This window comes from Polypterus senegalus, chromosome 5, assembly GCF_016835505.1.
Source record: "Polypterus senegalus isolate Bchr_013 chromosome 5, ASM1683550v1, whole genome shotgun sequence".
NCBI lineage: Eukaryota > Metazoa > Chordata > Cladistia > Polypteriformes > Polypteridae > Polypterus > Polypterus senegalus.
This window is the reverse complement of record NC_053158.1, coordinates 194,873,828-194,944,937: the sequence shown is the minus strand read 5'-3', so window position 1 is coordinate 194,944,937 and position 71,110 is coordinate 194,873,828. Positions and strand designations below refer to the sequence as shown.

General features: G+C 39.5%; 1 protein-coding gene across 1 annotated transcript; it reads left to right on the top strand.

Annotated features, from left to right (window-relative positions):
* Window positions 1–35,192: 35,192 nt before the first annotated feature.
* On the top strand, window positions 35,193–70,174 carry LOC120529766 (patched domain-containing protein 3-like). The gene is made up of 4 exons (XM_039753893.1): window positions 35,193–36,180; window positions 42,829–42,950; window positions 61,130–61,275; window positions 68,028–70,174. Exons 1-4 carry the CDS (start codon window positions 35,449–35,451, stop codon window positions 69,713–69,715), a joined length of 2,688 nt encoding a protein of 895 aa, XP_039609827.1. The 5' UTR covers window positions 35,193–35,448; the 3' UTR covers window positions 69,716–70,174.
* The last annotated feature ends 936 nt before the right edge of the window (window positions 70,175–71,110 follow it).

Sequence of the window (71,110 nt, the reverse complement as noted above, 5' to 3'; positions counted from 1 at the left end):
TTCCAAACTTTTGATCTCAAACAAAGAAATTACTTTATGAGGAGTCGAGTTTATTCAGAGCTAGATTAACCATTAAGCAAAATAAATACGTGCTTAGGGCATTAAGGGAAGCGAGGGGGTCACCAAAGAAATTTTCCATTGCCGGATTTACCATGGAGCATATGGTGAAACTGAACCAGGTTCCACAAAAAATTAATAAATTATATACTGTACATGTAAACTCACTGGCCACATTATTAGGTACACCTGTTCAACTGCTTGTTAACCAATTATCTAACCAGCCAATCACATGGCAGCAACTCAATGCATTTAGACCAACAGACACTGTCAAGATGACCTGCTGAAGTTCATACCGAGCATCAGAATGGGGAAGAAAGGTGATAGAAGTGACTTTGAATGTGGCATGGTTGTTGGTGCCAGACGGGCTGGCCTGAGTATTTCAGAAACTGCTGATCTACTAGGATTTTCAAGTACAACCATCACTAAGGTTTACAGAGAATGGTGTGAAAAAGGGAAAATACCCAGTAAGCAGCAGTTCACTAGGCAAAAATGCCTTGTTGATGCCAGAGGTCAGAGGAAAATGGCCAGACTGGTTTGAGATGATAGAAAGGCAGCAGTAACTCAAATGAGCACTCGCTACAACTGAGGTATGCAGAAGAGCATCTCTGAACACACAACTCGTCAAACCTTGAAGCAAATAGGGGGCTACACCAACAGGAGACCATATCGGGTGACACTACTGTCAGCTAAGAACAGGCAACTGAGGCTACAATTCACACGGGCTCATCAAAATTGGATAATAGAAGACTGAAAAACGTTGCCTGCTCTGATGAGTCCTGATTTCTGCTGCCATATTCAGATGGTTGTGTTGGAATTGGCATCAGCAACATTAAAGCATGGATGCATCCTGCCTTATATCAACGGTTCAGGCTGGTGGTGGTGGTATAATGGTGGGGGTATTTTCGTGGTATGCTTTGGGTCCCTTAGTACCAAATGAGCATCTTTTAAATGCCACAGGCTACCTGAGTATTGTTGCTAGCCATGTCCATCTCTTTATGACTGCATTGTCTCCATCTTATTACAGCTACTCCCAGCAAGATGATGCGCCATGTCACAAAGCTCAGAAAATCCTTTTGTTACCTGTCCTATTACACTTTCTGAACAAACAGAACCTAGCCTAATGTGTACTTCTTTTGTAAGCCACTTTGGATAAAAGTGTCTGCTAAGCAAATAAATGTAACTGTAACCATCTCAAACTGGTTTCTTGAACATGATATTGAGCTCAGTGTACTCAAATGGCTTCAACAGTCACAAGATCTCAATTCAGTAGAGCATCTTTGGGATGTGGTGGAACTGGAGATTCACACATCATGGATATGCAGCCGACAAATCTGCAGCAACTGCGTGATACTATCATATCTGTATGAACCAAAATGCCTGAGGAATGTTTCCAGCACCTTGCTGAATCTATGCCACGAAGAATTACGTCAGTTCTGAAGGTAAAAGTTGGTCCAACCCAGTTCTAGCACAGTGTACCTAATGAACTGGCCGACGAGTGTATATATTCTTCTTCTTCTTTCGGCGGCTCCCATTAGGGGTTGCTAAAGTGGATCATCTTTTTCCATATCTTCCTGTCCTCTGAAACTTGCTCTGTTACTGCATCTGTATGTCTTCCAAATAATAATCAAACAGTAATAATATAGGTTAATGATATACAGTATATATATATATATATATATATATATATATATATACATATATATATATATATATATATATATATATATATACTAGCAAAATACCCAGCTTGGAGAAGTAGTGTGTTAAAGAAGTAATGAAAAAGAAAACATTTTGAAAATAACGTAACATGATTGTCAATGTTATTGTTTTGTCACTGTTGTTATTGTTTTGTCACTGTTGTGAGTGATGAGTGTTGCTGTCATATATATATATATATATAGATATATATATATATACGAGGTGTGGCAGAAAAGTAATGAGAATGGCAACACTGCAAGTGATCTATAAGCTGCGCTGTTATCCTTGATAGAGCACGTGTATCAGTACCCTCCCATAGCTCAGTGCGAGTTTCAACTCCTTCCGTTAACTACGTGATTTTGTGACTGCTATTAGCGAAGTTGTGTTTTTGGTTGTGCGTCACACAAAATGGAACAGCGGAATTTGGAGCAACGTTGTGCCATGAAATTTTGTTTTAAGCTTGGAGAATCGGCAAGTTTGACGTTTGAAAGTTAAAACAGGCCTATGGGGAACATTCTTTATCCCGAGCTCAAGTTTTTCAGGGAGGCCTTCAACTTCGAAAACCAATGAAAACATCAAACGTGTGAACACTCTTGTGAGATCAGACCGTCATTTAACATTAAGAATGTTGAGTGAACAATTAAAATTGAACAGATTTACCGTTCATCAAATTTTGACTGAACATTTGCACATGTGAAAGGTCTGTGCCAAAATGGTGCCGAAAAACCTCACAATTGAGCAGAAGGACAATCGAAAAAACGCATTCCTGTGGTTCCCCAGTCCCCTTATTCACCTGACCTCAGTCCGTGTGACTTTTTCCTTTTTCCTAAACTGAAAAACGTCCTCAAAGGACGTCATTTTGGGACTTTAGAAAACATCCAAAAGAGTGTAACGGACATGCTGAAGACCATACTGGTTGAAGACTTCCAGCGCTGCTACCAACAGTGGGAACAACGTCTCCATCGGTGTGTAGCTGCCCAAGGAACTACTTTGAAGGGGATAACATTGATGTTTGAAAAAATAAAAACTTTGGTAAATAAAAAATCAGTCTCATTACTTTTCTGCCACACCTCGTATACACACACACACACATATAAACATATATATACATATCCATACATAAATACATATACACATATACACATATATATATACACACACACATATATATATATATATATATATACACACACATATATATATATTTATATACACACACACGCACACATATAAACATATATATACATATCCATACATAAATACATATACACATATACACACATACATATATATACACACATACATACACTCTTAGGGTGCGAGCAACTGTTGCTGGGGGTGCCAGAATCCATCAAGGAAGAAAAATGAAAAACATTATTTGTACAAAATCTTTATTTATTTATCCATTCCTAAATAATTAAATGGGCAGGCTATTTCGTATCAGTGCAATACGCTGTTTGTTAAAACGGATGACTCACGCTCTTACGTGCAAGTCTGCGTGGATATTATGAACTATCATATCTGTTCAAGTTCTATTTAAATTTTAAATAGAAGGAATTTTTATTTAGTCAACAGAAATATCTTTGGTAGGAATGTAAGTTAAATGTAGGCATCATTGCATACATTTTTCTTCACCATACAAATGTAAAGAGTAAATTAAGCCTTACATTCCAACCAAAGATATTTGTGTCGACTAAATCAGGGTGTCAAACTCAATTGCACAGGGGCCAAAATCCAAAACACACTTTAGGTCATGGGCAAACAGGATAAACATTTATTGAACACACTAAAACTAAACTTTTAAAACTTTAAAACTTAACTTTTTGAACATAAATATGAATAAAACAGACAGGAATATTATTCCGGAATAAATCAACTCAAACCTTAAATAACTTATAATATTTTGCTCTCCATAAAAATATATCCTGTCTAAATTATACAAGTTAGAAATAAAGTAAACGTTAAAAGAACAAACATTCAAATTTCTTTACTCTTATGTAATTTTATATAAAAAATAAACTTAAATTTTAAATATCCCAAAAGATTTTGCTCTCCATAAAAATATATCCTGTCAAAATTATACAAATTCAAATATGAACATGGTGCATAACAAAACCTGGAAATATAAATAAAATGTGTTCTTTTCAGCAATAACAAATCAAATCATTCAGTTGTCTTTGCTCTTATGTCATTTTATCAGAGCTGGACGCCTGGCATCTTTTTTTGGCAACAAGTTTGTTTATGTTTGGTGTGAGGTTCTGTGTTGTGGAGATTCTCAGGATGGACTGCAGGTGCTCATCAGTGAGGCGACTCCTGTGTGCTGTTTTGTTAGTCTTCATGACTGAGAAGAGCTTCTCACACAGATATGTGCTACCAAACATGCACAAGGTTCGAGCCGCATGTAGACGGAGCTGGAGCATTTCTGCGGGAATGGAGTGAATAAACTGTGCGGGCCCTGCAGTATCGTACTTTGCCTTCAGTGTGCCATTACACTGCAGCTCAATCACCTCCATCTGAATCTGCACAGGTGCAGTTTCCACATCGACGGCAAATGGGTTGCGAAACAACTCAAAATTCTTTTTTTGTTCTTCAAAGTCACCAAAGCGCCGTGCGAACTCAGTGCGCAGTGTGCTCAGTTTATCAGCAAAGTGCGTATTTGGGAACACCGTTGTGCCGACTTGGTTCAACATTACTTGGCAACAGGGAAAGTGGGGCAAGTTGCACTGGTGCATTTGTGTCTCCCATAAAAGCAGCTTCACTTGAAATCACTTTGTGATTGCACGGTAAAACGTCTGCTGAAGTGTCAGATTCTTCTTTAACTCTTCTGCTTTCTGTATCTTGTGCATTGCATTCAGGTCTTTCAGGTTATCCTGATGTTTTGTCTCATAGTGCCGTCTTAGATTAAATTCTGTAATTACAGCCACATTAGCTCCACAAATGAGACACACGGGTTTACCGGCAATGTCAGTAAACATATACTCAGCCTCCCATCGGTTTTTAAAGGCTCTATGTTCAGAATCACCTTTTCTCTTCAGCATCGTGTGGGCTAGCTTTGCAATAACTTGCAGCATCATAAGCTAGACTTGATTAACGCGGTAAGTGTTCAGCAAGGCAGCTGAAGCGCTGCATTATGGGATCTGTAGTTTATTGTGTTACCAGCGCTTCATATCCCGGGCCATTAATAACAATAATATATAAAATGATCTGCGGGCGGATATAATTACACGCGGGACGGATGTGGCCCGGGCCTTGAGTTTGACACATATGGACTAAATAGAACTTGAAAAGATATATTTTTCGAATGTGATCGCGCAATGCAGATCGAGTTGGCAAGCACTACAGTACATCGAGCCCGTGCTATTGTGGTTTTGCCTGCGTGCCTCAATAAGTCACCCTCACCTCGCTCTTACTTTTTTACCGTTCATCTAATGAATACACTGAGTATGGCTTTACCAAAACAATCATTGATGGCGAATAAAGTATCCATTATTCATAAAGCTTCAATTGGTGATCTGTCTTTCTGTGTTAACCGCATATTTTTCATACGTTTCAAACCAAGGGGATGCGAGGTCAAAATGAATCAGGAAGCACACGTACATACTCAGTGCACCCCCTCTTGGGAATTGAACTTCGGACGTCGGCGTTAGAGGCAAAGCCTCTACCATTGCACCACGGCATGTGGTTTGTCTATTTGAGCGTATGTAGATCGGGATTATATACATATATATATATACCCGGGCTTTGCAGCAGAGAAGTAGTGTGTTAAAGAAGTTATGAAAAAGAAAAGGGAACATTTTAAAAATAACGTAACATGATTGTCAATATACAGTAATTGTTTTCTGAGTGTTATCAGTGTTGCTGTCATCAAGGATTTGATTATCATTATTTCTTTCAATCAGGTTCGTATTTGTAGGATGTGTTGTGTTCAAGTTACATTCCGTGTTTGTCAATCGTTGTAAAGATAACAGGTTTCACTCATCGATTCGTTTCTTACTGCATCAATAAACAGCTCGTCTTCCTCTTTATCTGAGACGTGACACACTGCATGCACGGGTTTTTTTACACTGTCTTCCTTTAGCGGGACATTGACTTTTTCCACCCCACGGCTGTATTTAATGTTAGATAAGACCCGGCACTTAAAAGTTTCTCTCTCAGTTTCGCTGAGTTTGTGCCAAACACTACCCTGACCATCTCATCTTCCTCTGCATAAGCACAGTCCTTCACCCGTGAATATTTAGCGGCAGTGTTTCTATTGGATTGCTGCTGACGGACAGCCTTATATGGGCAGGCACTAAATTACGTGGGAGGCGTAACTCCACCTCCCACGGGCATCAAGCAGAAGTCTATTATAGTATATAGACGAATAAATAGGTTCCAGTTATGACCATCACGCGTAGAATTTCGATATAAAACCTGCCCAACTTTTGTATGTAACCTGTAAGGAATGAGCCTGTCAAATTTCAGCCTTCTACCTACAGAGGAAGTTGGAGAATTAGTGATGAGTCAGTGAGGTCTTTGCCTTTTATTAGTATAGATACATATACATATATATATACACACATATATATATATATATATATATATATATATATATATATATATATATATATAAAAATCTTGTGAATACAACAAAATCAGAATCTGGTAAATGACACACGGTCCACCGAGGCTCACGTGAAAGTTCTTGTCTTGGTCATGTTGGCTGTCCCGTTCAGTTTTCCACTGAGAGTGAGTGCAGCTCATATATATGGTGGGAAACCAAAATCTTTTAAATAGCTTAGGATCTGTAAAGGTCTTAATCTGGCCCTATGAGAACTAGAGCTCTTTGATAAAAAATGAAGAATATTTGGGGTTTGTTTTGTATAAGCTGTAATGAATGACAAGTGTGGGCGTCTAGGCCAGGAAAAGGCCCAACAAACCTTACCTGGCCAGGAAGGTGCCCAAAGAAATATGTAGAGCAGCCCCTGCTGGCCCACAGCCAGGAGATGGGCAGAAGTGGATAAGCTGGTAGGACTTGATTAAGTGACCAGTATAATGGAGGGACAGGGAAAGGCACCCCGACACACAAGAGGGTAGTGTCCCTGGATTAAGGCAGCCATACAAATACCTACAGGGCCTATTGGGAACTGTAGTACCATGGGGCAGCATTGTTGGGTTCTATGGGTGCCACCAGGGGGTACTGCAGTGATTAATGGTCCACACTTCATGGGATTTCTGCTTAACTCAGAGATGCTTCTGATGGACAATGTCATGTAGTCCTGTGTAAAGGAGACAACTCTGCCTCATCTAGCTGAGTTGGAATTGGGTAGAAGAAGGACAGAGTTCACCTCGGAGGAGTGATGGGAGGAAGGAAGGAAGGAAGGAAGAAAGGAAGGAAGGAGAGAGAAGGGATTACATGTGTTTATACAATCTATGAAAAGACTTTGTAAGGTGAATAAACCTTGTATCTGAACGTGGGACTTGTGTCGCTGTGGTTGTATCTGGGGGTTTGGGGTGCTGTGATGTCCCCTACAGATCACAGAACATATTTAATTTTTTTTTACTTCAAATTTGGTTATACATCTTAGTTTTGTTAACTCTCTGGAATCCAATTTGGGAAATACAAGTAAACCAGTGAGACTTCTCAATGAAGACTTCACAACTAAGTATTTTTGCATAAGAGCGCCACACCTAACCGTCCAATGACATTACTGTGTATCTATATTTATATGCAGCATATCCTATACACTGTTATGAACTAGATAATAACTCAACATAATGACTCAACATGTCCTTTAAAGGGGGACACATATTTAAACACTGGCTAATAATAAAAGAGCATGTAGAATCTTTATAAATGAAAAAAATATTTATTACAAAAAATGCTCTGTAATAATCCAAGCTCCAAAGAGTACAAAAGGCAAAAGGAGTGGCCTGAAGCAATCCTGTAGCAAACAATGTTCTAATACATGATACAAACAGTAGTCAAAAGTACAGAACAAGGGGTAAGAAAATTCAGAAATCCACAAAAGCACAAAGTCAATCAAAAATCCAACAAAACTCACCAATGCAAGTGCATTCAATGAACCGCAAGTGACTGTGGATATTCCTCAGTCTTTATGGGGCTGAAGTCAACCCCTTGATGGTGAAGGACAGGTGGGTGATCACCACAAAACACATGATACATAATGTGACCTGTAAGGGGCGCCACTGAGCCACCAAACCTTCTAACAAACCAGCAGAAGTCCCAGTTCAAATAATAATTTATTTTAACAAATATCTTCACAGGTAATACACAAACACAGCACAGGTATAATTCCTCTTGTTCCTTCTACGGTGGCTGTACCACCTGTTGCAGGATACCTTGGCCCTCTTTTTATGATTTTGACCATGTGTTTTGAGGTCATTGTTCTTCCAATCAATCAGAGATCAATCAGACGCCTCGCTAACGGTACTGACTGATGCATAAAAATCTACCTGTACTTCTCAGGAGTGAGGGAGTCATCAGTATCGATCAAATCACCTTCAGGGAACCTGCACCTTGCTTTATCCTTGCTTGCAGATTTTCATCCATGTACCGCTCTCCAATCCTTAGGTGGACAATCTGCCTTTTGTTACAGTCATAAATATTCAATTTTTGACTCACCAGTCCACAGCACTTGCACTCATTTTTCTACATCCCAGTCCTTGTGTTTTTGTGCATGGATGACTCATTTGGATTTACTTCAACCTTGGATCAATGGCTTTTTGGCCACAACTCTTCCAATATGGTCACTTCTGTTAAGATTTATGTTTTATTTGATATACAGAGTTCAGGGTCAGCAATTATACAGCACTCTTGGAACAATTTTCAGTTCAAGGACCTTGCTCAAAGGCCCAATGGAGTAGCATCCTTTCTGGCCATAACTGGATTTGAACCAGCAACCTTCCAGACACCAGTGCAGATCCTTAGCCTCAGAGCCACCATGTCTCCAGACTGTAAATAGGTCTACCAGGGTCCCAGTGGTTTCTGCCAGTTCTGTGCCTATAGCAGTGCTTTTGATTTCACAGAGAAATAAGCTTTTAATGGATTCTCATTTGCTGCACTCAGTTTTTAGGAATAACCACTGTGTTTCTGGTCCTAACCATGAGCTTGGATGGCACATCTGGAAACACCTGTCTCCTTGGGAGAGACCTTGATGACACAGGAGCTTATCTCCTGTAGCTATGCTCACTTTTGCCATGGTTAAGATTTGTAGGTTAAAGCACCACATTTTGGTCGGTTGTCCATGTCAAGTTTTGTTCCATCTACACCACTGTATCTGTTTCACTAGTTCATCACTTTGGTTCAAGCAGTGGGCTAGAGGCCTACAAAGATCTCACATGTTTTAGCTGGAAAGTGCTTGATCACTATCAGAGTTCTTAACATTCAAATGGCTTATTGTCTTGCTTCGCTTTTGCAAAAGGAATGTTTGAAACTTCAAAATATGCTATTTTCTATTCTATTGACACACTAATCCAGAAGACATAAAACCACAATGTAAGTTGTACAGTTGTGTACCTGTAGAACATTCCTGAATAGTTTAGTGAGGTCTTTGGGTCACTTTTCCCACTTGCCAGATGGCTTGATTTTCAAACTTTACGGAGTCAAAGTTGTAGGACGGTGTTCAGAAGTCAACCTGCATGTAAATCAATTCTCAAACATCAATGCTGCCCCCGGCTCACTCGGTCATTGTGACAAACTGTGGCCTCCATGTTCACATTTTCTCACTCTGTTGTGATTTGACCAGGTTTCTGTTTCACCCACACTAAGGCATTATTTGCTTTTGAGTGTGTCATTAAGTTCATAAGCCATAAATATATTTTTAGTTTGCTACTTTCCCCAGCACGTCTTTCATAAAGATTTTATGAGCTAATTTACAGCATTTGATTATCTTTGTTCATTGTTCACATTTTTCCACTGAACTAACTGCATTATTATTATGGGATCAGTTTACAGTAGATAAAGAAGTGCCTTATGACCGGTGAAAATGTGTGAAAATGGCTTGCTAGATTAAAAAAGACAGCAACTGATCAGAAAATATACAGATAATAATCTTCAACAACATGTCTGAGGGTTTAAAGTTTTAAAGTATAGGGAGCACAGTGTGTCTTGGAATTGTTAAAATAAGACTGGAGTTTATGTGACTTTTTACATTTACTTATTTGGCTGACACCTTTATCCAAGACGGTTTACAACGTTTATGATACAATTGGTTACATTTCTTTTCGTTTTCCATTTGGAGCTCAGGCAGGTCAACTGACTTGCTCAGGGTCACACAGTGTAGGCAGCGGGATTTGAACCCACAACCTCAGGGTTTACAGTCCAGTGCATTAACAACCACACTACACTGCCTTTTAAAGGGACAGCTTTGATTAATGGCAGCTTATTTGAACTGTAGAATCGAAGGCCTCTACTAAAAAGTTTACTTTGTTCAAAACATTCTGAAACTAGATTAAACTAAAATGTAATCAGATATCTCCTTCTTCAATATGCTGTCCAGCTAACTCACCTTATCTTTTTCTTTCTTTCATTTAACCCAATTCACCAGAGTGCATATGCTGTCTTTTTTTTCCTTCTAAAGACTGGAAGCTTAAAGACTTATTGTTAGGTCCACTAGACATACAGTTCAGTTCAATCTCCTGCAGACATCACAAAACTCCACTGGAGGTCCTCAGTGTAGGTGTGTCACAGAGATGATGTGCAGCTTTGTTCATAATGGTGCTCAGTTTTGCTTTGAGTGTCTCCTCCTCTACTACCTCCAGGGGGTCCTGAGTGCATCCTATAAACGAGCCTGCACTTTTAATTAGCTTAGTGATTCGTTAGGCGTCTCCTGAAGTGATGTTACTAGCCCCGCACATCACAGAAAATCGCACTGGCCATCACGGAGTTGTAGAAAACATGAAGGATGTCACTTCCCACATTAAAGGAACACGAAATTCGAAAGTCTCAAAAAACTGATAGTAAAGATCGAATGAGCACAATATAAGGAAAATTATTCCTCGGTTAAATAATGGAACAGCGAAAAGTATGGCAAGCCAAATTAACATTTAGAGATATCTCAAAATGAATTTTGGATATCTTAAAATGTAATTTACTTTTTAAGATATCTGAAACTCGCTTTGAGATATCTTAAAGTAATTTCCTTTACATTTTAAGATACCTGCAATACATTTTGAGATATCTCAAATGCATTTCAAGATATCTCAAAAACAGTTTCAGATATCTCAAAATAATTGTTTCTGCATTTCAAGATATCTCAAAATCATTTCTGTAAAATTGCCTATTATTTCAATGGGACTACTTGTTTATTATAAGATATCTTAAAATGTATTTGAGATATCTTGAAATGAGCAGGAAGTGATGTTGAGATATCTGAAAATGGACAGGAAGCTGATTTTAAGATATCTGGAAATGTATCTGAGATATCTTAAATTGTACTGTAGATATCTGAAAATGCTAATTTAAGATATCTTGAAATAATTGAGATAGTGTCCTTTTAAAGATATCTTAAAATACAAAATGAATTTTAGATATCTTGAAATACAATTTCAGATATCTTGAAATACATTGTTAGATATCATGAAATGGAGCAGAGACCCATTTTAAGATATCATGAAATTAATTTTAGATATCTAAAATGTATTTCAGATATCTGAAAAAATTTATTTCAAGATATCTTAAATGCTTTTAAAGATATCTAAATTTTCGAGATATCTCAAAATAACTTCCTTCTCATTTTCAAGATATCTCAAATACATTTCAAGATATCTTAAAATAACCCATCCATCCATTTCCTAACCCGCTGAATCCGAATATTCAGATAGAGCCAATCCCAGCCAACACAGGGCACGAACCAATCCTGGGCAGGGTGCCAACCCACCACAGGACACACACAAACACACCCACACACCAGGGCCAATTTAGAATCGCCAATCCACCTAACCTGCATGTCTTTGGACTGTGGGAGGAAATCCACACAGACACGGGGAGAACATGCAAACTCCACGCAGGGAGGACCTGGGAAGTGAACCCGGGTCACCTAACTGCGAGGCAGCAGCGCTACCCACTGTGCCACCCATCTTAAAATAACTTCCTTCTCATTTTAAGATATCCCAAATACATTTCAAGATATCTTAAAATAACTTCCTGCACATTTCAAGATATCTCAAATACATTTTCAATAACTTCCTCTTAAGGTTCACTGCCTGTTCTGATTCCCATGGCGCAGGCAGAGAATTCAGAAGTTCTTAGGACTATTAGAACTGTGTTCACTGCAATAGAAAGAAATATTCTGGAAGGGTCTGTGATTGATTCTGATACTAAGAATTTATTGCAAAATGCAAAACACAACTTTGATAGAATTTCATCTGCATTACCAGAAAATACTAGAGTACATTTGAGAGACTGTTTTAAGGATTTGATACCACGAATTGAAAGATACGATACCAGAAACTCTCCACCAGTTATCAACAACTTTCTTGCTACGCACATTAAAGAAGGTAAGCATTGCAAAAGTATGAATGCCATTTTAAATTAATGTTAAATAAGAAAGTAAACTGATCAATAGGGCAAACATGTTTTGTGCAGTTGAATAATATTTATGTTGCTTTATTGGTATAGTTTAGAGAAACTGAACTTTGACATGGAATGTCAAAACGTATTGATGAAATTTTTTAATCATAATTTATTAAAAACAATTCTCGTCTTTGTTTGTGGATAATGCACGCGTAGACTTTCTTTCTGATAAATGCACATATAACTGCATTCAATTGTATTTTCTTTGGAACTGAATCACCTAGTGTTGACTTAAATTTAACTCTGCGTCTTGTGACATTTTTAAAAATGTTATTTTCATATTAATAACATAATGAAGACGATTTAAAATGCAGTATATTACAGTGGCGTTATTCTTCCTCAATTCAGTAGTTTCATTAAACTCCTGTGTTGCAGTATGTTGGCCCAGTTAGTTCCTGATACTTGACTCGTGAGGTAATTGTTTAATCTAAGCTGGAATCTAAAATAAATGTGAGTATGCACTGCATGCCGCACCCCATCCACAGTCGCTTTCTTGTCCGTTACCCATACTGTTTTCGTTATAATAGCAGCCCCATGCTGGAAAAATCATGTTCATAAACTGCATTAATGAGTCGGATGTATTGAAGAAAAATGCAATTAGTTCAACTTTAAGGGGTGTTAAATTTTAATTTTTTTTTATTTCGATACCAACAATAAAAACAACATTTTTACCTGCGCGATTTTGAAAGTGTTGTCACTTTAAATAAATACATTCGCGACACTTTGCTACACTTCTTAAAATATCGTAAAAACAAAAATGCTTAAAAGATGCTCAACAATTTCTGACAGTCTCTGGATGAACAGAGATTTTTCTCCACCACAGCAATGAATTAAACTTAAATAGTATTTTAACGCCTATGGTTAATTGACCGAGATATATGGACTATGATTTCTTAGTTGTTTTCTTATAATAAGTTGCATTAAATACATACGTAAATAAATACATTTAGAGAATATTCTTAGACCAATTTTATAGTTGTGAGAGTTCTAGCCTGTCTCGACAGCACCAGGCGCGAGTGTAGGAGAATTCTGAATGAGGTGATTACAGGATGGAATCACCTACTGTGAACTGCAAAGGCCATATCCATTTTTCTTGCATCAGCATCTCTTGCAAGTGGCAAAATGCAAGAATACCTACAGGAACTCTCATATATCACTGTTTATCTGCAATATTTCAGAGAGCTGCATCTTTTGTGTAACCGTTTTTAATTCATTCTGCAGTTGTAAATTTATTTTTATTACAACACATACTTATTGTAATTAGGCACACTGAATTTCTAGCTATTTAATTATCCACTTTTTCATTGTCCTATCTTTCAATTTTTGTTCAGTAGTACTGGGCACAAAATATGAATGGAACAGCATGCAGTCTTGGTTCTCATTCAAACCCTGCTGTATGACAACTCTACCAGTTAAGACTGACCAGGGGCCTCATGTATAAACGGTGCGTACGCACAGAAATGTTGCGTAAGAACTTTTCCACGTTCAAATCGCGATGTATAAAACCTACACCCACGGTACCTCATGCCTTGTCTTACGCAAGTTCTCCGCTCGGTTTTGCAAACTGGCGGCACCCAGCGTCAAAGCAATGCTACTGTTCCTGTGTGGTTACTCATTATTTTCCTGACGCGGCTTTATAAATACACTGAAACTAACCGTATATTGTTTATTAGTGTAACGCATCTGATTGTAATTAACTTGTAACAATATAATGGTCCAGGGAACAGCCATAGTATTCCAAATACCATAACTGCTTTAGCGTTGTTACTCTCTGCACTTCTCTTCTTCTTCTTCTTCTTCTTCTTCTTCTTCTTTCAGCTCTCAGCTCCGTTAGGAGTTGCCACAGCGGATCATCTTTTTCCATATTACTCTCACTGCACCACTCGGAGTATTTATATCACTGTATCTGAGTGTGAATCACAGCAGCAGCTGATCGGAAGAATTATCGGTATACAGTTTTAACACGCTGTCTCAGCCACTGCAAAACGTTTTAAAGCCTTTCCTGTACGGACCTCGCGGTTCAGAAACAGTTTCATCCCAAGAACTTTAAATGCACTCAATCATTACTCCTTGTAGAACGGTTTGTACTTATAAGTACAATCACCTCACTGTAAACTTGCACTACAGTTATAATATCGCACAACCTGAGCCACTTTATAAAGCGTATTTACATATGATGACGATATCATTTTTAAGGTGAAATGCAGCAAAATATGTTTATTAAATTATACAGATAAAACTTTAACTTCATTTAAATAATCTATATTCTTCACTGGGAGTGTCGTTAAGGATAGAATAATTAAACATGTACTACGAAGATATTTCAATGTTCTTTAAACGTTTTGAAGAATCTGCGCTAAGCTTACAGATGACTTAACGTCTATTACAGAGCTGATTGTGTGGCGATCGGTTACTTGGGGAAAGAAAAGCAAGGACTGCAGTGGCGGCTACGCCAATATATCTATACTAATAAAAGGCAAAGCCCTCACTCACTCACTGACTCACTCACTCACTGACTCATCACTAATTCTCCAACTTCCCGTGTGGGTGGAAGGCTGAAATTTGGCAGGTTCATTCCTTACAAGTTCCTTACAAAAGTTGGGCAGGTTTTATATCGAAATTCTACGCGTAATGGTCATAACTGGAAGCAGTTTTTCTCCATTTACTGTAATGGAGATGAGCTTCAACGCGTTGGGGGCGGAGTTTCGTGTGACATCATCACGCCTCCCACGTAATCACGCAGTACATAGAAAACCAGGAAGACCTCAAAAAAGCGCTCAAGAAAACATGCATTATATAATTGAGAAGGCAGCGAAACAATAAGAAGCGAGCGAGTGACATATACAACCATATTCATGAGTTCTGCTACTTCGGAAACAAAGCACGATGTAAACCTACACTTTAAATTAAGTTCATAGACAGGCTGCGCTGGCATTTGTAATTTAGTGCCTGCCCATATAAGGCCGTCCGTCAGCGGCAATCAATAGCAAACTGCCACGGGTAAATATTCACGGGTGAAGGACTGTGCTTATGGAGAGGAAGATGAGATGGTCAGGGTGGTGTTTGACACAAACTCAGCGAAACTGCGAGAGAAAGTTTTAAGTGCCAGGACTAAGGTAACATTAAATACAGCCATGGACATAGCACGAGATGGCACCAGCAAAGCTGGGAACCTTCGATGCATGTACACCGAGCGGCTCCGTGAACTGGCGCGGTGCACAGATAAAAGCAACAGTTCCAAAGAGCTGAACAAAACCGAATTACACAATTGAAAAGGCAGCAAAAAATATGAAGCGTCTGATAAGCATATTCATAAATGCAGCTACTGTGGAAACAAAGCACACGGTGGAAAAAGTCAATGTCCCGCTAAAGGAAGACAGTGTAAAAAACCTGTGCATGCAGTGTGTCAGGTCTCAGATAAAGAAGAAGACGAGCTGTTTATTGATGCAGTAAGAAACGAATCGATGAATGAAACCTGTCATCTTTACAGCGATTGACAAACACGGAATGTAACTTGAACACAACACATCCTACAAATACGAACCTGATTGAAAGAAATAATGATAATCAAATCCTTGATGACAGCAACACTCAGTAACACTCACAAAACAAATACTGTATATTGACAGTCATGTTACGTTATTTTTAAAATGTTCCCTTTTCTTTTCTACCTTTTTTAACACACTACTTCTCCGCTGCGATACGCGGGTATATATATATGTATATATATATATCCCGCTCTACATACTCGAATAATGGATACTTTATTCGCCATCAATGATTGTTTTGGTAAAGCCATACTCAGTGTATTCATTAGATGAACGGTAAAAAAGTAAGAGCGAGGGAGGATGACTTATTGAGGCATGCAGGCTGTAGAGCGCGTAAACTCTATCTGAATTACGCGATCACATTTGAAAAAATATATCTTTTCAAGTTCTATTTAGTCCATATGTGTCAAACTCAAGGGCGCGGGCCACATCCGCCCGGCGTGTAATTATATCCGCCCGAGATCATTTTATATACTGTATTATTGTTATTAAAGCCGGGTATATGAAGCGCTGGTAACACAATAAACTACAGATCCCATAATGCAGCGCTTCAGCTGCCTTGCAACACTTACCGCTTACTAGAGTTATTAGCATTGAGTTTGCACGGCGCTTTGGTGACTTTGAAGAACAAAAAAAGTCCGTCTACATGCGGCTCGAACCTTGTGCATGTTTGGTAGCACATATCTGTGTGAGAAGCTCTTCTCAGTGATAAAGACTAACAAAACAGCACACAGGAGTCGCCTCACTGATGAGCACCTGCAATCCATCCTGAGAATCTCCACAACACAGAACCTCACACCAAACAGAAACGAACCTGTTGCCAAAAAAAGATGCCAGGCGTCCAGCTCTAAAATGACATATGAGCAAAGACAACTGAATGATTTGATTTGTTATTGCACGTAAGAGGCGAGTCAACCGTTTTAACAAACAGCGTATTGCACTGATCTGAAATAGCTGTGTGTGTATATATGTAGATATGTATGTATATGTATATATATGTTTATATATGTGTGTATGTATGTATGTATATATATATATATATGTATTTGTGTGTATATATGTGTGTGTATGTATGTATATGTGTGTATATATGTGTGTGTATATATGTAGATATATATGTATGTATATATGTGACAACAACACTCATCACTCACAACAGTGACAAAACAATTACATTGACAATCAGGTTACGTTATTTTCAAAATGTTTCCTTTTCTTTTCATTGCTTCTTTAACACACTACTTCTCGCTGCTATTGAATATAACACAGAAAGAGAAAATAACAACACAGCTAAAAACACAGCGACAAATTTGGCAAAAGTGAAATGCTTGTGTCATGAGCACGAGGGCTATGCAGTGTCTGCAACGGACGTGGCCATCCACCGTGCATAAGCTACCTTACTGACATTGGCCGACAAAGGAGCCACCGATTCTTCCTCTGCCCAGTGCCACCACAAGCCTAGAGCGCCCTGAGTACTGCTGCAATAAATTATTTCATCGAAGTGAAACACATGTTTAATAACGTACTTTAACTCCTATCATCATGAAAATGATATCACGTATACATCTCAGTATTTTAGTTATTCAGAGAGCTGTAATATCATGAATGTCATGGATTCTGTGTCCAGTTGGAGGAAGAGAGCCGGTTTAAGAAGCAAGTAGTGATTCACACACATAGGCACATATAGATCAAATACAAAACAAAGCATTTAACGTGCTACTTTAATTACGATGTGATTTGAGAAACTGGTTAATTAAACGATTTTAAGATGAAGTTTATGATCTACTTTAATGACAAAATAAACTACATGATTAAAGTGGAAATGTCGAGATTGAAGTTGACATTTCGTGCTTTTTCCCTACCGTGTGCCTTTTTTCTCTGTTCCCTAATAAGCTTTCATATGACACTCAGACAGTGGCCTACAACTCGGCTTTTCACGGCGACTTTGATATATGACTTCTTTTTTATTTCCGGCACTGTGCGATTTTGTGAATGTGAGCTTTCAAGTTTCTCCAACACGCTATGTCACTCGATCAACTTCCTTTTGTTGATTATACCACGGTTTATTTGAACAAATAGTATGTTTTTCCTTTGCCTCCACTTGGTATTCGCTGAAATTCTCATATTTTCCCCCGTGCTTTTCCCATTGTCTTTTCACAGAAGGCTGAGCTTAATGCGATTTATATTCATTTGCATATTCAAAGAGGCGTAATTCTGGGAGGAGTTGAGGCGTTACATAATCGCCTGCAGGAGCGTTAGTTTTCACGCTGATCGGGATTTATGTAGCGGAAGAATGTGGAAGTTGGAGTACGCACAGATTCCTGCATCTGGATTTTTCTGTGCGTAAGCACATTTCGGCTTTTGTGCTTACGCCATGTTATAGTGCGAGTTCTACGCACGGTGTTATACATGAGGCCCCAGGTGACTTAATAACATGTTCATGACATTGAAAGGAACCACAGTTATAGGGAAAAAAAAGAAATGTGGGGACAACATGCTACTCCACTGTAAAAGCACCTCAACTTGTTATCATCCTTAAGCCCAAGTCCAACGGGCTTGTTCAACAACACTATGTCATCAGTTTAAATTAATCTTAATTTCATACATTTATTTTCAATGGATACAGTATTTCAAAGTGCTTCACTTATGCAGAATATTACGATATTGGAGGACAGTGTGGTGACAGGAGAGAATAGAAGTTTGTGCATCTGCCTAATAGATCTAGCATCCAGAATTCCAATCATACTCCTGGACGGTGTCCATGTTTTCATGTTGCCCATTCTCTTCAGTTCCACTCCCAGAAATCCAAAAGCATGCACTTAGCTAGACTGGCTGTCCCAAATTCTCCTTCTGTTAGAGTCAGTGTGTGTGTGTCCATGCATGCAGCAGTTTCTTGTGCCCAACTCTTCTGGAATCAGTCCCAGCCTCACCTAACCTGAATTTCATTAAGCAGTCTTCACAATGGTATGTTGTACTGCAGTGCTGACTTGAACAGGAAGATACAGTGAGAAGTTTGGAATTTAAACCTGTGAGGATTTGTTATTAGATTTACACCAAACATTTCCTTATAATTTTTTATATTCATTTTTTCTTTTTGCAGTTTTCTTTTATCCAGTAATTTAATGTATATGTCAAGCTTTCTTGTTTAGACCATCTTAAGTCATTCGTCCACAATCCATCAGTAAACACTAAAAAATGTTTATTTTTGCTGAAGTTAACACATCATGACAAAAATGACTAATAAACACAAACACAGCAGCAGAAAAGTATTTTCCACCTGGTTTTATACATAATGAAAATTACCTTTTTCCTTGGTATTGTCACAGACGGCTGGAGTTCTTACCCGGCCGGGACGCCTAGAAAGACCAGAAGCTGGCATTAAAAGCTTCCGGGTCAGGAGGACACAACCGCCCTGGAGCAGGAGAGGACCACGGGAAAGGAGGAGAGACTTTCCTACTCGTTGGGACCCGTGGCCACCGCCAGGGGACGCTTTAAGTCTCCTGGGACCCAGGAGAACATTACTTCCGCCACACTTGGCAAGATGGCGGAGGAACCTGCCAGGGACGCCCGGAGTGCTTCCAGGGCAAAGGGCAGCACTTCCGCCACACCAGGAAGTGCTGCCAGAAGTTCGTTCCCAGCCACCTGGAATGCATCCGGGCGGGAATAAAGGGCCCGCCTCCTAACAGTCAGGGAGCTAGAGTCGGAGAGGGAGCAGGACGAAGCTCCCAGGAGGAGATGGCGGCCAAGGACTGAGAGAAAGAAAGATTATTGGGTGATTATTGCTTTATGCATTGTGTGGTGTTTTGGGACTGTGTTTATTTAATGAATAATAAACGTGTGACTTTTATAAAGATGTGGTCTCCGACTGGTGGTGTCCGGGCAAGTCTCACAGTATATAAATTATTAGTAAATGCTGGTATTGCTGCATAAACATTTAACATTTTCAAAATGAATTCTTATTCTTTGAAATTAGACTGTTTTAGTAAATTGTTCATAAATAATGTTAGTACACATTTATTGTTAATTGACATAAAGTAGGATGTTTTATTATTATTCTTTTAAATTGTTTCATAATAGGTCAGTTTGGTTTGCCAAAAGTTGAAATCTCAAAAGAACAACTGAAGCTATTCATTTCACAAGGATACACTGGGAAAAGAATTGCAGAACACATAGGATGTTCTGAATCTTATATTTATAAACGCCTGAAAACTGAGGGTCTGTCACCAAGACAGAAATTCAGCATTATAACAGATAATGAACTGGATGGAGAATGCAAAAGACTACAAGCAAGTTGTCCAAATGCCGGCTCTGAGGTATACTTATTTGTTTTGTATTTTATGCACCCCATGGTTACACTCTGATGTGAAACAAAAATATATTATTAAATTGGAACACAAAATATTAAAATATCTGTTGGTAAATATTTCTGCAAGATGCTTCAGTACAGCATATAAAACATACAATTTTTAAAGTCAGTTCTCCCACATGCAGTTTGCATGTTCTCCCCGTGTCTGCATGGATTTCATCTAGTTGTGGCTCCAGTTCTCTCTCCCACTGCCCAAAGACATGCAGGTTTGGTGAACTGGCAACACTAAATTAGCCCTGATGTGTGTTTATGGGTCGCCCTGAGATGGACTGGCACCCAGTCCAGGGTTTGTTCCTGCCTTGTGCCAATTGGTTGCCCCCCCCTGCGACCCAGGTCTGGATTGAGCAGGTTAGAAAATGACACTATGTAAAGTGGAAGAAAAGGAACTTGAAATGCAGAATTGATATCCACACAAAACTTCTATAACAATTTAACATAATGATAATATACAGTATGAATAGAACAGTAAAAGAAAATGTGTACTTTTGATCTTTTCAAAATCAATGCAATAAACTCTGCATATAGATAGAACATATATATCTGCTATGAGTGGATTTACACAGGAAAGCAAAGGGCACACACATTTTTTAAAACAAAAATAACTTTCAATTAAAATGTATTATGATCAATCCATCGTTCATTCACTTTTTTGCCCATTCATTCACTTTCAGACCTTCTTACTCCAATTTAGAATAATCTAGGACCAAAGGATTCCCTTGTAGCATTGTCAGCAAGGCAGGAACCTCCACCCCATTCTGGAGGACATGTTAATCACAAATTCTGCTTGTGTTCACACTCATCAATTCAGAGTGTATTTTTATCCTAACCTGTATATCTACTTGGATATGGAAGAAAACCTCTATAGACAGAGATGGAATTTGCAAAATCCACAGACAGTGAGCAAGTTCACAAAACATAAGTAATTGTTAAGATGTGAAACAACACTATTATTTATTTCTACACTACCCAGTAGAAATGAAAAAAAAAAAACACATACAAATCTAATATGTTAAAGCAGTTAAAAAACTAGGGGACATACTTTTATTTAAGATATGTACACAACAGTTTAGAGAAAGTTTAATAGAAACTTTACAAAGAATAGGCACATCATTTTCAGATGATGCATATATGGAGCCTCAGGAGACATTCAACCCACTTGAAATGTCTGTCCAGAATCTACAGATACTACAAGATGCTATTCAGCTTGAAACAAATTTAAAAAGATAAATATCAATCAATCAATCAATCAACATTTATTTATATAGCACATATTCATACAAAAAAATGTAGCTCAAAGTGCTTTACAAAATGAAGAGAAAAATAGAAGACACAATAAAAAATAAACCTAAGTCAACATTAATTAACATAGAATAAGAGTAAGGTCTGATGGCCAGGGTGGACAGAAAAAACAAAAAAAACTCCAAGAGCTGGAGAAAAAAAATAAAATCTGTAGGGGTTCCAGACCAAGAGACCGCCCAGTCCCCTCTGGGCAGTCTACCTAACATAAGTCAAACAGTCCTCTTTGTATTTAGGGTTTTCATGGAAGGACCTGATGATGATGGTCACGTAGACTTCCGGCTTTCAGTCCATCAATGTTGGTGCATCATGATGCTTTGAGTAGGTGGTGGTGGCGCAGGCTGTATTCAAAAGGCCAATGAGTTATTAACAGATACCCAAACATAACGTCCACTCCATTTTGCATGTACTGTAGTATTAAAAAATTGTTCATGAGTACATTGGCAAGGTCCAGCATCAACAGCAATGCATAGCACATGCTTGCCATAACCAACCTAAATTCATTTTTACTTTTTTGTAAAATGGTCTTACAGTTATTTATGGTAATGATTGTTGTGTACAGAACTGAATTCTGTAAACTTTGACAATAAAAAAAGACATGATTAAGCATTAAGTTGTACATTTTACAGTGTTATTCATTTAACAAATGCCAAACATTTTTGTTTTAATAATTTTTTAAAAAGAAAAATAAACTCTCTCTCTTTACTGTTTCCTTCACGATTAAACCAAATTACTGAGTATTACATGCCTTGACATGTGACACATAATCCGCCAACTCAAAACATATGAAGAAAATTATTTTTTTTAATGAAGTTGATTAAACACAGATGTACAATTTGTTTGTAAATAAACTACACCACATTTGAATTAATTTAACAACTTATTTTAAATCAACAACTTGTACTGAAAACAATATACATTCACATATTATCATTAACAGCAAATATTTTAAATTACAATATCAGAAACATTTAAATGGTGAAAGTAAACCGGTTTCCAAATATAAACTGAGAAAACATTTATGTGCCACCTTTTGGATGCTATCAAAAAGTACGTTTTTAGCATAATACTGTTGTAGTTGGTGCTATTATTTGTTCTGTTTTAATTTTGAAGCATTTGTTTAAATGCAGATTATAATGTTACACCTGTAAGTATCTGTAAACAAATATACAAGCTTTGGATAAACCTTAATGGAAAATTAAACTTCTGAAAAAAGTATGTACTGAATATATGAAATTTGCATGAAAATATCAGCTATACCCAAATGAATTAGCTCTCACTCCAAAAGACATATTATCTACTGTGTCAACCTGAGGTTCAGTTACTCAGTAAAAAAGACATCTAAAGTTTCATTCAAAGACATTTCAAGTGTTATTTTTGTTTTGCAATTTCATAATATGGTCATTCCAAATGCATACTCAGAATTAAGTATAATTTTAAATTCTCTTTTAAATTCTTGAACTGATGTATAGCCAACTGGAATTTCCAAAGTGTTACTGCAAGTATGTGCAATGGGTCGTCGCAAGCTACTGCATAACCGATTGAATGTAATATTGATTTCAGCAGGCTGTAAAGGTGAACCTGTGACAAAATGCAAAAAGTTGGACAGTTCCTCAGGATCTATTGACTTAATGAAATCACACAAATAATAATATTGTAACGACCCGGCAGCAAGCGCTGGCGGAGTGACGCCTCATGGGTAATTTATGTAAATTGTTTGTGGGGAATTTATGGGTAATTTATGTAAAAGCTTATTGTTGTGTCAAAATTAACTAAGTACGTAACTGTCTTTCCTGTTGTAAGTGTTGTATGTGTTTGTGCTCAATCAATGGGGTGGGTTGGGTTATCGCAGTCTGGGGTTGTGTAAATGTAAATAGTCACCATCCATGAGAAAGATGGCTCTGTAAATGACCTTGACCATGGCTATACGATGAGTTTTAAATTTTGTTTTACTGGCTATCTGTTAATAAAAAGATACAACAGGACAGAACTGTGTCATTGTTAAGATTATATCTAAGCAATTATTGCCGAGACACTCGGAGTCGTGCGGTGTATGGGACACGAGTGCTAGTTATCTAAAGAGCTGCGTGCATAACGCTGTCAATCCGCTACCCGACAGCTTGGGAGAGGTGAACGGCAGAGTTCGGTTCTAAAATCTTTAAAGACTCCACCACGGGTCGCTACAAAATGCGACTTCCTCCTCTGGCCTGAGATCTGTTTCTGTTTTAAAGCATGTCAAAACGCGTTCTGTAGTTGGCACTTCTTGCCAGTATAGGTAGGAAATTTAGTCAATATCTAACTGTGACCAAAAAACTGTGAAATGGAAATCTGGAATTGACTCTCTTATAAAATTATTGAGGAACCCTGGTTTAATTATTAGTTCGTTCTGTGCAATAAGAATGATCTGATCCTTAAGATTTATACAGTAGGTGTTGGGATACTATGCATGCCATTTACAGATTAAAATGTTAAGCGCTCTTGTTTTTCAAAGTCTCTTAATGTTTCAAAGACGTTAATTGCTTTTTTTAGGATTCTTTCTGAAGCAGTTACATGAAGCAGAAAGTCATCTATAAGAAAGAATGGTGGAGGAATTAAATACAATAGAAAGCAATGTTGACCTACAGAATCTTGGAGGTATACATCTATTTAGCTGACACATATGAGACAATACTCTTCCCACAACTGTAAAGATTTCTTGTGCTTTATGATGATAGAGAGGTATACAAGGTTAAGGTACAAGTGCATCCTCACCCTTAAACCACTCAGTGAGGGCACAGTTCCAAAAACAAGAAAAAAGATCTTTAGTTAATCCGCCAAAATCCTGCCCTTCTTCTCCAATAAAACATACTTTAAGCTTTTTGTTGAGGAGTTCTGTTGTTCCATAAATTTGCTGCATATCATTCAACATTGTTTCCCTGTTTATTTCGATAATGATTTTTTCCTCTATTAATCCTTCAAGCTCTGAAAAACCTCATAAAATACAAATACATGATTTTATAAAGAAAGTGAAAAAAATGAACTGTGGAATATATACAGTAGTATGAAATGTAAGGGGCTAATCAAAATGTGAGAGCGACAGACATTTCTGAGTCTATAGGAAGGACGTAAAAAGAGGATATCTGGCTGGAAAATACAAACGTGACACCTTGAATTTTCAATGGACTGATTCTTAAGAGAAAGTGTTGGAGCAAAAGTAAGGACATTCAAACATCACAATTATGTGAAGGGTTGTTTTTACCAAATTTGAGGCTTAATTGATTGTTGACTGTAATTTCTTGAAATCAAAGAGATGCATTTCCTGTTCTAAAAATGTAGTCCAATGTATAGTACTCAATTTGTAAATTATAATAGTTTTGGCTAGATTTGTGCATGAAGGTGACTGAATTACCCTGAGTCAAACTTACTTCTGTCAAGATGGAATCGTTTTTCATCCAACTGAGATACTTTAATCTGAACCTAACAAAAACAAAAATAAAAATGATCAAATCTGTAAGGATAACAAAATAGGTTCACAAGCACAGACCTCGTTGTCCAGAGTCCTTCCTGTTTCTCTATACATTCACACATATTTCTCCTCTCCTCCTATCAAATAATTTGCTCTTAATTCTGAATGTTTAAAACATTAAATATTTACTGTGGGAGTATCAGCATTTATATAAGCAAAAGGATATTCTGGAGGACTTGGTACATTTGACTCTTCATGCAGTCTGGATAATCTCAACTGCAAAAGCAAGTGATTGGAAAATGTTAATTTATTTATGGATTAATTAACTTTAGAAAATCAATAATGTTTAATTTTAAGTTTAAATAAAACTAATTGAAGATAAAATAATACATGCATAAGTAAGAGTCCATGAATATTATACACTTAAAATATGTTTAAAATGATATTTACCTCTGATGTGCTATTTTCATGTTCTGCACTTCCAAGAAAGTTCTCAATATCACCAATCAAAATCTATGAAATGAACAGCAGAAGAGAATATGGAGAGCATAAAAACACTATTGAGCCAAGTTTAAGTGATGCACAGAATACATAAGTGACCAGATAAATCTGGCCTAAGCAAAATTGACAAAATAAGCAATTTGGTTAATTATACTGTATGTAAAATATTAAATAAAAACACTGAAATAAACTAGCGCCCTATTCAGAGTTTTCTGTCTTGATCCACTGCTTCTCGGATAGACTATATGGCTCCACCACTACAACATGAACTGAGCAGGTGTGTCTGCATTTCAACTGATTAAGTTTTAAGAAAAACTTAAAAAAACTTAGGTGGTGTTCTAAAACTTTTGGCCAATAGTGTGTACATATATATATATACATACATACACATACATACACATACATACATACATACATACATATATATATATATATATATATATATATATATATATATATATATATGTATATATATATATATATATATACAGTGGTGTGAAAAACTATTTGCCCCTTCCTGATTTCTTATTCTTTTGCATGTTTGTCACACAAAATGTTTCTGATCATCAAACACATTTAACCATTAGTCAAATATAACACAAGTAAACTCAAAATGCAGTTTTTAAATGATGGCTTTTATTATTTAGGGAGAAAAAAAATCCAAACCTACATGGCCCTGTGTGAAAAAGTAATTGCCCTCTTGTTAAAAAATCACCTAACTGTGGTGTATCACACCTGAGTTCAATTTCCGTAGCACCCCCAGGCCTGATTACTGCCACACCTGTTTCAATCAAGAAATCACTTCAATAGGAGCTGCCTGATACAGAGAAGTAGACCAAAAGCACCTCAAAAGCTAGACATCATGCCAAGATCCAAAGAAATTCAGGAACAAATGAGAACAGAAGTAATTGAGATCTATCAGTCTGGTAAAGGTTATAAAGTCATTTCTAAAGCTTTGGGACTCCAGCGAACCACAGTGAGAGCCATTATCCACAAATGGCAAAAACATGGAACAGTGGTGAACCTTCCCAGGAGTGGCCGGCCGACCAAAATTACCCCAAGAGCACAGAGACGACTCATCCGAGAGGTCACAAAAGACCCCAGGACAACGCATCTGCATGGCAGATTTCCAAGACGCAAACCACTGTTAAGCAAAAAGAACATTAGGGCTTGTCTCATTTTTGCTAAGAAACATCTCAATGATTGCCAAGACTTTTGGGAAAATACCTTGTGGACTGATGAGACAAAAGTTGAACTTTTTGGAAGGCAAATGTCCCGTTACCATCTGGAGTAAAAGGAATACAGCATTTCAGAAAAAGAACATCATACCAACAGTAAAATATGGTGGTGGTACTGTGATGGTCTGGGGTTGTTTTGCTGCTCCAGGACCTGGAAGGCTTGCTGTGATAGATGGAACCATGAATTCTGTATATATATATGCTCAATGGTCCTTCAAATGCCTGGAGGTGTAAATGATGAATCAGAAATACTAAATTTAATGATGACGTCAGAGGATCAATGGGATTTGGAAAGGTTCGAGTATTAAATATTCTCAGTATGGGCAGGCTAGTTTCTGAAATCTTCCCCAAACTCAACTTGTATGTGCTAGTTTGATACCAAAATTGACAACAGTCCTGTGTTAGTTTGTTTTTTTTTTGATAGTCTCTCTATTATAAAAAAAAAATCTTGGAGAGAAACACAAGGGTGTCGAGACGTGATCTTCACGTTAAGATCACGAAAGACATTTAAAAGAAACTGCGAGATGAAAGAGATTGGCCACGGAGCATCTAGCGGGGACCTTAAACATGAGACTTTGTGCCAAGAGATTGACCCAGGACCGTCTCGCGATGATGTGGAACATGAGGTTCTTGTATGACACACCCTACTTACAATCAAGATCAAATAAGACAAGAGGCAGCAAAACACTCAGTCGTGTAAAGGATTTGAGCACACACGGATATGCATATAAGACATATAAGGACAGTACGTTATAAATAAAAAACGTAGACGACTAAGCGAAGAAGAAAGAGCAGCGTGGAGAAAAGAGACTCAAAAGCGTTGGAGAAAAAAAGAAAAAGAATAATCTAGGTGCAAATTCAGAAAATAAGGAAAGTAATTACTAGCCTGGAAAAAGTGGAATTGAAAAAAAGCACGTCCAATCGGGCTCAGAATTAAAAAACAGAGTAAAAGACAAAGTAGAACTTCATAAAGACGTTCACCAACGTTGGTGCTAAACACATGCAGAGCAGGTTAGAGATTATGAAACTCGAAATGCTCAAAAAAAAAACGGTGGCGCGATACACGTGGAGTAAGTTAAAGAAAATTAGAAAGTATAAAAAGGAAAGTAAAGATCACAGGAGCACAAACAAGCAAACTGCCTCATTTAACTATGCACCTGTCTAACTTTGGTTTTGCACAATAATCTCTGCACTATTGTACCTTAACACTTAATTGTACTTTATTCACATAATTTTACTTATTTCTTATGTTCTACTATACTGTTATCTTTCAATCTATGACTTTTTGTTAATCTAATTGATATTCTTCTAATTTTGCACAGTTTTTGATAAGCAGATCAGGATGCATTTCACTGCGTGTTGTCCTGTACTGTATACTGTATCTATGCATGTGACAAATAAAGAATCTTGAATCTTGAGAATTTCAAAATGGAGTTGACCCAATAAAATTAATAAAAAAAATGGAGTTTACCTCACATGCATTTATTAGTTACAAAAAGTTAAAAAAAGTATTAACTGTTGATGATGTAGATCGTTTTGTCTGTGCTGAAATTCCAAACAGAGAAACCTATCCTGAATTATGGTACAAAGTCATTAAACACGTCTCACTGACCTCACTAAAAAGATTCAGCACATTGGGACTGGAAAGATTCCAAATATTGTTTTTACAGAAGTTCTCAAATAAAAGTGAAACTAATGAAATGGCAACAAAGAAAAAAAAATCTCAAAAGTGTGTATCCAGAAAAAACAAATCGGGGGTTTGGCGAGCGAAGCGAGCAGGGGGCAAAGCCCCCTAGTCATAATAAAGAAGCTTTGCAATTGGTCACACTGAATATTCTTTTTATTATGCATAAAAAAAAACAGAATTACAGTTTTCCGAGGCTTTTCTCATTTATACATGCTTCAGTAATCACATATTTTTGCTTAGGAACATTTATGTGGTGACCCCTAATGGAAGCAGCCGAAACAAGAAGAAGAAGTAAACAAAAATGATCTTATCATCTAGGATAAGAAAGGTTTTTTTCAATTTAACATTCTTTTAAAGTCATGTATATATCCTGATCAGCCACAACATTAAAACCACCTGCCTAATAATGTGTAGGTCCTCCTCATGCCACCAAAACAATTCTGGCCTGGCAAGGCATGGACCCCACAAGACTTCTGAAGGTGTCCTGTGGTTTCTGACACCAAGCATTTTAGCAGCAGATCCTTAAAATCCTGTAAGTTGAGAGGTGGGGTCTTAATTTTTCACACTTGTGTTTCCAGAACATTGCACAGATGCTTCATTAGATTGAAATCTGAAAAATTCGGAGGCCAAGTCAACACCCTGAACTTTTTGTCATGTTTCTCAAACTATTCCTGAAAAATGTTTGCAGTGTGGCAGGGCGCATTATCCTGTGCACAGAGGCCAAAGCCATCAGGAACTACTGTTACCATGAACAGGTATATGTGGTCTGCAATAATCTTTAGGTGGATGCCTTGTGTCCACATGAATACCAGGACCCAAGGTTTCCAAGCAGAACATTGCGCAGAGCAATATACTATGTCCACCGGCTTGCCTTCTTCTCAAACTGCATCCTGCTGCCATCTCTTCAACAGGTTATTGAAGCATGAACTAAAAGAAAATGTCATTTATCAGACCAGGCCACATTCTTCCATTGCTACATGGTCCAATTTTGACACTCACGTGCCCATTGTCAGTGCTTTTGGCAGTGGACAGGGTTTAGCATGGGCACTCTGACCAGTCTTTGTCTATGCAGCCCCATATGTGGCAAACTGCGAGGCAAGGTGTATTCTGACACCTTTCTCTCAGGGCCAGTATTAAGTTTTTCAGCAATTTGTGCAACAGTAGCTCTCCTGTGTGATCAGATCAGTTGGGCTAGCCTTCACTCTCCATGTGCATCAATGAGCCTTGTGTTCCCATGACCCTATCGCCGTTTCACCAGTTGTCCTTCCTTGTACCACTTTGTTCGGTACTAACCACTGCATACTGGGAACACCCCATAAGACCTGCCATTTTGGAAATGCTCTGACCAGTCATCTAGCCATCACAATTTGTCCCTTGTCAAAGTCACTAAGATCCTTACACTTGCCCATTTTTTCTGCTTCCAACGCATCACCTTCAATAAGTGACAAGTGTTACCTGGTAGGTAACCGCCCAAATAATAATCAGATTGCAATCCAGACCTAAGAATGTAATATTCTGATCTTCTCCCTGCCAAAAAAATAAACCAGCTGCCATGGTGCAGCGTCACATGCTTCGCCCAAGGCCCTGATGTCTGAGATTTGATCACCATAAGGGGATGCAAAAGTGTGAGCATGTGACGAGCTCTAATAAGGGTGAAACACATGTCATGTGCTCTTTGTATATTTGACAGACACTGTATAACATATCTATGATTTGCTTCTCGCAACTGAGAGGATGTGATGGATGTTTGCCAACTTGCCAACCAACCACTAGTGTTATCTGGTAGGTAACCACCGAATGACCAGATTGCGATCCAGACCTAAGAATTTATACATAATATATATATATATATATATATATACACATTGTAAGGTTTCTAAACTCTATTAGGACTCCCCGCAACGGGATGACACACCGAAGAGAGTCCCGAAGTACGATCACCCTGTTGCTGGGGCAACTGCAGGCTCCCAGCGCTGCAGCAAAAGCAAATTCGAGCCTGCCGCGTTTGTGCTATAAGTGCCTGTTGTTGATGGGTGATGTAAGGGTGATTATAACTGCGGGTGCAGTATTACTTGGCCACTAACCTGGCCACAACCCTGCCTGACTGATGTGTCTGTGTATAGAAGAGTGATAGATCCCACTACAATAAATAACCGTGCTGTTCCATCTTCTATGCTGAATAAATCTGGTTTTGCTAGAATACTGAGACTCAGCCTTGTGTTTAAGGGTGCTAGACAGGGACTCACATGTCACTATATATGTATATATATATATACATAAAATTGTTAAAAATACGCAGATCTTCATAAAATAGCTCAGTAAAAATATGATCTGATTTTGTCCATCAAGATTTTCTTCAAAAGCCCATCTGGAGCTTTATGAAAATGTGCTATATAAATAAATTTTATTTTTGTTGTAAATTGGTTTCTCATTGAGACCCCAAAACTTATAATCTTTTTATATATGAGAGGTAAAGAACATCCTAGAATTTGACCCATTTTTTTGGCAGTGAACCCTTGACTTCAGAGAAGTTGTATCTGTTCTCTGGACACATTCACTTTTGGTCTTGATTCCTTAATAAAGCATTACAAAGCAGCATATCATATAAAACACGCGTGAAAATTAATAGACTTGCTGTTACGAAAAAAAAAGCCCTAAAGAAGACATGTTTTAAAGATGTGCAACTCACACAAGACTATATTTTAAAAATAAGTAACAATAAAAATAGTAATTATTCAAATATCTAAACACCAGCTAATAAAAGTCCAGATAAGGAATTACATTAAACAAGAGCTCTTCATGCCCAATTATTATTATTGTAGCGAAACCTGGCGCTGCTGCCCGGTAGGGCAATGGGTTTGTGTTTTTTACCCAGCCACAAGGGATGCACAAACCAGTGTGCCGGTCTTCGTGCCAGTCTTAAGCCTGGATAAATGGGGAGGGTTACGTCAGGAAGGGCATCTGGTGTAAAATTTTGCCAAATCAATATGCGGACAACCATACAAATTTCCATACTGGATCGGTCGAGCCCCGGGTTAACAACGACCACCACCAGTACTGTTAGCCAACAGGGTGCTTGAGGAAATTGGGCTACTGTTGGCCAAAGAAGAAGAAGGAGAAGAAGAGAGGGGAGACGTGTCCGGAGGCAAGGGGGTAGGAGGAAAGTAAAGAGAGTGGAACTGAGGGTAGGAACTTTGAATGTTGGCAGTATAACTGGTAAGGGTAGAGAGTTAGCAGATATGATGGAGAGAAGGAAGGTTGATATATTGTGCATGCAGGAGACTAAATGGAAGGGGAGTAAGGCCAGGTGGATCGGAGGTGGATTCAAATTGTTCTATCATGGTGTGGATGGGAGGAGAAATGGGGTAGGAGTTATTCTGAAGGAACAGTATGTCAAGAGTGTTTTGGAGGTGAAAAGAGTGTCAGACAGAGTAATGATTATGAAACTGGAAATTGGAGGTGTGATGATGAATGTTGTTAGTGCATATGCACTGCTAGTTGGGTGTGCAATGGGTGAGAAAAAAGATTTTTGGAATGAGTTGGATGAAGTGATGAACAGTGTACCCAAGGCACAGAAAGTGGTGATTGGAGTGGATTTCAATGGGCATGTTGGTGAAGGGAACAGTGGAGACGAGGAGGTGATGGGTAGGGATGGTGTCAAGGAGAGGAATGAAGAAGGTCAGAGGATAGTGGATTTTACCAAAAGGATGGACATGGCTGTTGTGAATACGTATTTTAAGAAGATAGAGGAACATAGGGTTACGTACAAGAGTGGAGGAAGATGCACACAGGTAGATTACATCCTATTCAGAAGAGTCAATCTGAAGGAGACTGAAGACTGCAAAGTGGTGGCAGGGGAAAGTGTAGTTAAGCAGCATAGGATGGTGGCCTGTAGGATGACGTTGGAGATCAAGAAGAGGAAGAGAGTGAGGACAGAGCCAAGGATTGAATGGTGGAAGTTGAAAAAGGAAGACTGCAAGGTTGAGTTAAGGGATAAGGTGAGACAGACACTGGGTGGCAGTGAAGAGTCACCAGACAGATGGGAAACTACAGCATATATAGTAAGGGTGACAGCAAGAAGGGTGCTTGGCGTGACAACTGGAAAGAGGAAGGAGGAAAAGGAAACCTGGTGGTGGAATGAGGAAATACAGGAGAGTATACAGAGGAAGAGGATGGCAAAAAGAAGTGGGATAGTCAGAGAGATGCAGAAAGTAGACAAGAGTACAAGGAGATAAGGCGCAAGGTGAAGAGAGAGGTGGCGAAGGCTAAAGAAAAGGCATATGATGAGTTATATGTGAGGTTGGACACTAAGGAGGGAGAAAGGGACCCGTACCAATTGGCTAGCATGAGGGACCGAGCTGGGAAAGATGTGCAGCAGGTTAGGGTGATAAAGGATAAAGATGGAAATGTACTCACAAGCGAGGAGAGTGTGTTGAGCAGATGGAAAGAGTACTTTGAGAGGCTGATGAACGAAGAGAACGAGAGAGAGAAGAGGTTGGATGATGTGGAGATAGTGAATCAGGAAGTGCAACGGATTAGCAAGGAGGAAGTAAGGACAGCTATGACGAGGATGAAAAATGGAAAGGCCGTTGGTCCAGATGAAGCATGGAGGTGTTTAGGAGAGATGGCAGTGGAGTTTTTAACCAGATTGTTTAATGGAATCTTGGAAAGTGAGAGGATGCCTGAGGAGTGGAGAAGAAGTGTACTGGTGCCGATATTTAAGAATAAGGGGGATGTGCAGGACTGTAGTAACTACAGGGGGATAAAATTGATGAGCCACAGCAAGAAGTTATGGGAAAGAGTAGTGGAAGCTCGGTTATGAAATGAGGTGATGATTAGTGATCAGCAATGTGGTTTCATGCCAAGAAAGAGCACCACAGATGCAATGTTTGCTGTGAGGATGTTGATGGAGAAGTTTAGAGAAGGCCAGAAGGAGTTGCATTGCATCTTTGTGGACCTGGAGAAAGCATATGACAGGGTGCCTTGAGAGGAGCTGTGGTATTGTATAAGGGAAGTCGGGAGTGGCAGAGAAATACGTAAGAGTTGTACAGGATATGTACGAGGGAAGTGTGACAGTGGTGAGGTCTGCGGTAGGAATGACAGATGCATTCAGGCTGGAGGTGGGATTACATCAGGGATCGGCTCTGAGCCCTTTCTTATTTGCAATGGTGATGGACAGGTTGACAGACGAGATTAGACAGGAGTCCCCGTGGACTATGATGTTTGCTGATGACATTGTGATCTGTAGCGATAGTAGGGAGCAGGTTGAGGAGACCCTAGAGAGGTGGAGATATGCCCTAGAGAGGAGAGGAATGAAGGTCAGTAGGAACAAGACAGAATGCATGTGTGTAAATGAGAGGGAGGTCAGTGCAATGTTGAGGATGCAAGAAGTAGAGTTGGCGAAGGTGAATGAGTTTAAATACTTGGGATCAACAGTACAGAGTAATGTGGATTGTGGAAGAGAGGTGAAAAAGAGAGTGCAGACAGTGTGGAATGGGTGGAAAAAAGTGTCAGGAGTGATTTGTGACAGACGGGTATCAGCAAGAGTGAAAGGGAAGGTCTACAGGACGGTAGTGAGATCAGCTATGTTATATGGGTTGGAGACAATGGCACTGACCAGAAAGCAGGAGACAGAGCTGGAGGTGGCAGAGTTAAAGATGCTAAGATTTGCACTGGGTGTGACGAGGATGGAAAGGATTAGAAATGAGTACAATAGAGGGTCAGCTCAAGTTGGACGGTTGGGAGATGCTGAGTATATTGGGAGAAGGATGCAAACGATAGAGCTGCCAGGGAAGAGGAAAAGAGGAAGGCCTAAGTGAAGGTTTATGGATGTGGTGAGAGGACATGCAGGTGATGGGTGTAACAGAACAAGATGCAGAGGACAGAAAGATATTGAAGAAGATGATCCGCTGTGGCGACCCTAATGGGAGCAGCCAAAAGAAGAAGACGACGACTGTGGCCATGTGTGGCGGCTTATGCTTAAAGGGTCTAGCTACCAAACCAATGTATATTTTTGTTTTGGCTGCACGAGGTCAGTCTCTTTTCTAAGGACCAGAGTCGCGCTGGGAGTTTAGCTCTTTGATTTGTCTAATGACAACCTCCCGTTATGAGACTAGGTATACATTTTCACTGTTATGTTTATATTGGTTTTTAAAAGTAGTATTTTAAAGTAAAAGAACAATACCGGAAGGAATGCGTTCAGCCAAGAATCAGTGATCACTATTATTCTGTGGTGACAGAAACAGTTTGTCAGTCGGTGAAGCCTTTCAATTAAGTCTCCCACAGTGTTGAAAATAAATCTTGAATTCTTTCTTATCAAACAATCAATCACTTCGACATCGCTACTGCTTCCCCAACAGACTACTCTCTGAATAGCCGTGCACCTTCTTTGCACCTATAAAAGAATATTTTCTATAACAACTTTTAAAGCACACGATATCAAATCTTAAATATTTGGAAACTTGATACTAAATTTGAAAGGCTTGAAATCATATTTCAGACTCATGATACCAAATTTCAAAAAGCCGATATCAACAATTGGAAACTTGATATCAAATTTCCAAGAGTTGAAATCTAATTTTAAAATGCTGATATCAAATATTAAAAAGCCCAATATCAAATTTCAAAGTGCTGATATCAATTTTAAAACTCATGATATCAACGTTTTGAAAGCAGATATCAAATTAAAGGAATTAAATGCTCAAACGTCTTGCCATTGTCAACACGTCAGTATCGAGCGGCCCATTCCTACTAAAGATGAGAGGGATTGGCGGTACAGGACCACAATTGCGCTTTACGGTAGTAGATTAAATCGGCTCGATGTTTATGAATTACGTTGGTGTTTCTTCTATTTTGTCAACGTCTTGCAGACTGAAGGTTTATGTGTCTTTACTAAAACCCTCGATACATTTTCACTGTTGCGTTTATTTCCTGCAGTGATGGTTGGTATAGACTCGTCCACGACTAATAAACAGAATTACTTGAGGTGCACAATATTTTTTCCTTGGTAAAGTAGTGGAAACATTATAACGCCATGTCGAAATTCCACACTGACTGTATCGAGAAGCCCGTGGCCTCCGGTTTAGAGAAGCTTGGACGAATGGTCGGTCGACACCCCTGGTGGTTTTTAGCGATTCCGCTCGTCTGTGCTTTGGCGCTCGGTGGCGGGTTTGCCTTCTTAACAAAGGCCAAAGCTAACAACATCGAGGAGCAGTTCACTCCAGTTAACGGACCGGCCAAAGCAGACATGGCTCTGGTCAGTCGGTATTTCCCCATAGACGAGACCAGTTTCACCACTCAGAGGCTCATCACGGAAGGCGCGTACGCGGCGTTCATTGCCGTACACCCGAGCGGGAAAATCCTGAGTGAAGAAGCGCTGACGGAGGTCCTGCGGATTGACGGCGTCATACGAAACATGACCGTGTCCGAAAGCGGACAAGCCTTCACATACAGGGACATCTGTGCCCAGAAGAACGGTGAATGCACCCCCAACGCAGTGTTGAAAGCTCTTGGGAATGATGTGCGCGCCATCGGAAGCATCGCCTTCCAATTCCCCCTGTGGGTGACCGCCACCGAGCAGACATTTCTGGGGACGACACTTCGGGGAGTGGAGACGAATGGAAGCGGGATAGTTCAGAGCGCCAAAGCCATCCGAGTTTTCTACTTCCTGAAGGAGAGCGAGGTGGAGAGGAGTGACCGGTGGCTGCGGGAGTTTTTGAAGGTTTTCACCGAAGACAAGAACGACTTCCAGCTGCAAGAGACTCCGGTAATGCCTTAGCGTTGTGTTGTGCCAATGTGCGGCGGCGCTGTGCGGCCTGCGTCTTTATGTTGACAGCTCGATGGGCGGCAGCAACATTAAAGAATATGACATTTATGTGTTGTCTTTCTCAGTACAATATATCCACAGTAAATGACAAAATTGTTGAATTTCTTTTTGATTCACAATGTGTATTTTGATATCTTTAATCAAGTTTGCCATTATTAGAATCACTTAATGTACAGGAATTTGACTTGGTAGATTTGGAGCTGCTTGTAACAGAATACATCATCACATACAAATAACATAAATAGCATAAGATAAAAAAAAAGAAAATTCTAAAGATGTTCAAATTATGATGTGTCAAATGAAAGTGTGTTTAGTGTATATGCACATGCACACACATAACACCTTCATGCAGTATATGACAGAATGCATGTACCTGTATATGCAAAGAAAACACAATAAATTACTAATCTAAGTCCCAATTTATTCTGTGTAGGCAGTACAGTACGATGGACTGGTGACGGCAGTATTATATACTAACGACAGAAAATGAATATGGTGTCAGAGAATATATAAAATAAACACTCCTGTGATTGTTAGTTGATAGTGTGTTGGCTTCATGGTTGCCCAGCAAGCTGGTTTCTTACCCATTTTGAGAATTTTCTCACATTCTGAAAAACTAAATCTCCTATGCATTGCTTAGTAATTTACACTCTTAATGAACACTGTTACAGAAAAGGAACACTGTTCAATTATTAAGAGAGGTCTGTACACCATCTGCAGGAGAATGCCCTGTTTTTGCACTACATGGAAGATACTGGTCAATGTTGGAAACTTTTATTATTCAGAACAGGTTAAACATTTGACTTGATAAACAATCATGCTAGTGAATGTATCATCTAATGATATTAATGTTTAATGAATATTCATATAAATCCAGCACAAGAAACACCACCCTAAACCCGTAAAAGGCAGTGTTCTGTTCTTTTTCAGTTTAAAATGGTAGTGTTTATCCCACTTTAAAACGGAAGTGAAGGGGTATTGGGGTCCAAATGAATAACCAAAAGCCTTAAAAATAACCAACACAATATGTGCATTTGGAAGCATCAAAGGTTTTAAATTAAAAGAAAAATTGTGAAGTACATCTATTCTTTAAAATGATTGAATCTCACAAAAATTTTGTGTTTTTTTCTTTTGTTTTCTTTTTTTTTAAATGACATGGATACACACTCTTTTGCAAAATATTTCAAGACATGGGTCAATTCCCAATAATTCTCTTGGCTTGAAAAATTGTTCAGTAAGTTTAAGACTTTTGTTTATATGTTTGGAGCCCAATATACATCACCTCAATTTTAAAGCACAAGAGCAGGCTTGGTATTTTTTTTTAAATATAGTCATATGAAAAAGTTTGGGAACCCCTCTCAGCCTGCATAATAATTTCCTCTACTTTCAACAAAAAAGATAACAGTGGTATGTCTTACATTTCCTAGGAACATCTGAGTACTGTTTTTTTTTTTTCAAACAAAGATATTTAGTGAAGCAGTATTTAGTGAAATGAAATCAAATGTGAAAAACTGTCTGTGCAAAAAAAATGTGGGTCCCCTTGTAATTTTGCTGATTTGAATGAATGTTAACAGCTCAATGCTGATTACTTGCAACACCAAATTGGTTGGATGAGCTCGTTATAAGCTTTGAACTTCATAGACAGGTGTGTCCAATCATGAATGGTAAAAGGTATTTAAGGTGGTCAATCACAAGTTGTGCTTCCTTCCCTTTGACTCTCCTCTGAAGAGTGACAGACAGCATGAGATCCTCAAAGCAACTCTCATAAGATCTGAAAACAAAGATTGTTCAGCCTCATGGTTTAGGGGAAGGCTACAAAAAGCGATCTCAGAGGTTTAAACTGTCAGTTTCAACTGTAAGGAATGGAATCAGGAAATGGAAGGCCACAAGCACAGTTGCTGTTAAACCCAGCAGGTCTGGCAAGCTAAGAAAACTACAGGAGCGGCACATGTGCAGGATTGTGAGAATGGCTACAGACAACCCACTGATCACCTCCAAAGACCTGCAAGAACATCTTGCTGCAGATGGTGTATCTGTACATCATTCTACAATTCAACACAATTTGCACAGAGAACATCTGTATGGCAGGTTGATGAGAAAGAAGCCCTTTCTGCACTCACGCCACAAACAGAGTTGCTTGTTGTACGCAATTGCTCATTTAGACAAGCCAGATTCATTTGGGAACAAAATGCTTTGGATTATTGAGACAAAATTTGAGTTATTTGGTCATAACAAAAAGCGCTTTGCATGGCGAAAGAAGAACACCGCATTCCAAGAAAAACACCTGCTACCTGCTGTCAAATTTGGTGGAGTTTCCATCATGCTGTGGGGCTGTGTGGCTAGTTCAGGGACTGGGACCCTTGTTAAAGTCGAGAGTCAGATGAATTCAACCCAATATCAACAAATTCTTCAGGATAATGTTCTAGCTTCAGTCACAAAGTTGAAGTTACACAGGGGTTGGATATTCCAACAATACAATGATCCAAAACACAGTTCAAAATCTACAAAGACATTCATGCAGAGGGAGAAGTACAATGTTCTGGAATGGCCGTCACAGTCCCCTGACTTGAATATCATCGAAAATCTATCCATGCTCGGCAGCCATCAAATTTAACTGACCTGGAGAGATTTTGTATGGAAGAATGTGGTCAGAAATACCTCCATCCAGAATCCAGACACTCATCAAAGGCTATAGGAGGCGTCTAGAGGATGTTATATTTGCATAAGGAGGATCAACTAAGTATTGATGTCATATCTCTGTTGGGGTGCCCAAATTTATGCACCTGTCTAATTTTGTTATGATGCATATTGCATATTTTCTGTTAATCCAATAAACTTAATGTCACTGCTGAAATACTACTGTATCCATAAGGCATGTAATTTATTAAAAGGAAGTTGCTACTTTGAAAGCTCAGCCAATGATAAACAAAAATCCAAAGAATTAAGAGGGGTTCCCAGACTTTTTCATATGACTGTATATGAAAAAATGCATCACATTAAAATGCAATTTCGTGTAGCAAATAATTTATACTATGATTGTGAAGATTTTTCAAGTCAAAAGTATTTTTCAAGTCAAAATTCTAACTAGTCCAGCCATGTGTAATAGCATTACCAATCCTAAGAGACTGATGAGGAGGGTTGGAGGTGCAGGAACACACTTGCACCTTATGGTAGTATATTTAAGGGAACAATGTTTACAGATTACTTTAGTGTTTCTTCTATTACATAATTGTCTTACAGATGGAAGGGTTGTGTGTCTTTACTAATTCCCACTTTACAGTTTCACTATTGTGTGCCTTTCCTGATATAATTGTTGGTACGGGCTTGTCAATGACTGATAAATACAGTCTCTCTAATATAATAAAAAATCCTGGGATGAGACGTGACTTTTTCAGAGAGATACTTTCACGTCCCACGAGACGAGACTTGTGATATTGTTCGGATTTAATCTTTTAAGTCGTAGACTTGTAGATCGTCTAATTTGTGTTGCCATCAGGGAAAAGTAGTGCTTCTTCCCAATGAAGAGGCGTATCCACGCAAATTAAAAGATTTGTTGTTTGGTTAAAGTGAAATCCACATGCGCAAGCAGCAGTGACGAGAAGTGGTTGGCACGTAGCGCAAGCCAGGAGTTGGTGAGCGAAGCGAGCACGGGGTGAATCCCCCTAGTTAATCATGATATTAATCATTTTCCTTGGTAAAGTACAAAAATTCCATAATAACATGACAAATTCCACATAGACTACACCAAGAAGCCCCTTGCTTCCATTTTACAGAAACTGGGACAAGCGGTGGGTCGACACCCCTGATGGTTTTTAGTGATTCCTCTTCTCGCTGCTATAGAATTTGGTAGCGGCTTTTCCCTCTTAAGTTGAGGCTAATTCACTCTTTGCGGTGAGGGCCCTGGTTAGTCAGAATTTCTCCACTGACAAGACCAGTTTCACAACTCGGAGGCTCATCATGGAAAGAATGCATGCGGCTTTCATTGGGGAACATCCTGAGTGAAGGACTAACGGAGGTCCTCCAGATTGACAGAGTCATACGAAACATGACAGTGTCTGAAAGTGGTCAAGCCTTCAGATATAGGGGCATCTGTGTGCAGAGGCTCAGGCACTGAGTTCCTAACATGGTGTTCAAAGTTCTCAGGAATAATGAGAGCAGCATACAGGGAGCATTCATCCATCCATTATCCAACCTGCTATATCCTAACTGCGGGGTCACGGGGATCTGCTGAAGCCAATCCCATCGAACACAGGGCACAATGCAGGAAACAAACCCCGGGCAGGGCGCCAGCCCACTGCAGGGCACACACACACTCACACACATCCACACACCAAGCACACACTAGGGACAATTTAGCAGCGCTAATGCACCTAACCTGCATGTCTTTGGACTGTGAGAGGAAACCTGCGCAGACACGGGGAGAACATGCAAACTCCACGCAGGGGGGACCTGGGAAATGAACTAAGGTCTCCTAGCTACAAGGCAGCAGCGCTACCCACTGCACCTAATAGGGAGCATCACCTTCCAATTCTACCCTTAATAAACTTGTCAGTATGTGTCAGTATGTTGGTTATTGCTGGATGAGGCCTTCATTTAGCATTCAGGAGTGGAAAAAATGGAAACCTAGTTCCATAAAATGGTAGTTCAGATGAAAAAATGCAACTTATTTTTAGTTTGTTTGAGGTTAAAATCTATCGCTCTTGGAGTAGGTGCTAATGCTCCTTCTGGTTTGGAGTCTTTATTAATGCTGTTTGGCAGTGTGTTTTGTATACCAAACAGAACTCGAGGAAACATGCCACACAAAAATGATATATATTTTTTTAATGCTACTTACCCCTTGTAGTTTGTAGTGGTGGTTTAGAAAAATGTTTAATTTCATGGCTTCATGGAGAAATTAAATATTGAATATTCAAACTCAATATGGTCAATAGGAAATGGAAAGAAAAAGTATCATGTAACCAGTCTTGCACATTCCAAGTGTAATAGTGCAAAATGCGTGCTTTTTTTGCAAAAATATTGTTACTTCCTGAAAAGCAGTTACCAAATGTCAACATTCCCATTCAAATTAAAGATCTGGCCCTCCCTGTCATTAATTAGTTAAGAAACCTGTCTTAATCTCATGGCATGTGTTTGTTCCCGATAGCAGCAAACAGTATCAAAATGTCCATAAAAAACTCACTTTATTCAGATTGAATAATCAACATGTCAAGTCATCCAGTTGTATGCTCACAACATTCTAAAGAAATGCATTTTCACTTAAATATTTCACTTAAATAATGATATTAAATATTACCTCCAGAAAACGCTGTCCTGAACAAAAATGGAATGCATTTAGATTGAGTGTTTGAATTGTTGACCTGCCTCCTATCATTACATTTGCATTCATAGCAGTGAACCCCAACTGGAGTACCTTGGGATTATGTACAAGTAGTCTATGAAACTGCATGGGTGAAATGACCTTGCGCTTGCTGAAGCTTCTCAGATATGCATGCGTATGAGGAATATTCTTTACCTGGTAATGTTTTCACTTGCATTTCTAATAGCATTTAATCCTTAGTTTTAGATGTTTCTTAGTGTATGCAGGACTCGTAACTAATAAATGGGGGGGTGGTTTACAAGTCTTCAACTCAAATACTCAGGCACGTCAGTGCATTTTATTCTTGTTCACAAGAACAATTTACCAGGAGTGATTCAGTTAATAGTATTATAGTTAAACTACATGTGTTCAGAACTCTTTTGGCATATGACTGGATGACTTGACATGTGGATTATGCAAAATGAGTTAAGTTTTTTTTCATGGACTTTTTGATATTGTTTGCTGTTGTTTAGCATTAGTCATCCTAGACTCCAGTTATACTGTACTATAAACTTTGTTATCTCTGTTTTGTATGAAAACATGAATTTCATTTTTTTTTTCGGCCATCACTACAAATTCCATGAGGTAACATCTGACAAAACATAATTTTTGGGTGGAGTATTCATTTAAAAGTAATCAAAATGGGTACTTAAGTTCATGTGTATTTTCAAATGTTCACAGTCTAATAAGATTATCCTTGCATGTTTCACACAGACTAGTGGCAGTAATACAATGCCAACAAAAGCCAATTACTACGACACCATACATTAGATTAACTTCAGAAGACAGATGAAACAAACACTCATTAGGTCCAGTCATGGAGCTCTCTAGACAAGCACTTGTTGAATAGATATATGAGCTGAAGAGAAAGATTGTTCTGCAAGCTAGTGGTGTTAGTGCTAGTAGCCCTGAATAGAGAAGACACAGAGAAACACGACTGTGCAGAATGTCTGAGGTATTCTTGTTAGCCTTTCTATAGCAGCATAGAAAATCATTCATCAGTGTAGGAAACTGCCCTGGCAGAACGCACATATGGCACTGAGATGTGAGAGGAATACCTGTGAAAACACTGGGTAAACTTCAATTGGACAGTGTACAGACATGGGAGCAAACTACTTTTCCAAACCTTATTTTATTAAGAAATCATTACTAAGCCTGCAGATAACTTTGTCAGTACATAACATATCCTATAATATTTATTTATTTATTTATTTATTTATTTTTTCTTTTAGGTGTCCTACTTTACATCTGTTTCAAGGCAAGAAGAATTTGAAATCAATTCAAAGAAAGTGATTCCTTTGTTTTCTATAACATATTTCCTTGCAGTCTTCTTTTCAATCACTTCATGTTTAAGGTATGCCCTTTGTCATTATTAGGAAGGCGGAAACACTGAAGTAGTTAATTCTTTGGATATTATTTGAATGACATAACATTGTCAAACCTGGTAAATGCAGTTTAGGGTCATAAGGAATCCTGGGCTTGTTTCAATAGCACTGGACACAAGGCTGGAAACAGACCTGCACTTGGCATTTGTCCATTACAGCTCCCAACCACACATTTGCATAGAGCTAATTCAGAATTGCCAATTTATCATCCAGTTGCCCTCAGTATTGAGAATGTTGGAGCAGATGGAGAATTGGCGCTTTATACTAACCCCAGGTCAAGTTCGATTAAGAGATCACCCTTGAGCAGTATATTCCAAGATCAAAAGTTTATGTGAAATATTAACAAAAACCAATAAACCACTGCAAAGATGTGTTTTGAGATCTCTATGATGTCCAAACTATGAAGAGATGTGTTCAATTAATGCTGAACGTCTAAGCAATTCAGTTTTACCTTTCTTTGTATGTGGTTTAGACATAGTGATAAGAGTATTTTTCAACAAATAAACTCAAAATAATGCAGTTTATTAATAAAATAAGCATAATAGATGACAGATATACGCAAATGTATACAGGTGAAAAACTGTAGGAACAAGTGGTTTTTAGGCATTCAAAGTTTAGCTAGAGCTGAAGAGTAGTGTTGACGCGATGTGATTTCTGAAAAGGATTCAGCTTCTGTCCCGGTTTAACTAAGATCCAGGCCACTCTCCAATTGGGTTAGTCTCCCAAATCAGCTAGCTAAAAGAGTGTGTGCATCACTCTAGAGAGTGGCATTTATTCCAAAAGTAGAGGAGCCTACAATGCCGGAGGACTTTCACCCTATTACTTTTACTCTCTATTGAGAACAGTGCACAAGATTCAGTCCTTTAATCTGCAGACCCAAGTGGACGTTTTTGCATTCCAGATGGCTTTTCCTCAGAAGAATGGATGTCTGGTAGCGAGTTGTGTTCTACACTGGGTCCTGCAGCAAGTGTGTGAGAACAAAGGGTTTGGTATGTTATTTCTTGATGTCTCCAAAGCTTTTGTACACAGAAGCAAGCTGCGGATTTCGGATTTCCATCACCCTTAGTAAATTATCTGAAGCACTCGAACTCGAACATCCAACTGGAAAGGGCTTCCATGTAGTGTAAGCAGGGGGTTAGCAAGTGAGATCCCTCTATTGCCCCTTCTTTTTATTGGGGAAGACACAATTGGGTTCGCTTGTATATACAAATGACTTTGTTAATTTTTCTTGAAGATTCAGCTTGGCTGCAGGAGAATCTGGATGAGCTGATTGGAGCTTGATGCAGCAAAATGATGCTTAATGCAGAATCGTCAGTGGGGCTTAGTATTATATTAGTAAGGAGAGAAAAAAGAAGAGCATGGTATTGGTAACTTCTGTCAGGCAACTGAAAACGAAACAATCGACCTCATCCTGAACTGAATCAGGCAATTGAAACTGAAACAGTTTTCCTCATCGTTCAAGTATGTGAGATCACCCGTGATGTGCCAGTCACAATCAGATAGGCAGATAGTTTGTTTGACTCCATGGGGGTATTTATCTTTTTACAACAGCTCTTTAAATATGGAACTTTCAATTTCTGTAAGTGGAGCAGCAGCTAAGGAAGATGGGTGGCCTGACTATGGCAGAGCCTATTTACAGTTAGGTCCATAAATATTTTTTTTCTAATTTTGGTTCTGTACATTACCACAATGAATTTTAAATGAAACAACTCCGATGCAGTTGAAGTGCAGACTTTCAGCTTTAATTCAGTGGGGTGAACAAAAAGATTGCATAAAAATGTGAGGCAACTGAAGCATTTTTTAACACAATCCCTTCATTTCAGGGGTTCAAAAGTAATTGGACAATTGACTCAAAGGCTATTTCATGGGCAGGTGTGGGCAAGTCTGTCGTTATGTTATCATTTAAGCAGATAAAAGGCCTGGAGTTGATTTGAGGTGTGGTGCTTGCATGTGGAAGATTTTGCTGTGAACAGACAAGATGCGGTCAGCGAAAACAGAAAAAACTCACCCGAGAAATTGCTACAATATTACAAGTGGCAAAATCTACAGTTTGGTACATCCTGAGAAAGAAAGCAAGCACTGGTGAACTCAGCAACGCAAAAAGACCTGGGGCCTCATGTATAAATGGTGCGTACGCACAGAAATGTTGGGTAAGAACCTTTCCACGTTCAAATCGCGATGTATACAACCTACACTTGGCATAAAGCCACGCACTTTTCCACGGTACCTCATACCTTGTTGTACGCAAGTTCTCCGCTCGGTTTTGCAGACTGGCGGCACCCAGCGTTAAAGCAATGCTACTGTTCCTGTGTGGTTACACCTTATTTTCCTGACGCGGCTTTATAAATACACTGAAACTAACCGCATATTGTTTATTAGTGTAACGCATTTGATTGTAATTAACTAGTAACAATATAATGGTGGAGGGAACAGCCATAGTATTCCAAATACCATAACTGCTTTAGCGTTGTTACTCTCACTGCACCTTCTTCTTCTTCTTCTTTCAGCTCCTCCCGTTAGGAGTTTCCACAGCGGATCATCTTTTTCCATATTACTCTCACTGCACCATTCGGAGTATTTATATCACTGTATCTGAGTGTGAATCACAGCAGCAGCTGATCGGAAAGAGAATTATCGGTATTCAGCATCAGGCACACGCTACCTCAGCCACGGCAAAACGTTTCAAAGCCTTTCCTGTACGGACCTCGCGGTTCAGAAACAGTTTCATCCCAAGAACTTTAAATGCACTTAATCAAGTGCTCCTTGTAGAACTGTTTGTACTTATAAGTACAATCACCTCACTGTAAACTTGCACTACAGTTATAATATCGCCACTTTAAAAAGCGCGTATTTACATATGATAATATCATTTTTAAGGTGAAATGCAGCAAAATATGTTTTATATATTATACAGATAAAACTTTAACTTCATTTAAATAATCTATATTCTTCACTGGGAGTGTCGTGAAGGATAGAATAATTAAACATGTACTACGAAGATATTTCAATGTTCCTTAAACGTTTTGAAGAATCAGCGCTCTAAGCTTACAGATGGCTTAACGTCTATTACAGAGCTGATTGTGTGGTGATTGGGTATTTGGGGAAAGAAAAGCAAGGACTGCAGTAGCGGCTACGCCAATATATATCTATACTAATAAAAGGCAAAGCCCTCACTCACTGACTCACTCACTCACTCACTGACTCATCACTAATTCTCCAACTTCCCGTGTGGGTGGAAAGCTGAAATTTGGCAGGTTCATTCCTTACAGCTTCCTTACAAAAGTTGGGCAGGTTTTATATCGAAATTCTACGCGTAATGGTCATGACTGGAAGCAGTTTTCTCCATTTACTGTAATGGAGATGAGCTTCAACGCCGTGGGGGAGGAGTTTCGTGTGACATCATCACGCCTCCCACGTAATCACGCAGTACATAGAAAACCAGGAAGACCTCAAAAAGCGCTGAAGAAAACATGCATTATATAATTGAGAAGGCAGCGAAACAATAAGAAGCGGCGAAAGTGACATATACAACCATATTCATGAGTTCTGCTACTTGAAACAAAGCACGATGTAAACCTACACTTTAAATTAAGTTCATAGACAGGCTGCCGCTGGCGTTTGTAATTTAGTGCCTGCCCATATAAGGCCGTCCGTCAGCGGCAATCCAATAGCAAACTGCCACGGGTAAATATTCACGGGTGAAGGACTGTGCTTATGGAGAGGAAGATGAGATGGTCAGGGTGGTGTTTGACACAAACTCAGCGAAACTGCGAGAGAAAGTTTTAAGTGCCAGGACTAAGGTAACATTAAATAAAGCTATGGACATAGCACGAGATGGCACCAGCACAGCTGGGAACCTTCGATGCAAGTACACCGAGTGGCTCACGGGAACTGACGCAGTGCACAGATAAAAGCAACAGTTCCAAAGAGCTGAACAAAACTGAATTACACAATTGAAAAGGCAGCAAAAATATGAAGCGCCTGATAAGCATATTCATAAATGCAGCTACTGTGGAAACAAAGCACACGGTGGAAAAAGTCAATGTCCCGCTAAAGGAAGACAGTGTAAAAAAAACCCGTGCATGCAGTGTGTCAGGTCTCAGATAAAGAAGAAGACGAGCTGTTTATTGATGCAGTAAGAAACGAATCGATGAATGAAACCTGTCATCTTTACAACGATTGACAAACACGGAATGTAACTTGAACACAACACATCCTACAAATACGAACCTGATTGAAAGAAATAATGATAATCAAATCCTTGATGACAGCAACACTCAGTAACACTCACAAAACAAATACTGTATATTGACAGTCATGTTACGTTATTTTTAAAATGTTCCCTTTTCTTTTCTACCTTTTTAACACACTACTTCTCGCTATGCACGCGCGGGTATATATATATGTATATATATATATCCCGATCTACATACTCGAATAATGGATACTTTATTCGCCATCAATGATTGTTTTGGTAAAGCCATACTCAGTGTATTCATTAGATGAACGGTAAAAAAGTAAGAGCGAGGGGAGGATGACTCATTGAGGCATGCAGGCTGTAGTCTGGCGTCAACTCTATCTGAATTGCGCGATCACATTTGAAAAATATATCTTTTCAAGTTCTATTTAGTCCATATGTGTCAAACTCAAGGGTCGGGCCACATCCGCCCGGCGTAATTATATCCGCCCCGAGATCATTTTATATACTGTATTATTGTTATTAAAGCCGGGTATATGAAGCGCTGGTAACACAATAAACTACAGATCCCATAATGCAGCGCTTCAGCTGCCTTGCTTAACACTTACCGCTTACTAGAGTTATTGCGCACTGAGTTTGCACGGCGCTTTGGTGACTTTGAAGAACAAAAAAAGTCCGTCTACATGCGGCTCGAACCTTGTGCATGTTTGGTAGCACATATCTGTGTGAGAAGCTCTTCTCAGTGATAAAGACTAACAAAACAGCACACAGGAGTCGCCTCACTGATGAGCACCTGCAATCCATCCTGAGAATCTCCACAACACAGAACCTCACACCAAACAGAAACGAACTTGTGGCCAAAAAGATGCCAGGCGTCCAGCTCTAAAATGACATATGAGCAAAGACAACTGAATGATTTGATTTGTTATTGCACGTAAGAGCGGAGTCAACTGCTTGAACAAACAGCGTATTCCACTGATACGAAATAGCTGTGTGTGTATATATGTGATATGTATGTATATATATGTTTATATATGTGTGTGTGTATGTATGTATATATATATATATATATATGTGTGTATATATGTGTGTGTATATATGTGATATATATGTATGTATATATGTGTATATGTATGTATATATATATATATATATATATATATATATATATATATATATATGACAACAACACTCATCACTCACAACAGTGACAAAACAATTACATTGACAATCAGGTTACGTTATTTTCAAAATGTTTCCTTTTCTTTTCATTGCTTCTTTAACACACTACTTCTCACAGCTGCGAAACGCGGGTATTTTGCTAGTTGAATATAAAACAGAAAGAGAAATAACAACACAGCTAAAACGCAGCTTAAAAATTTCGGCAAAAGTTAAATGCTTGTGTCATGAGCACGAGGCGGCTATGCAGTATCTGCAACGGACGTGACCATCCACCGTGCATAAGCTACCTTACTGACATTGGCGGGCTAAGGAGCCACCGATTCTTCCTCTGCCCAGTGCCACCACAAGCCTAGAGCCGCCCCTGAGTACTGCTGCAATAAATTATTTCATCGAAGGTCGCACATAATCACTGCGCTGTGAAACCCATGTTTAATAACGTGCTTTAACTCCTATCATCATGAAAATGATATTACGTATACATCTCAGTATTTTAGTCATTCAGAGAGCTGTAATATCACGAATGTAATGGATTCTGTGTCCAGTTGGAGGAAGAGAGCCGGTTTAAGAAGCAAGTAGTGATTCACACACATAGATCACATACGAGTAGAAGATCAAATACAAAACAAAGCATTTAACGTGCTACTTTAATTATGATGTGATTTGGGAAACTGAGTAATTAAATGATTTTAAGATGAAGTTTATGATCTACTTTAATGACAAAATAAACTATGTGATTAAAGTGGAAATGTCGAGATTGAAGTTGACATTTCGTGCTTTTTACCCACTGTTTACCTTTTTTTCTCTGTACCCTAATAAGCTCTCATATAACACTCAGACAGTGGGTTACAACTCGCCTTTTCATGGTGACTTTGATATGTGACTTCTTTTTTATTTCCGGCACTGTGCGATTTTGTGAACGTCAGCTTTCAAGTTTCTCCAACACGCTAATTCACTCGATCAACTTCCTTTTGTTGATTATACCACGGTTTATTTGAACAAATAGTTTTTCCTTTGCCTCCACTTGGTATTCGCTGAAATTCTTATATTTTCCCACGTGCTTTTCCCATTGTCTTTTCACAGAAGGCTGAGCTTAAGGGCGATTTATGTTCATTTGGATATTCAAAGAGACGTAATTCTGGGAGGAGTTGGGGCGTTACATAAAGCGCGTACACGAGCGTTAGTTTTCACGCTGATCGGGATTTATGTAGCGGAAGAACGTGGAAGTTGGAGTACGCACAGATTCCTGCATCTGGATTTTTCTTTGCGTAAGCACATTTCGGCTTTTGTGCTTACGCCATATTATAGTGTGAGTTCTATGCACGCTGTTCGTTATACATGAGGCCCCTGGACGTCCACGGAAGACAACAGTGGTGGATGATCGCAGAATCTTTTCCATGGTGAAGAGAAACCCCTTCACAACAGCCAACCAAGTGAACAACACTCTCCAGGGGGTAGGCATATCGATATCCAACTCTACCATAAAGAGAAGACTGTATGAAAGTAAATCCAGAGGGTGCACTGCAAGGTGCAAGCCACTCATAAGCCTCAAGAACAGAAAGGCTAGATTGGACTTTGGTAAAGAACATCTAAAAAAGCCAGCACAGTTCTGGAAAAACATTCTTTGGACAGATGAAACCAAGATCAACCTCTACCAGAATGGTGGCAAGAAAAAAGTATGGAGAAGGCGTGGAACAGCTCAATGCCCAAAGCATACCACATCATCTGTAAAACACGGTGGAGTCAGGCAGTGTGATGGGTTGGGCGTGCATGGCTGCCAGTGGCACTGGGACACTCGTGTTTATTGATGATGTGACACAGGACAGAAGCAGCCAAATGAATTCTGAGGTGTTCAGAGACATACTGTCTGCTCAAATCCAGCTAAATGCAGTCAAATTGATTGGGTGGCATTTCATTATACAGATGGACAATGACCCAAAACATACAGCCAAAGCAACCCAAGAGTTTATTAAAGCAAAGAAGTGGAAAATTCTTGAATGGCCAAGTCATTCACCTGATCTTAACCCAATTGAGCATACATTTCACTTGTTGAAGACTAAACTAGGCTTGGTGATGCTGACAAATGTTTCATTAATTCACTATATTACATGTGCTCCCCATAATGTTTAGACAAAGACAAATTTTTACTTGATTTGCTCCTTTTCTCCACTGTTTAAAATTCCAAATCTAACAATTCAGACATGATTGAAGTGCACATCTCAAAACGTTCATTTAAGGGTATTGTCAGAAAGTCCTTTGTCAGTTTAAATGGCGACCTCTAATGGCAGAATATTAGAAACACTTGTACAATTTTTCTTGCATATTTCCGGGTGAAAGTTCAGCCTTCGTACTTCATTCATTCCGTTCTTTACTTGCTGCACGTTGTGAAAATAGTTTGTCCTTTTCTCATATCACTCGGGCCTTTAATTCTGTGCGTCCTTGCAGAAAAAAATACAGCAACAGAAATTAAAGTACTTTCTGAGTTCAGATTGCGTTAGAAGTGATTCCTTACTTCGATATTTGGAAAGGGGAGTTTACAACAGCAAAGTTGTGCAACTGTGGAGTTAATAGCGGCACCTCCCGTGGCCAGACATCTGATCATGTCTACTATCGTTTGGACTTTATCTCACCCGTATTTTTTACACCAGTCTGTCATACCAAGGCCACCCCTCACTTTGAGGTATTTATGTACAGTTCAGGTCACATCATGTAGAAATGACAACAGTTTTTATACATAAAACCCTAAATATAAAAATGTGAGTGCGTTAACACACCTGCCATTGTTCTGTCCCAAACTTTATGGTGCCCTAAAATGGGGTACATTGTATATTGTACATTTATTGTATACATTGTATATTCAGTATTTTGAGTAATTTACTAAAAACCCACACCTCAAAAGTGTAACCACACTGCTTAATTTAACATATAAAAAGAACTCACGTTTAGGCAACTTAATATACTGTTTTAGTTAACCACTCCACAGTTCATATAGACTAAACTTATGCTCGCTGCCAGAATACCGAAATGTTTAGAAGTGGAACACCTCTTTTCTCAACTGTTGATAGCGCCTTGCCCCCACCTTTTGATGCTGATTGGTCAATTAATTACTTTTACTCATGTTGTGATTAAAACGTGGTCTTGAATCGAAATGCAGTACACATGGAGCTGCCACTCATCATAATACAAAATGTCTTTTTTTTTTTTTTAAATATATAATAACTTCTGATCTATGAACATGAAATAAAATGTAATGCAGTTGCAGTTCTGGCTGCAAAAAGACTAGACTGGCCAAATGTTCCATTCCAGCTTTACAAAGAAAACTAGAGGTGTGGGAATGCTCATACATAGAACAGTCTCATTTGTGGTATCAGGTATAGTATGTGATCCTGAAGGGAGATATGTGATTGTCATGGGCAATTTATTTAACTGTAAAGTGATTTTGATAAATGTTTATGCACCCAATGTTGATGATAAGGAATTAATGCAATATGTATTTGCATCCATTGCCAAAATGAATACTTATGAACACAAATGAAATTATAATGGCTGGGGACTTTAATTGTGTCTTAAATCCACTCTTAGATGGGTCTTCTGTCACAGAGTGGATGACATCTAACACTGCAAAGACAATTACAGTTTTTAACTGGCCACAACCTATCAGACCCCTGGAGGTCTCTAAACACAAACTCAAGAACATATTCCTTCTACTCACCAGTGCATCATTGCTATTCAAGAACTGATTATTTCTTTATAGATAATAATTTCTTGCCTACGATTAAATCTTGCAAGTACAATGCTTTTGTTATTTCTGATCATGCCCTTTTGATCTTGGAGCTAAAATCATGATGCCCCACATACTCATCTCGCAGATGGCGAGTTAACCCACTTCTATTAGCAGATGAGAACTGTACAGAATTTATATTAAAACAAATCAGTTTCTTCCTAGAGACAAATACATCCTCCGAGGTCTCTGCAGGAATACTCTGGGAAACTCTACAGGCCTTCTTAAGAGGACAGATTATTTCATATCTTTCCCACAGAAATAAATTAGAAACGAAGAAAGTATCAGAGCTAAGAAGCAAAATTACTAGAATAGATGAAGAACATGCCAGGCGTCCAAGTGAGTCTCTTCATAGGAAAAGGCAGGCTCTGTATTCAGAGCTCAGCCTCTTAACAAGCAAAGAAACTGAACAATAAGCTTTTAGCTCAACAAATCCACAAGCAAAAAGTTCGCAATGCAATCCCAGTAATCACCAACACGAACAGAGATAAAATCATTGACCATAAAAATATGATGAACACATTTAGAAACTACTATAAATCCTTACAGTGGTGTGAAAAACTATTTGCCCCCTTCCTGATTTCTTATTCTTTTGCATGTTTGTCACACAAAATGTTTCTGATCATCAAACACATTTAACCATTAGTCAAATATGACACAAGTAAACACAAAATGCAGTTTTTAAATGATGGTTTTTATTATTTAGGGAGAAAAAAAATCCAAACCTACATGGCCCTGTGTGAAAAAGTAATTGCCCCCTTGTTAAAAAATAACCTAACTGTGGTGTATCACACCTGAGTTCAATTTCCGTAGCCCCCCAGGCCTGATTACTGCCACACCTGTTTCAGTCAAGAAATCACTTAAATAGGAGCTGCCTGACACAGAGAAGTAGACCAAAAGCACCTCAAAAGCTAGACATCATGCCAAGATCCAAAGAAATTCAGGAACAAATGAGAACAGAAGTAATTGAGATCTATCAGTCTGGTAAAGGTTATAAAGCCATTTCTAAAGCTTTGGGACTCCAGCGAAGCACAGTGAGAGCCATTATCCACAAATGGCAAAAACATGGAACAGTGGTGAACCTTCCCAGGAGTGGCTGGCCGACCAAAATTACCCCAAGAGCATAGAGACGACTCATCCGAGAGGTCACAAAAGACCCCAGGACAACGTCTAAAGAACTGCAGGCCTCACCTGCCTCAATTAAGGTCAGTGTTCACGACTCCACCATAAGAAAGAGACTGGGCAAAAACGGCCTGCATGGCAGATTTCCAAGACGCAAACCACTGTTAAGCAAAAAGAACATTAGGGCTCGTCTCAATTTTGCTAAGAGACCTTTTGGGAAAATACCTTGTGGACTGATGAGACAAAAGTTGAAATTTTTGGAAGGCAAATGTCCCATTACATCTGGCGTAAAAGGAACACAGCATTTCAGAAAAAGAACATCATTGATTGCTAGCCTATAGAATTTTATAAGAAAATCTCTACTCAGCTTGCTCCCCTTTTATTAGCAACATTTACAGAAACTAGAGACAATTAAATTCTACCTCAAACTTTTCGTCAAGCATTAATCACCGTCTTTTCTAAACCAAATAAGGACTTGTTACAATGTGCATCATACAGACCAATTTCACTTCTGAATAATAATGTTAAGATACTCTCAGAAATCATAGCTAGAAGGATGGAGACAGTGCTGCCTTCGATAAAATCACAAGATCAAGCTGGATTTATTAAAGGTCAACACTTAGCTTCCAATCTTCGAAACCTGTTTAATGTAATATATTCACCAGGAAAGTCAAACACCCCAAAGATATTATTATCGTTGGATGCAGAAAAAGCATTTGACGTGATTGAATGGACCTACCTTTTCACTACATTAGAGAAATTTGGGTTTGGCCTGAATATTTGTGCATGGATCAAACTATTGTATACCAATCCAGAAGCTTCAGTTTGTATTAACAACATTTGCTCAGACTACTTTAAACTAGAACATGGTACCAGACAGGGATGCCCCTTGTCACCGCTACTGTTTGCAGTCGCCATTGAACCACTGGTAATACATTGTCGAAATGCTTATCAGATAAAGAGGATTATCAGAGAAGGACTGGAACAGAAAATTTCTCTATATGCAGATGATATGGTACTGTATATATCAGACCCACAAAATACTGTGCCTGCAGTCTTAACAGCACTTACAGAATTTCAAAAGATCTCTGGTCTCAGAATTAATTTGAATAAAAGTGTACTCTTTCCAGTGAATTCTCAAGCATATAATATTAGATTGGACACCCTCCCTTTTATCATTGCAGATCAGTTTAAATACCTAGGGGTAAATATCACAAGTCAACATAAAGCTCTTTATCAACAAAATTCTGCCGTCTGTATGAAAAAAATTAAGCAAGACATAGATCTCACTCTAGCTGGAAGAATTGTTAAGATGAATATCCTTCCTAAGCTTCTTTTTTATTTCAAAACATTCCAATATACATCAATAAATATTTTTTTAAGCAATTAGATTCAACCATAACCTCATTTATTTGGAACTCAAAACATCCACGTATCCAAAGAGCGACCCTACAAAGACCTAAGGCAGAAGGTGGCATGGCTCTACCTAACTTTCAGTTTTATTACTGGGCAGCAAACATACAAGCTATAAAAACCTGGACATAAATAGATGAACACACACATAGGATTGGTCTGCAATAGAAATACAATCCTGCAGTACTTCTTTATATTCCCTGCTTTGTGCCCCAATAAATGCAAGTTATCGCAATATACTAATAACCCAATTGTGCTTCACTCACTCAGAATATGGAACCAATGTAGAAAGCATTTTAAGATGGAGAATCTTTTATCTGTGGCACCTCTGCAAGAGAACCACCTTTTTCAACCCTCGCAAACATATGCAGTTTTAATATCTGGAAAAGATTTGGGATTAAATTGCTTAGAGATCTTTATATAGACAACATCTTTGCATCCTATGAACAATTACATTCCAAATTTAACTTTCCAGCTACACATTTCTTTCACTATCTTCAAATTAGAAACTTTGTCAAACAGAACCTGCCTGATTTTTCTCATCTCACACCCTCCTCTGTGCTGGAAAAAATATTGCTCAATTTCGAGGACTCGGACAGCATTTCTGCAATATATAAAATTATTTTAAAGTCCCTCCCTTCTTAAGATCCAAGAGGACAATGGGAAAAAGATCTCTCACTCAACATATCAGAAAAGGAGTGGAAGGTAGCAATGCAGAGAATTCACTTGAGCTCCATATGCGCAAAGCATACAATTATTCAACTCAGAATTATATATCGAGCACATCTGTCTCGCTTAAAACTGTCCAAAATGTTTCCAGGGCAAGATCCAACCTGCAAACGCTGCAACGAGTTCCAGCCTCACTGGGCCACATGTTCTGGGCCTGCACCAAATTAACTGGACAAAAATTTTTAGGTGCCTTTCAGACAGCCCTGGTGTCACAATTTCTCCTAACCCATTAGCAGCTGTGTTTGGGGTTCTTCCAGATGGGTTTAAAGTGGAGAAGGACAAACAAACTGTGATTGCATTCACTACACTATTGGCATGCAGACTTATTTTGCTAAACTGGAAGAATCCTAACTCTCCTCTTTTAAGTCAGTGGGTAACTGATGTTTTATACTATTTGAAATTGGAAAAAATCAATTATTCAGTTAGAGGATCTGTACAGAATTTTTCCAAAGCCTGGCAGGATCTAATCAATAATATTTTAGAATAAGCTCTTAAAGCACAGAGGAAGTAATTCTCTCCGCATTTCTTTTTCTTCTTCATTCATCTCTATTCAGGGAACAGTGAGAGGTAGCCACCAGTTAGATCTTACTGTTAATTAGTAAGTCATATTTTTGAAAATAAGGCTTTTCAGTCACTTTGCTATTAGTTGATTGCTTAAGTATTTTATTGTGTAAAGATCATATATTTTTGTTACTGTAAAACACTGTTGTGCAGGCATATTACAAACTGTTTAATTAGATAAAAAGTGTTGTTTTCTTGGGACACTGTGATACAGTTTGATTAATAGATTAAATGTAAATGTAATGCACCCATTCTGCCACATTAAGCTTCAGCTACCTAGGGTCTTAAAGCAATACTCTGCTTAAAAACAATGTACCCCATGTAGTTTGTAGTAATGGAAAAGAAAAATGTTTAATTTCACATTTTCAAGTGGAATGGAGATAACAAAGTTTCTGATAAAGCAGGTGTCTGTGATGAGCTACACTGGACAACAGCAAAAACGTTTATGAAAGAATATCTGACATTACTCGACTTGCATAATCCATCCATCCATCCATCCTCTTCCGCTTATCTGAGATCGGGTCGCGGGGGCAGCAGCTTAAGCAGAGAGGCCCAGACTTCCCTCTCCCCGGCCACTTCTTCTAGCTCTTCCGGGAGAATCCCAAGGCGTTCCCAGGCCAGCCGGGAGACATAGTGTCCTGGGTCTTCCCCGGGGCCTCCTCCCAGTTGGACGTGCCCAGAACACCTCACCAGGGAGGCGTCCAGGAGGCATTCTGATCAGATGCCCGAGCCACCTCATCTGACTCCTCTCGATATAGAGGAGCAGCAGCTCTACTCTGAGCCCCTCCCGGATGACTGAGCTTCTCACCCTATCTTTAAGGGAAAGCCCAGACACTCTGCGGAGGAAACTCATTTCAGCGGCTTGTATTCGTGATCTCGTTCTTTCGGTCACTACCCATAGCTCATGACCATAGGTGAGGGTAGGAACGTAGATCGACTGGTAAATTGAGAGCTTTGCCTTACAGCTCAGCTCCTTTTTCACCACAACAGACCGATGCAGAGCCCGCAGGCCGCACCGATCCGCCTGTCGATCTCGCGCTCCATTCTTCCCTCACTCGTGAACAAGACCCCAAGATAATTAAACTCCTCCACTTGGGGCAGGATTTCTACCCCAACCCTGAGAGGGCACTCCACCCTTTTCCGGCTGAGGACCATGGTCTCGGATTTGGAGGTGCTGATTCTCATCCCAGCCTCTTCACACTCGGCTGCGAACCGATCCAGAGAGAGCTCAAGATCACAGCCTGATGAAGCAAACAGGACAACATCATCTGCAAAAAGCAGTGACCCAATCCTGAGTCCACCAAACCGGACCCCTTCAACACCCTGGCTGCGCCTAGAAATTCTGTCCATAAAAGTCATGAACAGAATCGGTGACAAAGGGCAGCCCTGGCGGAGTCCAACTCTCACTGGAAACGGGCTCGACTTACTACCGGCAATGCGGACCAAGCTTTCACACCGGTTGTACAGAGACCAAACAGCTCTTATCAGGGGGTCCGGTACCCCATACTCCCGGAGCACTCCCCACAGGATTCCCCGAGGGACAGGGTCGAACGCCTTTTCCAAGTCCACAAAGCACATGTAGACTGGTTGGGCAAACTCCCATGCACCCTCCAGGATTCTGCTAAGGGTATATAGCTGGTCCACTGTTCCGCGACCAGGATGAAAACCACACTGTTCCTCCTGAATCCGAGGTTCGACTATCCGACGGACCCTCCTCTCCAGAACCCCCAAATAGACTTTTCCAGGGAGGCTGAGGAGTGTGATCCCTCTGTAGTTGGAACACACCTTCCGGTCCCCCTTTTTAAAGAGGGGGACCACCACCCCGGTCTGCCGATCTAGAGGCACTGTCCCTGATGTCCATGCAATGTTGTAGAAACGTGTCAACCAAGACAGTCCTACAACATCCAGAGCCTTAAGGAACTCTGGGCGTATCTTGTCCACCCCCGGGGCCCTGCCACCAAGGAGTTTTTTGACCACCTTGGTGACTTCAGTCCCAGAGATGGAAGAGCCCACCTCAGAGTCCCCAGGCTCTGCTTCCTCATTGGAAGGCATTGGAAGACTTGCATAATCCACATGTCAATTCTCCCAGTTGTATGCTCACAACATCTCAGACGCATGTATTTTTACTAATTTATTATTAAATAAAACACTTCTGGAAAATGCTCTCATGAATGAAAATGGAACATGCTCAACCGTGAGCAAACATTTTAATTGCAGACCTGCTTCTTGTCACTGTGTTTGTATTAACATCCAGTGGAATACATTGGAATTATTTAGTAGCAAACTGTGAAACTACATGGGTGAACTGACTTTCTGCTTGTTGAAGTATGTCAGATATGCACAAGTCTGAGGCATATTCTCTTCCTGATAATGTATTCACCCTTTTTTTATTTTAACTTTTAAGCCGCTTTTCCACTACATAGTACGGCACGACACGGTTCAGTACAGCTCACTTTTGCGGGGCTTTCCACTGGGAACAGTACTTTTTTTAGTACCACCTCAGCCGAGGTTCCAAGCGTGCTGAACCGTTACCAAAATGTGACGTGTAAACTCTGCTGGTCACTGATTGGCCGGAGAAAATCGTCATTACTGCGTCACTGGCTATTCTTTTCTTTAAAGGTACAGACACGCGGAAGTTTCGAAAGTTCTCCAGCCACTGAGTGTTTGTAAAACCGGGAACAATCACATCCCACCACTCTGAAGCACGGTTAAATGTCCAAACAGATGGTCTGTTGCGGCGACTTTTTTGCAAAATGTGGAAGATCTGTAATATACATAATCAGCATTTTAATGTTACACTAGCAGTTAAGTTCATTTTATGCTTTGCAACAGTGATAAAAGTTAGCTAGTGATGTGCTTTTTTTAGATGCTTAACCTTGCGCGTCATCGAGCTAAAGTGTCGTCGTTGTCTGCGTGTTGTTGTAAAAGTTCCACGGTGTCACTGCAGTAGAGGCGGCGCAACTATAACGACACGTGAATAATCCCACCCACTCTAAAGCGGTACTAAACTGCAGTCGAAACGCAAACCGAGCCGACAGTCATGTGAAAACATTAGGACACCCTTTGAAAGCATGTGGTTTTTGTAACATTTTTAATAAATGGTTATTTCATCTCCGTTTCAACAATACAGAGAGATTAAAGTAATCCAACTAAACAAAGAAAACTGAAGAAAAGTCTTTTCAAGATCTTCTGTAAATGTCATTCTACAAAAATGCCTATTCTAACTGAGGAAAAGATAGGACACCCTTGCCCCTAATAGCGAGTGTTACCTCCTTTGGCTGAAATAACTGCAGTGAGACGGTTCTTGTAGCCATCTACCAGTCTTCGACATCGGTCTGAGGAAATTTTACCCCACTCCTCAATGCAGAACTTTTTCAGCTGTGAGATGTTTGAGGGTTTCTTGCACGCACAGCCCTTTTCAAGTCACCCCACAGCATCTCAATGGGATTCAAATCTGGACTTTGACTTGGCCATTCCAGGACTCTCCATTTCTTCTTTTTCAGCCAATCTTTGGTTGATTTACTAGTATGTTTTGGGTCATTGTCATGTTGCATGGTCCAGTTCCGCTTCAGCTTTAATTTTCTAACTGATGGTCTCACATGTTCTTCAAGCACCTTCTGATACACAGTAGAATTCATCGTGGATTCTATGATGGTGAGCTGACCAGGTCCTGCTGCAGCAAAGCAGCCCCAAACCATGACACTTCCACCTCCATGCTTCACAGTTGGTATGAGGTTCTTTTCTTGGAATGCTGTGTTTGGTTTACGCCAAACATGTCCTCTGCTGTTGTGTCCAAATAATTCAATTTTGGACTCATCTGTCCAAAGAACATTATTCCAGAAGTCCTGGTCTTTGTCAACTTTATCTCTGGCAAATGTCAGTCTGGCCTCGATGTTTCTCTTGGAAAGCAAAGGTTTCCTCCTTGCACACCTCCCATGCAAGTTAAACTTGTACAGTCTCTTTCTGATTGTAGAGGCATGTACTTCTACATCAACAGTAGCCAGAGCCTGCTGTAGTTCTCGAGATGACACTTTAGGGTTTTGGAGACCTCTTTTAGCATCTTGCGGTCTGCTCTTGGGGTGAACTTGCTGGGGCGACCAGTCCTGGGCATGTTGGCAGTTGTTTTGAAAGCCCTCCACTTGTAGACTATCTTCCGGACAGTGGAATGGCTGATTTCAAAATCTTTTGAGATCTTTTAAATCCCTTCCCAGACTCATAGGCTGCTACAATCTTTTTTCTGAAGTCCTCTGACAGCTCTTTTGTTCTCACCATGGTGCTCACTCTCACTTCAACAGTCAGGAGCACACCAAACTAAATGTCTGAGGTTTAAATAGGGCAAGCCTCATTCAACATGCAGAGTAACGATCTACTAATTATGTGCACCTGGTGTGATATACCTGTGTGAGATCTGAGCCAATTTAAGAGGGAATACATGTGAGGGTGTCCTATCTTTTCCTCAGTTAGAATAGGCATTTTTGTAGAATGACATTTACAGAAGATCTTGAAAAGACTTTTCTTCAGTTTTCTTTGTTTAGTTGGATTACTTTAATCTCTCTGTATTGTTGAAACGGAGATGAAATAACCATTTATTAAAAATGTTACAAAAACCACATGCTTTCAAAGGGTGTCCTAATGTTTTCACATGACTGTATGACAACTACATGAGGTCAGTCAGTCAATCATTTTTTAACCTGCTTTGTGATGAACAGGGTCAGGGGGGTCTGCTGGAGCCTGTCCCAGCTAACATAGCATGCAGGGTGGGGAACAAACTCTGGACAGAACACTAGTCCATCGCTGGACAGAACACAAGTCCATCGCTGGGCATACACACACACACCAAGCACACAGTAGGACCAATTTAGGATCTTCAATTCACCTAACCTGCATGTCTTTGGACTGTGGGAGGAAAGCGGAGCACCCAGAGGAAACCCACATAAACACGGGAAGAACATGCAAACTCCATACAGGGAGGACCCAGGGTGCAAACCCAAGTCTCCTTACTGTGGGGCAGCAGCACTAGCACGGTCACTGCTCCACTGTGCCACTTCACTACATGAGGTAAGTGACATATACAAGTACATTTTTGGGTGGAATATGAAGTAGATTCAGAAAATAAATGGGCAAGCACTACAATGTTCTAATTTGCAGATTTGATTACTGTTCAGGTTTGACTGTGTGAGGAACAAGGCCTGGGTTGCAACATTAGGAGTTCTCTCAGCAGGTATTGCTGTCCTGTCTGGATTCGGTTTGCTGCTTTACTGTGGTGTGCCTTTTGCTATGACCGTGGCTAATTCTCCATTCCTCATTCTGGGTAAGAACAAGTTATTTATCCATGTAAGCATTAAGTAAAATGCAGAGAAAATAAAAATGTTACTTTCACACACTGAAAATAATAATATGCTTTTATGAATAATCAGATAGAAGTACGGTAGGGTGAGTCTTAATGTGGTTTGGTCTTTTCTGTAGTCACTCATACTAGGCCATTTTAGAGTCACCATTCACCTGCCATTTGTGTCTTCAGGATGAATATCGGAGTAACCCTAAAAAATTCATATATATATGACACGTGTTTCGCCCTTATTTCGACTCATCAGGCGTACACACTCCACTGCACCCCTCGCGGGAATTGTATCTTGGACGTACTCTTTGCATTATGTAACATTCCATGATCTGCTTCTTGCAACTGAGAGGGCCCGTGGCGGATGTTTGCAGACTGGCAGACCAAGCACATGCGTTACCTGATAGGTAACCAGCCATACAATCAGATCGAGACTCAAGACTATGGATGCTATGAATATAAATATATATATATACAGTGGAGGAAATAATTATTTGACCCCTCACTGATTTTGTAAGTTTGTCCAATGACAAAGAAATGAAAAGTCTCAGAACAGTATCATTTCAATGGTAGGTTTATTTCAACAGTGGCAGATTGCACATCAAAAGGAAAATCGAAAAAATAACTTTAAATAAAAGATAGAAATTGATTTGCATTTCATTGAGGGAAATAAGTTTTTGAACCCCTACCAACCATTAAGAGTTCTGGCTCCCACAGAGTGGTTAGACACTTCTACTCAATTAGTCACCCTCATTAAGGACACCTGTCTTAACTAGTCACCTGTATAAAAGACACCTGTCCACAGAATCAATCAATCAAGCAGACTCCACACTCTACAACATGGGAAAGACCAAAGAGCTGTCCAAGGATGTCAGAGACAAAATTGTAGACCTGCACAAGGCTGGAATGGGCTACAAAACCATTAGCAAGAAGCTGGGAGAGAAGGTGACAACTGTTGGTGCGATTGTTCGAAAATGAAAGGAGCACAAAATGACCATCAATCGACCTCGCTCTGGGGCTCCACGCAAGATCTCACCTCGTGGGGTGTCAATGGTTCTGAGAAAGGTGAAAAGAATCCTAGAACTACACGGGAGGAGTTAGTTAATGACCTCAAATTAGCAGGGACCACAGTCACCAAGAAAACCATTGGAAACACATTACACCGCAATGGATTAAAATCCTGCAGGGCTTGCAAGGTCCCCTGCTCAAGAAGGCACATGTGCAGGCCCGTCTGAAGTTTGCCAATGAACACCTGAATGATTCAGAGAGTGACTGGGAGAAGGTGCTGTGGTCTGATGAGACCAAAATAGAGCTCTTTGGCATTAACTCAACTCGCTGTGTTTGGAGGAAGAAAATGCTGCCTATGACCCCCAAAACACCGTCCCCACCGTCAAGCATGGGGGTGGAAACATTTTGCTTTGGGGGTGTTTTTCTGCTAAGGGCACAGGACAACTTAATCGCATTAACGGGAAAATGGACGGAGCCATGTATCGTGAAATCCTGAGCGACAATCTCCTTCCCTCTGCCAGGAAACTGAAAATGGGTCGTGGATGGGTGTTCCAGCACGACAATGACCCAAAACATACAGCAAAGGCAACAAAGGAGTGGCTCAAGAAGAAGCACATTAAGGTCATGGAGTGGCCTAGTCAGTCTCGGACCTTAATCCAATAGAAAACCTATGGAGGGAGCTCAAGCTCAGAGTAGCACAGAGACAGCCTCGAAACCTTAGGGATTTAGAGATGATCTGCAAAGAGGAGTGGACCAACATTCCTCCTAAAATGTGCGCAAACTTGGTCATCAATTACAAGAAACGTTTGACCTCTGTGCTTGCAAACAAGGGTTTTTCCACTAAGTATTAAGTCTTTTTGTTAGAGGGTTCAAAACTTATTTCCCTCAATGAAATGCAAATCAATTTCTATCTTTTATTTAAAGTTATTTTTTCGATTTTCCTTTTGATGTGCAATCTGCCACTGTTGAAATAAACCTACCATTGAAATAATACTGTTCTGAGACTTTTCATTTCTTTGTCATTGGACAAACTTACAAAATCAGTGAGGGGTCAAATAATTATTTCCTCCACTGTATATATACACTTTAATAAAACCCTTGTGTGCGTCCAGTGTCCGTTTGTGTGTCGTCTGGTGAAGTGCGCATGCGCGGGGCCACACAGCACGTGTTCAGTCTCTTCCTGTGCAGTGAGAGACAGAGACAGACAGACAGGCGTGCGCGAATAACGCACGCACACACGAGTCACGCATGCACGAGTCACACACCCACACACACACACACACACACGTGCGACAGACAGACACACACACAGGCGAGAGACAGACAGACACACAGACACAGAGGCGCGCGCTTAAGAGACACACGCGAGAGACACACACACACACACACACACACACACGCAGGCCCGCAAGAGAGACACACACACAGGCGCACGCGTCCATCGTTGCAATGTTACTTTTCTTGGTTGTTTATTAAATTACAGATTTTTCAAATGTTCATTTTTTCCCCTGTGCTTAAAACTCATTAAAAAAAGAGTTTTTAGCGAGCGGGTCATAAGGCTATAGCGCAGATTCCTGCAGTGTTAGTTTTCTCTGTTGTTCAAGGTTTTCTTAGTGTTATTCAATGTTTTTACATTTAGTTTACTATTACGCTGTGCTTTCTATGCTATAGTTAACTATATTTGTGCTTAAAAACTTAAAAAAATATATATTTACATACAGTTCATACGGTCTGGAACGGATTATGGTCGTGAACCGAGGTTCCACTGTATTACTGTCAGACAAAATTACAGGCATTTCACGGAAATACAAACCAGTATTACTGAGAGAGAAAATTAAAGGCACACAATACAGTGACACATATTACAGCCACACACAAGGTCCCTTGCCATTTAATATAGACTGTTCATACAAATGTTTATGCACTACTGTTCATAAACAGTGACATTGTTGCCAAGCCAAGATGTGACTGACAAATGTCATGGCTCAATGTCCTGTGTCAACCTGAGATTTATTTTGAGGCGAAGTAACTTTGGCAGACATAATGGTACTGTTAAGTGGTGGCTGGCTTGTTGGTAAGGTAATTGGTTGAACCCTCAGTTTTACGTAGAGTATGGCCTATATTAGTCATTGTAACAGCAGTCATTAGGTGGCAGATGATAGTGGCTACCCACTTGGATGCTGGCACCTTATGCCTTTCCGTGAACCCCAAACCACAGAGGATAGACACTACAATGCTAAGTTGTGGAGTGCAGTCCTCTACTCCTCTACTCAAATGCAGGTGCCGGTGTCTGAAGGTGTAAGGTGGATGGTTGTTCTACCAGTGAGTGAGGGTCTACAGAATCGTGATTGCAAATGTATGAAGTTAATTAACATAGCTCATCCATGTATGGTTGTTTCAGGGTGGCAGCCGGGCAGGGTTTGAAGCGTGTTCATATATGCACATTTACAAGATGAATGTGATTTATAAAGGGTAAATGGCCTACAAATGTGCAAACAGCAGGTTTTATAAAGGTTTTTGGGTTTTTTTGCCATACACATTTTCCTGTTTTGTGGCGAATGTATACACTGTGTGCACAATTATTAGGCAAGTGAGTATTTTGACCATATCATCATTTTTAATGCGTATATTCCAACTCCAAGCTGTATTAACTTGAATGCTTATTGGATTTAAGCACGTCAGGTGATGTGTATTTGTGTAATGAGGGAGGGTGTGGCCTAAGGAGATCAACACCCTATATCAAGGTGTGCAGAATTATTAGGCAGCTAGTTTTCCTCGGGCAAAATGGGCCAAAAAAGAGATTTAACTGACTCTGAAAAGTCAAAAATTGTAAAAAGTCTTTCAGAGGGATGCAGCACTTTTGGAATTGCTAAGATATTGGTGTGTGATCACAGAACCATCAAACATTTTGTTGCAAATAGTCAACAGGGTCGCAAGAAACGTGTTGAGAACAAAAGACGCAAATTAGCTGCCAAAGATTTGAGAAGAATCAAACGTGAAGCTACCAGAAACCCATTATCCTCCAGTACTTTCATATTCCAGAGCTGCAACCTACCTGGAGTGCCCAGAAGTACAAGGTGTTCAGTGCTCAAAGACATGGCCAAGGTAAGGAGGGCTGAAACCCAACCACCACTGAACAAGAAACATAAGTTGAAACGTCAAAACTGGGCCAAGAAATATCTGAAGACAGATTTTTTCAAAGGTTTTATGGACCGATGAGATGAGAGTGACTCTTGATGGACCAGATGGATGGACCTGTGGATCAGTAATGGGCACAGAGCTCCACTCCAACGTGGAGGTGGGGTACTGGTATGAGCTGGTATTTTTAAAGATGAGCTAGTTGGACCTTTTTGCATTGAAGATGAAGTCAAAATCAACTCCCAAACCTACTGCCAGTTTTTCAAAGACACTTTCTTCAAACAGTGATACAGGAAAAAGACCATGATTTTATGCAGGCCAATGCTCCATCACTTGCATCGAAGTTCTCCACTGCGTGGCCAGCCAGTAAAGGCCTTAAAGATGAAGGAATAATGACATGGCCCCCCTTCCTCATCTGACCTAAACCCTATCGAGAACTTGTGGGCACTTCTTAAACGCTAGATTTACGGGGGAGAAAAACAATACACCTCTCTGAAGAGTGTCTGGGAGGCTGTAGTCACTGCTCCACAAAAAGCTGATCGTCAACAGATCAAGAAACTGACAGACTCCATGAATGGAAAGGCTTATGACTGTTATTGGAAAGAAGGGTGGCTATATTGGTCATTCATTGATTGATTTATTTTTTTTTGAAATGTCAGAGATGTTTATTTGTAAATTTTGAGGTGTTTGTTTATTATTCTCACTATAACAGAAGAAAATAAACAAGTGAGATGGGAAAGTTTTCATTTTTCCTTTAGTTGCATAATAAATCTGCACACTAATAGTTGCCTAATAATTGTGCGCACATATGTATTCCCCTGATGATGTTCACACTCACATTTCCGTTGTGAAACATTCAGGTTTCAGGTTTATTAACATTTTGGATTGACTGATAGCACTGTGTTTGTTCCATATTAAAATTAATCCTCAAAAATACAACTTGCCTAATAATTCTGCACTCCCTGTACTTTCAAACTCAAATCCATGCACATGTTAATTGCATCTACTTTATTACTTCAGTCACTCAAGATGTACAAAGTATAGAAATTTAAAAGCAAAACAGTATTTATTAAAATTAAAATAATAGCAACTGAAGTAAATGATAGAAAATAGAGAATAATGTGAAATGCAACACAAACACAAAATATAAGGTTGAAACATGAACAGAAAAGTATAATGAAAAAGATATATACACCAAGATGTACTAATACAGCACCTACTTACATACAGGGTGGGTTTATATCCATATCCCAAATGTCCCGGATCAGCCTCATTGTGCAACCAAGGACAGTTTTGTTTGGAAGGTAAATATCTGAAAACAGATAGTCCTATCGGATGACACATACACCAAAGACAAAGACATCAAGAAGGGAAAAAACAAGCGCCTGCAAGGGATATTGAAGACAGCAGAGAACATTATTGGGGTGCCTCTCCCTTCACTACAGGACATATTTTACAAACTCAGTGTTCGCAAGGCCTGCAGCACTGCGCAGGACCCCTTACACCCCTCACATGGACTTTTTCACTCTTCTGCCATCCAAGAGAAGATACCACAGCATCAGAGTCAGATCTTCCAGGCTGCAGGAGAGCTTTTTTACCCCCAAGCTGTCAGGCTCCTTAACACCATGCTGCCCCCTAGGGTCTTCCACACGGCCTCAACCACCACTAAAAACAGAACTTTTATACATGTAAGTCACTTTCCAGCAAAGACGAGTGAGCATAGAGAAAAGAACTGAAAATCTCATACTGACCTTTAAGGATTTTGACACTGCACTTTGACATTCTTTGATACATTCTGACCTGTCACTGTGTACACATGTCTTAAACAACTTTTATCATACACTGAGTCATGCAGCCATTTCTGTACTACCTCACACTGAGCTGTATTATCTATATCTATTATTTATTTATTATATTACATATTTATTGACTATATGTATTTACAATACCATACATTGCATCAACATTCATGTTGCTTATTACACGTCAATATTGCTGCTACTTCTTTGTCTTGTATTTGCACAATGTCTTGCCTTGTTTGTGCTTCAATTTTAATTTTTAATTCTAATTTTAATTTAATTACATTTTTTTTTTTTTATTTGCACTTCATGTTGTTACACTGTGGACCCTGAGCTTTGCAATTTCGTCTATCTGTATACTTGTATATGGTTGAGATGACAATAAAGTTTGCTTTGACTTTGAAACTAGAAAAGACCTGCTAATGATTACTGCAGTTAAGGGAATACAGTGTGAGAGGAGTCTCATCCTTGATTTAAATCCTTAAACGGATGTGGCTTCTCTAATATACTGTAGGCTGCCAGTGTTTGGGTGAGTTGTAGCTCTGTAAATGCACTGTTGTCTCCTGCAGTCTCTGTATTGTTCAGCCTGCCAGCTGAGTGTTACGGGGCACTCGCCTTCTCTCTCTGCTCTCAAGGACTGGTTTGTGCACCACAGAGACAGCGTGTGGTTGGTCAGCAGGAGCGTAATAACCAGAAAACTATATACGATAGTTATTTATTCATTTCTGAGTACGTTTGGTACTAAATTTGAAATATTCTCTGATTGATATTGTTTCCTAGGTATTGGAATAGACGATATGTTCATTATGATTGCGTGTTGGCAGCAAACAAAAGTTCATGACTCGGTGGAAGACCGCATGGCAGAGACATACAGAGAGGCCGCCGTCTCCATCACCATCACCACATTGACAGATGTCTTGGCCTTCTACATCGGAATCAACACTCCCTTCAGATCAGTACAGTCCTTCTGTCTTTACACTGGCACCGCCGTTCTCTTATGCTACGTGTTCAACATTACCTTCTTTGGGTCTGTTTTAGCTCTGAATGGTAAAAGAGAGGCAGAGAACAGACATTCTCTAACTTGTATGAAGGTCCCAAACAACTGCCCACTAGATTGCTCTGAAGCCTACAGCCTCTGCTGTGTAGGAGGTCTATATAATGTGTCCACTGGTACAGAGACTGAACACCCAATGAACGTCTTCTTCAAGAAGTACTATGGGCCTTTTCTGACAAAGAACTGGACCAAAGTATTTGTGGTCCTCCTGTATGCTGGGTATCTAGCAGCCAGCATTTATGGATGTTTTCAGATAAAGGAAGGAATAGATCTTAGAAATCTGGCCTTAGATCATTCCTACATAGTAAGGTATTATGACCATGCGAACACATATTTTTCAGAATATGGGGCAAACATAATGGTTATGATTCCAAAAAAAGCAGACTACTGGAATAACACCGTCCGTAAAGATATTGAAAGCTGCATCGATAAACTGAATGACCTTCCTTATATTGAAAAACAACTCTCTGTATCCTGGCTTAAGTTCTACATGATATTTGCGCAAAGATCCAATATCGTCCTAGATAATCAAAATGGATTCATAAACAGATTGCCAGCATTTTTTCATCTATTTCCAGATTTTAGCCAGGATGTTTATTTGTCAGGTGGTGTCATCGACGCTTCTCGTTTCTTTATTCAAGCTGTAAATATCACCAGTGCAGTTGCTGAAAAGAACATGCTGACTGAGCTGAGAGAGATAGCGGAGAGCTGTGTTGTTCCCCTTGTGGTGTACCACCCGGCCTTCATCTACTTTGACCAGTACTTGGTCATTGTCAGCAACACCATCCAGAACACTGCAGTGGCCACGGTGGTGATGTTAGTGATCTCACTTCTTCTGATTCCCAATCCACTTTGTGCTGCATGGGTGACCTTTGCGATTGTATCGGTCATTGTGGGAGTGGCAGGATTCATGGCATTCTGGAACATAAACCTAGACTCCATCTCCATGATCAATCTGGTCATCTGCATTGGCTTCTCTGTGGATTTTTCGGCCCACATCTCCTATGCCTATGTCTCAAGCAAGAAGTCCACCATTAATGAGAAAGCCACAGATGCACTTTATCTCCTTGGTTATCCCATCCTTCAGGGGGCCATCTCCACGATTGTGGGGGTCGTGGTGCTGGCTGCTGCAGAAAGCTACATTTTCCGTACGTTTTTTAAAATCATGTTTTTAGTCATTGGTTTTGGGGCTGTTCATGGCCTCGTTTTTATTCCAGTGTTTCTTACGTTTTTTGGGTTATGTATGAAGACCGGTATAGTTGAAAATGCAGGAACACCTGAGAACATTAAAGATACCCACAGTGAAGCTCCCAGTAACCTGGAACTACAAAGCAGGAGTGTTACAGAATCGGCCAGCAGGAAGATGCCCTTTCTGTACTCTGGAGCCAGTGAACTGGAAACTGACAGCTCATAAAGTGCTCAAACATTACCCACTTTTCATGGTATAATGACAAAATACCAATAGGCTTTGTACTAGGGGTGTGCTACACTGATAGAAGTGAGATAATGGGAGGAATTTGTCAACCAGAAGAAATTTTCGTGTGTAATTTGTACCGCAGCTGAGCACATCTGGAAGCTGCCATGGGGAATGGGCATTTCGTTACCTGCTGAGACAACGCAGCACATGCCGATACAACTGTGGAGATGGAAAATGAAGGCAAACGTAGCAGCTGAGGCTGCCTCATATTCACAAGGCAAACAAAATGAAGAGCTGATTAGGAAAACAACGTTGTCTGCTCCGTCTACAGAGGCGTAAACTTGCTTTAGCAAAATTGGATTGTTGACCCGTCAGTAAACGGCGTATAGCATACGTGGCCTAAAACTGACAGGGCATGTGTATTGGCAGAAAATGTATGCTTATGGCAATAATCGGGGACAGCAGAATTGGACGGAGTAGGCCTCCAGCTATTTTTGTTTTATTCTTGTTAAAATTTGTATTTTTTGCGTTGTTACATTTTGTGTGCTGTATGATGTGATGACACAACATTACATTTTTTTTTCTTGTCAAACTTTAAAACTACCAAATTTTGAAAGGGTTGGTTCAAACTCACATATGGTTATCACACTATAAATTGATGCACGTTCAGCAGAAGGCTCAAGCATGCGTCTTAGAAACGTTAAACAACTGAGCAAAAAAAAAATAAATACATTCAGAGATGGAAAATATTAGGAAAACAAAGTACTACAAGCAGTATCAGTCCACCTTAATAAAAAGTTAAGTGCCTCTGAGGTGTCCATCTAGTTGCTATGCTTCTGTCACTCCAAAAGATGGCACATCACAAATATTTGAAGTAGTACAATGCATTGCGCCATCAACTGGAATGACAAATGCATTACAAACATTAACAGTATTTTTATGACCCCTACACCAATTGGCATATAACAAGGACATACAGTATGCATTGCATTTGTCATTCCAACAGATAGCGCATCAAAAATCTTTAACATTTATGAATCCCATACCAAATAGCATATAACAGAGGCAAATGCATTGTATTTGTTATTCTAAGTGATGGCACATCCCAAACATTAACCCTGCTTTTATGAATCCTTACCAAAAGGCATATAATAGGCACATGCATTGCACTTTTCATTCCAATGAATGGTGCATCTCCAACATTAACACTTATAAATCCCATACCAAGTTGTATATAACAGGGACAACTAACTGCATTGTTTTTGTTATTCCAAAGATGGCACATAACAAACAATAACACTGCTTTTATGAATCCCATACCAGATGGCATATAACAGACATATGCATTGTAGGGTGCACTGCAAACATTCACACTGAGGTCTACCTTGATTA

Bases quoted from the DNA above. Each gene is read 5' to 3' on its own strand.
- LOC120529766 (XM_039753893.1), top strand. From the start codon at position 35,449: ATGTCGAAATTCCACACTGACTGTATCGAGAAGCCCGTGGCCTCCGGT. The intron at 36,181-42,828 runs GTAATGCCTTAG...TTTTTCTTTTAG, and splicing joins TCCAGCTGCAAGAGACTCCG to GTGTCCTACTTTACATCTGT. The intron at 42,951-61,129 runs GTATGCCCTTTG...ATTACTGTTCAG, and splicing joins TCAATCACTTCATGTTTAAG to GTTTGACTGTGTGAGGAACA.